Source organism: Bufo bufo, chromosome 1 (genome assembly GCF_905171765.1).
Source record: "Bufo bufo chromosome 1, aBufBuf1.1, whole genome shotgun sequence".
In the NCBI taxonomy this organism is placed as follows: Eukaryota; Metazoa; Chordata; class Amphibia; order Anura; family Bufonidae; genus Bufo; species Bufo bufo.
Window position 1 is genome coordinate 154,282,752 of NC_053389.1, and position 56,239 is coordinate 154,338,990.

Below are 56,239 nucleotides of genomic sequence, written 5' to 3' on the forward strand. Positions count from 1 at the left end.
TGATAAAGAAATTATCATTTATTTCTTATCATATGTTACTTTTAATAATTCTGTGCTGGTGAGAAAGTGATAGTGGATTATACCACCATCTAGTGGTGGTTTATTGGTACTGCGTCAATTTGTCTATCCATTGATCTCATGTCAGTTTTATATTGGAATTTTACTCATTTATAAATAAATTGTTACATATATTTGGTATAATTGATTGCCCCTTTGTTTTCATTAATTGCATAAATTAAATTTAGAGTCTCAAGATAAAAGAAAGGCGTTTTATGTCCGCCTAGTGGATTTCCTGACTGATTTCCATTTTTTATTATTTTATTAATTTTTATATTTTTATATAAAATATTTATATTTTATATAAAAGATATACCTTGACAAAGTAAAGGAACATTTCCTTGGTTTTTGTAAAGTAGAGGATACGTCTGGAAAAGCATTGAGTGATTTCCTACTTGAATTTCTTGCAGGAAAAAATTTGGACATTGATAATTGTCGTGGACAAGGTTATGACAATGGAGCCAATATGGCAGGAAAAAACAATGATGTTCAGTCAAAAATTTTAAACATAAACCTAAGAGCAGTATTTGTACCGTGTGGCTGTCATTGTCGTAATCTGGTTATTGGAGTTTCAGTACGTTCATGCAAAGAGTCAATGCAGCTATTTGGGATCATTCAGCGCCTTTATGTTATATTCTCAGGATCCATGAAGAGATGGAAAATTTTGTCTGACCATGTTTCTGGCCTCACTTTAAAGCCTTTGTGCACCAAGCGGTGGGAATGCCGTATAAATTGCCTAAAACCACTAAGACATAATCTAGGCGAAATACAAGAAGCATTGATCGTTTTGTCTGAGGAAACCCACACTGAACCAAACATTTGTCATGGGGCTAACACACTATCTCAGCAGATTTATAATGTCATTGTGTGTTTGGTATGATATATTGTACCAAGTTAATATTGGTATGCAGAATGAGGCTGCGGATATAATTTTAGTCTCAAACCTAATCCAAAAATGTCACAATTTTTTAATAAATTTCAAAGAGTCTGGATTTGAAAGCTCCTTCCAAATTGCAAAGGAACTTGCAGAAAAAGTGAACGTGGAGCCTGTTTTTAAAAAGCCTTCTCGTATCCACAGAAAAAAAGCCTTGTTTGATTACGAATGCCAAGATGAACCTTTAACAGATCCCACGAAGAAATGTAAGATTGATTTTTTTTATGTTTTGGTTGATACTGCTGCTAAATCTTTGGAGGAGCGTTTTATTCAAATGGAACAACACAACAAAGTATGGAGATTTCTATACGATATGAGACATCTTCCAGCAAGAGAAAACTTAAGGGACTGTTGCTTGCAGTTGCAGAAGGCATTAGGCCTCTTTCACACGGGCGTTGTGGGAAAATGTGCGGGTGCGTTGCGGGAACATCCGCGATTTTTCCGCGCGAGTGCAAAACATTGTAATGCGTTTTGCACTCGCGTGAGAAAAATCGCGCATGTTTGGTACCCAAACCTGAACTTCTTCACAGAAGTTCGGGTTTGGGTTAGGTGTTGTGTAGATGTTATTATTTTCCCTTATAACATGGTTATAAGGGAAAATAATAGCATTCTGAATACAGGATGCTTAGTAGGTGATCAATTGAGGGTTAAAAAAAATAATAATAATTAACTCACCTTCTCCTCTTGTTCGCGTAATCCCCGGTCTCTTCTTTACTTCTTTAATGATGAGCTGTGGGCTAAAGGACCTTTGGTGACGTCAGATCACATGCTCCAATCACATGGTACATCACCGTGGTGATGGACCATGTGATTGGAGCATGTGATCTGACGTCACCACAGGTCCTAGCCGGTAGTTCATCTTTTAAGAAGTAAAGAAGAGACCGGGAACTACGCGAACAAGAGGAGAAGGTGAGTTAATTTTTTTTATTTTTTTTTAACCCTCAATTGATCACCTACTAAGCATTCTGTATTCAGAATGCTATTATTTTCCCTTATAACCATGTTATAAGGAAAATAATACAGTGAATAGACTGTCACCTAGCAACCATGCGTGAAAATCGCACCGCATCCGCACTTGCTTGCGGATGCTTGCGATTTTCACGCAACCCCATTCACTTCTATGGGGCCTGCGTTGCGTGAAAAACGCAGAATATAGAGCATGCTGCGATTTTCACGCAACGCACAAGTGATGCGTGAAAATCACCGCTCATGTGAACAGCCCCATAGAAATGAATGGGTCAGTATTCAGTGCTGGTGCAATGCGTTCACCTCACGCATCGCATCCGCGCGGAATACTCGCCCGTGTGAAAGGGGCCTTAGAGAAGAGCAGCCAATCTGACATTAATGGTCTAGATCTTTCAGAGGAGCTTTGGCATATTCAAAGCCTACTACCTCAAGATGCCACAGCACCACGCCATACACTCAATTTCATAGTGAGAAATGGCCTGACTGACACATTTCCAAACATGTGGATAGCACTTCGGATTCTATTAACAATTCCTGTTTCTGTGGCGTCAGGAGAACGCAGCTTTTCCAAGTGAAAACTCATTAAAATGTATCTGAGATCATCAATGACTGATGACAGACTAACCTCTTTATCAGTATTATCAATTGAAAGCGATGTATTGAAGATGTTGAACATGAACAACGTGATTGATGAGTTTGCAAAGACAAAAGCACGGAAAGTTGTATTTCGAGGTTTAGATTAATATTAATATTACTTGTCAGGACAGGAGGTGTATATTTTGTCTACCAATGTTCCCAGTTATTATTGCATTTGCACATATATTATCTCATTTAGCATTTCTTTCTGTATTTGATGTGTTTAAAATACATTATTGTTACCAGTCAATCCAGTTATTTATTATTGTACTTGTTTGCACTTGCACTTAAATTATCTGTAATAAAAATAAAATATTTGTTACAAAGATTTTTTTCCTCTTTGTGTATGTTTATGTGACCAGGGGTAAGAGGGCCACAAGGTTAGCTCACACAGGGCGCCTGAACACCTAAGGCCGGCCCTGACTACGCCGCCATGGTTTCAAATCATGCATTGCATGGAAGGTTCCCCTGCTCAAGTCATCACATGTCCAGGCCCGTCTGAAGTTTGCCAGTGACCATCTGGATGATCCAGAGGAGGCATGGGAGAAAGTCATGTGGTCAGATGAGACCAAAGTAGAACTTTTTGGTCTAAACTTCACTCGTCGTGTTTGGAGGAAAAAGAAGTATGAGTTGCATCCCAAGAACACCATCCCTACAGTGAAGCATGGGGGTGGTATCATCATGCTTTGGGGGTGCTTTTCTGCCAAGGGGACAGGACAACTGCACTGTATTAAAGGGTTTCTACCACCAAAAATACTGTTATGTAGCTGACTGACAGTAGCGATGCGCTAATGTCAACACTGCATAACAGTATGTTTTTGACATTTCTCCCTGCAGCCGTTTTGGTAAAAAAAGCACTTTTATAATATGCTAATGAGCCTCTGGGTGCTATGTGGGCGTAAAATCAAGAGGAGCGGGGCGGGCAGAACAGAGGACCTGGGCGGGATAAAGGGTGAGTGGACGGAGCCTCTAGGTGCTGATTTTACGCCCACATAGCACCTAGAGGTTCATTAGCATATTATAAAAGTTTTTTTTTTTTACCAAAACGGCTGCAGGGAGAAAGGCAAAAATTCGTTTTTTTTGGAGGTGTGGTCCTAAACTTTTGATCAGCTGAAAAACAGCCTGTTTCAGTTTATTCGTTGTTTTCATTAAATTGAATGCTCAAAAAATGTTTTATCTCACTCCCATTTCTTCTTGTTGCATGTTGAAGCTCTACTTGTTAAGATCCAGCCATGCTAAATATGATTTTTTTGCCATTTTTCAAGTGGTCTTAAACTTTTGATCAGGACTGTATCTAAGTGGGAGAACTTTCAAAATCGCAGGATGTTCAAATACTTCTGTTCCTCACTGTATAAGGGAAAGATCTGCTCATGTTCTGTGTTTAGATCCGCACCTGGTTTTGGCTCAAAATCACTGACTGAACACTGTGAATAAAGCCTTAGGGCCCATTCACACGACCGTATTTATGTGTCTGCATCCATTCCGCAATTTTGTGGAATGGATGCAGACCCATTCATTTCATAGGGTCTGTACTTCCGTTCTGTGGCCCCTCAAAAAAGATAGAGCGTGTCCTACTCATGTCCACAATTGCGGACAAGAATAGGCATTTCTATCATAGACAACACATACGGTCATCTGAATGAGCCCTTATTCTGCATTTTTTAAAGTCCTATAGAGAAGTCTGGAAAAACACGCCACAACTACTTCATGCTGCTACTTTCACACTAGCGGCAAGGGACTCTGGCAGGCTGTTCCGTCGGGTGAACAGCCTGTCAGATCCATGTTGCCGCTAGTGCACGCGTGCCCCCGAACTACCTCTCGGGCCCAATTGACTATAATGGGGGCGGGGCAGAGTTCCGACAGCAGCATGGCAGCGCATGCCGAGAGGCGGCCAGAATAAAAGTATGACATTATAGTCAATGGGGCCGGAGCGGTAGTCCGGGGGCACGCGTGCACTAGCGGCAGCACGGATCTGACAGGCTGTTCACCTGCCGGAACAGCCTGCCGGAGTTCCTTGCCACTAGTGTGAAACTAGCCTAACCCAAAAAAAATGAGTAAAAATGCTACAAAATGCACAGTGTCTGTATTGTAACATCTGCCTGTAGTGCTCTGAGTGCAGAACATTCTCTGCATATTAGAGCCAGTTCATATGGAGTTTTTTTCGCACTGGTTTCGGTGCCTTTCTGCCTCAAAACAGCTTCTTATTAATTTCAGGTAGAAAAAAAAAAGGAAGTGTCAAAAAAAACACTCCATATGTGAGGGTGATTTTTTTCTGCACCAAAAATTCCAACCTGAAATTCAGTTTTGTATTGAAGGAAATACCCATTGGTTAAAAAAAATAAAAACACATAAAAAATACATCAAAAACCACACATCCCTTTTATTAAACTAAGTACAAACCGGATTCCAAAAAAGTTGGGACACTATACAAATCGTGAATAAAAACTGAATGCAATGATGTGGAGGTGCCAACTTCTAATATTTTATTCAGAATAGAACATAAATCACGGAACAAAAGTTTAAACTGAGAAAATGTACCATTTTAAGGGAAAAATATGTTGAATCAGAATTTCATGGTGTCAACAAATCCCCAAAAAGTTGGGACAAGGCCATTTTCACCACTGTGTGGCATCTCCCCTTCTTCTTACAACACTCAACAGACGTCTGGGGACCGAGGAGACCAGTTTCTCAAGTTTAGAAATAGGAATGCTCTCCCATTCTTGTCTAATACAGGCCTCTAACTGTTCAATCGTCTTGGGCCTTCTTTGTTGCACCTTCCTCTTTATGATGTGCCAAATGTTCTCTATAGGTGAAAGATCTGGACTGCAGACTGGCCATTTCAGTACCCGGATCCTTCTCCTACGCAGCCATGATGTTGTGATTGATTCAGAATGTGGTCTGGCATTATCTTGTTGAAAAATGCAGAGTCTTCCCTGAAAAAGATGACGTCTGTATGGGAGCATATGTTGTTCTAGAACCTGAATATATTTTTCTGCATTGATGGTGCCTTTCCAGACATGCAAGCTGCCCATGCCACACGCACTCATGCAACCCCATACCATCACTGAGCGTTGATAACAACTTGAGTTGTCCTTGTCCTCTTTGGTCCGGATGACATGGCGCCCCAGATTTCCAAAAAGAACTTCGAATCGTGACTCGTCTGACCACAGAACAGTCTTCCATTTTGCCACACTCCATTTTAAATGATCCCTGGCCCAGTGAAAACGCCTGAGCTTGTGGATCTTGTTTAGAAATGGCTTCTTCTTTGCACTGTAGAGTTTCAGCTGGCAATGGCGGATGGCACGGTGGATTGTGTTCACTGACAATGGTTTCTGGAAGTATTCCTGAGCCCATTCTGTGATTTCCTTTACAGTAGCATTCCTGTTTGTGGTGCAGTGTCGTTTAAGGGCCCGGAGATCACGGGCATCCAGTATGGTTTTACGGCCTTGACCCTTACGCACAGAGATTGTTCCAGATTCTCTGAATCTTCGGATGATGTTATGCACAGTTGATGATGATAGATGCAAAGTCTTTGCAATTTTTCGCTGGGTAACACCTTTCTGATATTGCTCCACTATCTTTCTGCGCAACATTGTGGGAATTGGTGATCCTCTACCCATCTTGGCTTCTGAGAGACACTGCCACTCTGAGAAGCTCTTTTTATACCCAATCATGTTGCCAATTGACCTAATTAGTGTTAATTGGTCTTCCAGCTCTTCGTTATGCTCAAATTTACTTTTTCCAGCCTCTTATTGCTACTTGTCCCAACTTTTTGGGGGATTTGTTGACACCGTGAAAATTGGAATCAACGTATTTTTCCTTTAAAATTATACATTTACTCGGATTAAACGTTTGATCTGTCATCTACGTTCTAGTACAAATAAAATATTGACATTTGCCATCTCCACATCATTGCATTCAGTTTTTATTCACAATTTGTTTAGTGTCCCAACTTTTTTGGAATCCGGTTTGTACAATTTGAATAGTTAATAACTATAATTAATAACTAATAATTTGTCGTTAATATTTCTATTAATTATATATTTATAAACATATATTAATTACTTTATATAAAATAAAACAAACTAAAAATTTAATATATAACTATAACGAAAAATGATTCTTCATATTTCCTATATTACAACCTAACTATTCAAATAAAAAATAACAAAACTAGAGATGAGCGAATTTCATATTTTGAAATTCGTTCACACTTCGTTTGTTGGTTAGACTACTTTCACACTCGCATTTTGGGCGGATCCATAATGGATCTGCAAAAACGGATCCGTTACAATAATACAACCGCATGCATCCGTCATGAACGGATACATTTGTATTATCTTTAACATAGCCAAGATCGATCCGTCATGAACTCCATTGAAAGTGAATGGGGGACGGATCCGTTTTCTATTGTGCCAGAGAAAAAGGATCCGTCCCCATTGACTTACATTGTGTGTCAGAACGGATCCGTTTGGCTCAGTTTCGTCAGACCAACACCAAAACGCTGCAAGCAGCGTTTTGGTGTCCACCTCCAAAGAGGAATGGAGACTGATCGGAGGCAAACTGATGTATTCTGAGCGGATCCTTTTCCATTCAGAATGCATTAGGGCAAAACTGATCCGTTTTGGACCGCTTGTGAGAGCCCTGAACGGATCTCACAAACGGAAAGCCAAAATGCCGGTGTGAAAGTAGCCTTAAAGGTGAATTGTGTTATGGATTCCGTTACCACGGACCATAACGCAATTCTATGACGGAATTCCTTTAGAGGCATTCCGTTATTCATTCCGTCATAATAAAAGTCTATGAGCTGCAAAACGGATCCGTCCCGTTTCTGTTATGCAGGGGAGTCCTCTCTTTCATAAGTGGAAATTCGCTTTTCTCTAAACAAAACCAAAGATACTGATGTAAAATTTGTGTTTATTATTTATTTATTATTCATATAAGGGTACTTTCACACTAGCGTTTTTCTTTTCCGGCGCTGAGTTCCATCCTAGGGGCTCAATACCAGAAAAGAACTGATCAGTTTTATCCCCATGCATTCTGAATGGAGAGCAATCCGTTCAGGATGTATCAGGATGTCTTCAGTTCAGTCTTTTTAACTGTTCAGGACGGAGATAATACCGCAGCATGCTACGGTTTTATCTCCGGCCCAAAAAAACTGAACACTTGCCTGAATGCCAGATCCGGCATTTTTTCCCATAGGAATGTATTAGTGCCGGATCCAGCATTCAAAATACCAGATCCGTCCTGCACAGCCCAAAAGAAATGTTTAAAAAAAATCTAAACTGATCCGTTTGTCCGTATGACAAACGGACAGACGGATCTGTTCTTGCAATGCATTTGTAAGATGGATCAGGATCCTGATCAGTCTTAAAATGCCATCAGTCGGCATACGTTTTGCCGGATCCGGCAGGCAGTTCTGGCGACGGGACTGTTTGCCGGATCACTCTGCCGCAAGTGTGAAAGTAGCCTTACATAACATGATTGTAACTTCAAAATATAATGTAATCCAATAGAAATTTACTGTTAAAAAAATAAATAAAAAACACATGAATAATGTGCAGCTTGCACTCTGAATTTTGTTGATGGATTTTCAAAATCTGTCATGTGAACACACCCTTAGGCCCCTTGCAGACGAGCGTGTCCGGATTAGGTCCGGATGCGTCCCGGTGCATTGCGGCAAACCCGCACGAGTAGGTACGCAATTGCAGTCAGTTTTGACTGCGATTGCGTTCCGTTGCTCAGTTTTTATCGCGTGTGCAATGCGTTTTGCACGCGTGTGATAAAAAACTGACTGTGGTACCCAGACCCGAACTTCTTCACAGAAGTTCAGGTTTGGGTTCAAGGTTGTGTAGATTGTATTATTTTCCCTTATAACATGGTTATAAGGGAAAATAATAGCATTCTGAATACAGAATGCATAGTACAATAGGGCTGGAGGGGTTAACAAAAAAATAAAAAACTAATTTAACTCACCTTAATCCACTTGTTCGCGCAGCCGGCATCTCTTCTGTCTTCTTCTGTGAGGAATAGGACCTTTGATGACGTCACTGCGCTCATCACATGATCTTTTACCATGATGAAGAAGAATGTTGTGACGTCATCAAAGGTCCTATTCCTCACAGAACAAGACAGAAGAGATGCCGGCTGTGCGAACAAGTGGATTAAGGTGAGAGTTAAATTATTATTATTATTTTTTTTAACCCCTCCAGCCCTATTGTACTATGCATTCTGTATTCAGAATGCTATTATTTTCCCTTCTAATCATGTTATAAGGGAAAATAATAATGATCGGGTCTCCATCCCGATCGTCACCTAGCAACCGTGCGTGAAAATCGCACCGCATCCGCACTTGCTTGCGGATGCTTGCGATTTTCACGCGACCCCATTCATTTCTATAGGGCCTGCGTTACGTAAAAAACGCACAAAGAGGAGCATGCTGCGATTTTCACGCAACGCACAAGTGATGCGTGAAAATCACCGCTCGTGTGCACAGCCCCATAGAAATGAATGGGTCCGGATTCAGTGCGGGTGCAATGCGTTCACCTCACGCATCGCATCCGCGTGGAATACTCGCCCGTGTGAAAGGGGCCTTACAGTCATAGTGACCTGAATGAGCTTTTGAAAAATCTCAACCACGTGCTGCAGAAAAAAAACTAATTTACAGGGTAATTAAATGCCTTGTGGTGTGGATTTGGAGGGTACGGCCACACGGGGAAGATTTCCAATAGGTTAAAACCCACAACATAAGGGGTTTGTCCATCTCACACATTGATGGCATATGCAGACATCCCATCCTGCAAAAACTCATTTCAGGGAGGTGCACTTCTCATTTCAGGGAGGTTTTATTTATTTTTTCTTTCACGAACTTTTTATTACATTTTCCAAACATATGCAGTATCTGCACACTTTGCTCTATGGTGTGGTGGACTGGGCTCATCACCCTGCCCCAAATTATCATATTTATGTATATGATTAAAGGGATTCTGTCACCACCTATAAGTCCTGTGAGCTAAACATCTGCTCATGTCCAGGGTAGCATCCTGATTTCTAAGGTGGCCTTATAAAAGCTATTTGTGGCTATATTCTGCGAAAAATCAGGTTTTACTAACCTGTCAATCATTGAATTAAGGTGCCCAAGCAGGGGAGGTCTGTGGATGCATGGTGCCCGGCCGCACGCATCGCCGTTTGTGCCCAGCGCCGCCTTCTACTCCTCAGTGCCGCCTCTCCCTCCCTCTTTGAGATCCTGCGTGTGCGCACAGGCTCAGCCTCATGCGCCATTGCGGACTGCTGGCATCGGCTTCTTCTTGCACTGTGCGCACGCGCCGAGAAGGGGACACTGCTACAGGTTGCCGGAAAGGTTTACTGCGAGTAAACTAGAGATGGGAAGTTCAGATCTTTCACATGAATCGGTTCATTCGCTGAGCTGACAAGAAGCAAGTGAACCGAAGCTTAGGTTGCGCAATGCGCATGCGCGGATGCTTCCATTCATTCGCTGAGTCGGCTCTTGGTCTGAGCCAGGAAGTTTATTCTTTAAAACCCTGTGTGTAATTATCTACCCCACTGTTCCTTGAGAAGCCAATTTGACCCTAAAGGGTTAATTCAACCTGTAATCTAAACTCTGTGTCATCTGTCACTTCTCTTATCTCTCTGCTCTGCTATCAGTAAACCTTTCCGGGATATATTGTCTCACATGCGGGTGTCAGGGAGCCGCTATCTAATAGCGGGAGACTCCCTGAACCTCCGGGAGACTTGAGATCCCTGCATATGGCTGGGGCCCTCCAGTCCCCTCTATAGGGAGTCCACTAGGATGGAGATTCTACCACAAGCTCCTGCAAGTAACTGTAGTCTATTCTAATCATTTCAGCAGAAGTGTCTGGAGTGGAGCTGCTCCCGACAGGTTCTCACTCCAGCAACTCCATTCTAGCCTCCTCACTACTGAACTGTGTAGACTGGAGCTGAGGCAGGAAGGACCTAGTTCCAGGACCAACTCCATATACTAGACAAAGCATCGTGACAGGCATCTTCTCGACCTCCACCTTTATAACCACTAGAGCCAAAACAACGCGGTTTCCCATAGGTCTCAAAAGTATTACAAGCCGTGGCCATTTTCTTGGAGTCAGCTCCAGGCACGTTACTATCCAGAAGTGGATTACATAATTGAGGGACAGCGTGTTCGAAGGTTTTATCCCTCTAGTGTTCGGTCTCTTAGAATCCGGACGTCATCCAGCCAATCAGATGCGGCGGTAGGCGGGGTCTGAGTTTGGAGGCGTGCCTGCTCGCCGGCGGTGGCGGCTTCCTGTGCTGTACCCTTCACAGGTCGCTCAGGTGTCAGAGGCTGGTGATGGGCGCGCTGAGGACTGGGAGTAAGCACTGCACCTGGAGTACCCACACTGCCCGGGCCCTGTGTGTGGCATGAAGGCCGGCTGACTACTGCCACTGATAAGTAAGCGGGGGAGGGGCGGGGCTGCATATAACGTATGTACAGTAACGGGGACATTACAGCGTGCAATGCAATTTATACATGGAAATGAATATGATACAGAGACCTCCTCCTAATCTGGCATCAACGGGACCTGACAGGTGCCGGATTATCAGATAGTCTGGATTATTGAGCTGTTACAGGAAACTATAGGAAACTTCTGCTCGAATTTTTATTTTTCTGCTCCATCACAGGCTCTGACCTATGATGGACCCCACTGATTGATAGTTGGTCTATAGGGTTAACTTAATTTGGACGGGAAGAATAGCGCATATGACGGAATTTCTGATGGAGGCTCCTAATGGAAATGTGAACAGAGCCTTACATATAATGGGAGCTGCGGCAGAGGATTCCGGCAGGCAGTTCCGTCGCCGGAAGCAATCCAGACGCAAACTGATGGCATCCAGATCCGTCTGACAAATGCATTGAAATACCGGATCTGTCTCTCTGGTGTCATCCGGAAAAACGGATCCGGTATTCATTTTTATTGCATTATTAAAGTTCTGCGCATGCGCAGACGGGAAAGTCGGATCCGTTTTGCCGAAACACTTAATGCCGGATCCGGCACTAATATACTTCAATGTAAATTAATGCCGAATCCGGCATTCAGGCAATTGTTCCGGAATTTTGGACGGAGATAAAACCGTAGCATGCTGCGGTATTATCTCCGTCCTGAAAAGACAAAAAGACTGAACTGAAGACATCCTGATGCATCCTGAACGGATTGATCTCCATTCAGAATGCATGGGGATAATCCTGATCAGTTCTTTTCCGGTATTGAACCCCTAGGACGGAACTCAGTGCCAGAAAAGAAAAACGCCATGTGAAAGTAGCCTCAGGGGTTGTTTACACAGAGGCTGAAGAAAAAAAAAGACGCAGAATCTGCTTCAGGATTCCATGTGGTTGTTTGGATGCGGTTTTTATTCAGATGCGGTTTTTGATCTTGCCCAAAATTCCTTTTTTTTGTCACGCTGAAGTTTTTAAAACTCGGAAAAAAAACAACCGTCGGTCATGTAAATGAATCAGTGGTTTTCCCGTTGAAATCAAAGGAGATGATCCGCAGGCTTTTTTGTTGCGTACTCAGTGTGAACATACCCGTACATAGCGACGGGGAAATGTTTCTGAAAATGTGCAAAAGTTGCCAAGCGTTCAGAATTACAGGGATTTATATAAATTAGGACTACGTTTTGTCCCATCCGGACTGAGGTGCCATGTCCGATAGGTGTGGGACTCGCTCCTAAAGCCTTATTTTGACGTTGGTGAATCATGGGCAGCACACGGCTCCAGTGATTAGAATGTGTTTATTTGCACCTCATCACGGAGATGCAGCTCCAACACGCCCATTGAAGTCTATGGGTCAGTGAAAAACCTCTGACACAAGAATGATGGCCCCTGAAATCTGTCAGTGGTTTTCACTGATCATTGCTAGGAGATGCTCTAGAAATCTCTTTTCAGCCTAGCAGTGCACGTGACATACGGATAACACGCCCAGGACAAAAACCGGACACACGGACCAAACACGGATGTCTTCACGTATGAATCACTGCCCTACTTGTCACATGTAAATACATGAGTTTTCTCAGCTTTTTTTAAATTTTTTTTTACTGATGACGTGTCCTCAGGATAGGTCATCAGTATGTGATCGGCGAGGGCCGACACCCAGGATCCCCGCTGATCAGCCAATTTGCAAAGGCACCGCCTTCTCCGTGCTCACCACGAATGAATGGCTGTGTTTGGTATTGCAGCTCAGCCCCATTCACTTCTATGAGCTGCTCCTAGGCCACATGATCGATGAACGTGTCGTCACTGGCCTAGGAAAAGCAGAGAGAAGGCGGCGGTGCTCACAGGAGTGCCGGTGCCCTCTCAAGCTGCTGATCATAAGGGGTCTTAGGTGTTGGACCCCCACCAATCAGATCCTGGTGACCGATCCTTAAGGGCTCATGCACACAAACGTATTTTGTTTCCGTGTCTGTTCGGGTTTTTGTTTTGCAGACCGTATGCGGAACCATTGATTTCAATGGGTCTGCAAAAAAAACAAAAAACGGAAGTTACTCCGTGTGCATTCCGTTTCCGCATGTCCGTTCCGCAAAAGAATTGAACATGTCCTATTGTCCGCATTACGGACAAGGAAAAGACTGTTCTTTTAGGGGCCAGCTGTTCCGTTCTGCAAAATACGGAATGCACACGGACGTCATCCGTATTTTTTGCGGACCGAAAATACATGAGCCCTAACTCAAGAATGGGGCTTGCCGTGAATGGAGAGAGCCATTCACTGCTATGGGACAACTCCCATAGCAGTACATAGAGAGAGCCACACATGCGCAGTGTCCTCTCCATTCGTGGTGGGCCCTGTTCTTGAGATGGGGGCAGGTCCCACACCACTGGGACATTTATGGTGTATCCTATCACTACTCCACAAATGTCCCCTTTAAGCATATGGACAGTCCCAAAATGAAAGAACTGTTGGATGTGAGTGAAACCTGCAAAAACTGCTGACTAGATCCTTAAAGGTGATTCCGAAATATGTCCCATTTATCAGACTTTCTGGATTATTGGATGTTGGCGTAAAGGAGTTTCACTGTAATATATTGTCATTATAAGAAGTGTCCCCTTGCGGACAAGAATAGGCATTTCTTTAGGGGTGCCGGGCGGGTGTGTTGCGGATCCGCAATTTGCGGGTCTGCAACACACCACGCACGTGTGAATGGAGCCTAATACTGCTCTATATGGTATCAGTGCCGCGCTGATAGATGGTATCTGTCACCTGATGCCTCAGTCACAGCTGTAGATATGCAGAAATCCCCGTCTTGTGTTGCGTTATACGGTGCTGTATGTGACCAGACGATGACTTCTGCACGTACAGAGGGACATTGAACATTCCTGCCCGCAGCCTGCTGCAACTGGTGTCTGTGCAGCTACGGTAGTATTTACTGCAAGGATTGTATTTGAAGGCGGTTGTACATTTAGGTCTCCACATGACTTAGTTCAGCACTATGGAGGTCTCTTAGTATCTGCTTCTAGGGGAGAATGTCTCCACAATGGCGGTACATTGCGAACCCAAAGATTATTGGTGCCTTCTAAACTGAATGTCACCCGTACTGGCACATGTAAGACCATATGTATTTTGCGGTCCACAAGTTGTGGACCTGCATAATCCGGATACTATCCATGTTGTATCCACATTCTTTGTGGACCCATTGATTTCAGTGGGTCCCGAATCTGCATTTTGGGGACACATTCTATCTCTTTGTGGAATGGACGTACGGCTACGGGAGGAACACGGATGATCTGTGTGCGTTCTGCATCTGTATATTCAATCCACAAAAAGATAGACTATGGGGGTCATTTACGATCAGAAATACGCCTATGCAGATCACGGATTGATGGAAATTAGTGGGTCAACAAAAAATGCAGACCGCACACGCATCTGTAGTTTGCGGATTTGCAGATTGCAAAACGGACACGGTCATGTGCACGAGGCCTAAGACAGATCCCCCATGTGTGCCTCTCCAGCTATTGTGAAACTGACTCCCAGCATGCCCTCAATTCTTGCGCTGTCAGGGCATGCCTGGGGTTGTAGCTTCACAACAGCTGGAGAGCACAGGTAACACTAGGATCAGCCATCACTTTACGATTGGTGGGGGTCTAACCTCGGGGACTGCTGCAGACCCTAGGGGGGCTACAGCACAGTGCATGGGGTCTGCTAGTGTTTGGGGCACTGCTACCGTATGAAGAGAAAACCTAGGAACCCAGCGGTAAAGCAGTGCTCTGTCCCCTTCATTCTCGGGATTGTTGGGGGTCCTAGAGGTAGGACCCCGACCGATAGCATATGCATGCAATAATCCATCACTTTATCAGGTAGGAATATTCCTTTAATAAACGATACCTGCTGTAGCTACAGGGTTAATTATAACATTTCCAGCTCTGGGTGCAGGTCACAGAAGGGTTAAATAGACATCCAGAATGATCTAGATCATAGTCCTGTACTGTACCGTCTGGTTTGACGGTTGCCAGGGCAGAGCAGATACCAGGCTCAGAGGTCATCCCGCTTCACCCTGCAACAGGCCTGCTATCTACGTCTGAAGGGCATACCCCAGACGGCTGACGCTGCTGTGTGCACGGCTAATTATATCTGCCCTTTCACACAGATACCCCGTGCCATTCTGGGCCCGGCTGCAGTCCTGGCTTTCACTTTATATCATTGTATACATGTGTGCATAAGCTGTAATAATCGGTGGTCTGCAACCTTATACTCACTGGAACTCCCGGCTGGGAGTTGTAGTACCAGAACTGGAGACGCTCCTACCCATCTCAGCAGAGGATGCATCTTGTGAGGCGGGGGGGATTTCTGCTGTAGATGAGTTGTCGGGGTCCTGGATGCCTCCTAGTGAGCGCTGATTGGCGGGGGGAGTAGATTAAAGCCGACTAGCCCTTTCTGGAAAACATAAATGTCAGAGTGACAGTTGCTCTTACTGAATGAATCCTATTATATTACACCCATTTGTCCTGATAGGGTGGGGTGGAGATTTAAAGGGGTATTCTGGTTTCACCAGATGCTAACCTTTGCTTAAATCGGTTCCAGGAGTTCAACATTGAGGAGGCCATCAATATCTGATCAGTTGTTTGACGAGGCTGTGTTTATCAGTAAGGCAAGGGCTACACATAGCGGTGATCCCATAGAAATGCATGGGATCGCTGTAGCAGTTGCATAAAATCCCACACGGCTGGATTTCTTGCGACTGCCGTGGCGATCCTATTTATTTCTATGGGTTCACCACTACTCAGCGATCCTGGCCAGGTGTCGCGTGACCAGTGTCACCGTGTAGCCCTTGCCTAATGGCCTATATGCCATTTAGTCTGGGCTGCAATACCAATCACAGCCACTATACAATGTACGGCGCTCACTGCAGCGCTGCCACCTCTTCAAACAGCTGATTGGTTGGGGTTGCCTAGTATCGGACCCTTACTGATCAGATATTGGTAACTTGTCCTGAGGATAGGTCACCAATATCAGATGCGCAGGGGTCCGACACCCTGCACCCCTGCTGATCAGCTGTATGAAGAGAAGGCCGCGCTCCTACGAGGGCTGCCTTCCCTTCATTGTTTACCTGCTCGCCATCTGCAGCGGTGAGCAGTGCAATTACAGGTAAGGCTACTTTCACACTGAATCTGGCAGAGCTCAGCAAAAACACTTCCGTTATTGATAATGCAACCATCTGCATCCGTTATGAACGGATCCGGTTGTATTATCCTTAACATTGCCAAGACGGATCCGTCATTAACTCCATTGAAAGTCAATAGGGGACGGATCCGTTTTCGATTGTGTCAGAGAAAACGGATCTTTCTCCATTGACTTGTATTGGGGGTAATGCCGGGTCCGTCTTGCTCCGCATCCCAGGATGGAAAGTAAACCGCAGCATGTTGCGGTCTGGGAACGCAACTAAACAGAACGGAATGCATTTTGGAGCATTCCGTTCTGTTCAGCTCAGTTTTGTCCCCATTAACAATGAATGGGGACAACACTGAAGCGTTTTTTTCCGGTATTGAGCCCCTATGACGGAACTCAATACCGGAAAACTTAAACGCTAGTGTGAAAGTAGCCTAAGCCGTCTTATTCACTTCTATGGGACGGCTCCTTCCTATACACTTGAATAGGACAACCCCTTTAATTTAAAGGTCTACCATATTCTCATATACTTTCTGTATCATTTCCTCTCAGTTCTCCAGATTTCTGCTTGCTGACGCTCAGCAGGGACTTTCACACAGTGCTGGTCTTATTACAGGACACATTCTGTGTGCGTGACATGAACAGGACACAATTATATCCTTTAGGAGTAAATAATGAAGGTCCCTATTGAATGACAGCAAGCAGTGGTCTTGAAAACTTTGAGGAATTGAATCTGAATTATTATTTTTTTTTTATTATTTTTTTTTAATTTTACATTAAAGACAGTCTTTTAGCCCATGGATACCCTGTATCATGTCTTATCTGCACAGTGTGTGGATTTACCTTATATAATCCTAGAAGTCGGCTGTACCCCTCAGACAGGGCAGTTCCTATCGTTGATCCCAAGACACAGAGGGCCTATACATTTGGGTGAATTGTAGGCGCTGTAGCTCCTGACATACACAGCTCGGCTCTGCTTCATGTAAAGTCACATTGCTTCACTCCATCTACTTCTGCCGGTAGGGTTAACGGTTCGGCTCAGTCGGCTCGGCGTGGCGTCCGTGCGGTGATATATCTGGTCAGTATACGCGTGCAGTGTGAAGAATTGATCGCTTCATCGTCTTCGCAAATCTTAGTGACTGTGTCTCCTCCCGCAGCGCAATGTCCCTTCTGTTTGCCCGACCAACATCTAGAAACTCCACCAAGAAGGATAAGAGATTCATGGCTGACGTCAACGCCTCTCCGCTCAAGCACTTTGTGACCGCCAAGAAGAAGATCAATGGCATCTTCGACCAGCTCGGGGCTTACATCCAGGAAAGCTACAACTTCTTGGAGGGTGAGATTGTGTACAGAGATGGTGCCTTGTGTACAGTGATGGGTGTCTGTGTCTACCTGCAGGGTGCCAGCTGATTCCTGCAGAATTGCAGCTCTGGATGTGATTGGAGTATAAGAGTGATTGATAACAGAGGACAATAGCTGTGATTATTCCCTGTAGCTTGTGGTTTCTACATGTAACCTATTGGCTGATTATTTAGAGACCTACCAGAATGCAGAGCTGGATCCAGTGGCTTCAGAAGAGCAAGTGCTGGAAGTCAAGGCCTATCTCACCAACGTGAAGGGCATCAGTGAGGTGCTTGCCCGACGTCATATGAAGGTGGCCTTCTTTGGCAGGTAAGTTGAACTGCCCGCCTTCTCCACAGTCATTGCACCAAGTTAGCCGTTCCCCATTAATGAGGACCTGAGATATCCTGTTCTATATCATCTTTACTTCTGCTATTCCACCTGGAAATGTATGCACTGGGTGTCACCATTCCCCTTGTGATAAGGGTGTGTACCAACAGTCCAACTTTGTCAGCAATGATCATAGCCCTGTTACAAGGAAGATGATAACACCCAGTTGTCAATACATAAATTGCAAACAGGAATAACAGAGGAAAGGCACTATGCGCAGTTCTAAGAAAAGATGCCCCTGGAGAATACAAGGTGTTTATATGAAAAAAAGTCCAATAGCTTTGTATTTCATCTGTTTATGAGAAAGCTGGGTGACAATCGGCATGCTGCCACAACGTCCCCAGAAGAGGTGAACTTATTTTTTTTGCTTATGCTATATCTTTCTTCCGCACCAGGACCAGCAATGGTAAGAGCACTGTGATTAATGCCATGCTGTGGGACAAAGTCCTGCCTTCTGGAATTGGCCATACCACCAACTGCTTCCTGCGAGTGGAGGGGACTGACGGGAATGAGGCCTACCTACTGACCGACGGGTCAGAGGAGAAGAAGAGTGTTAAGGTGACTTGTGAACGCAGTTTTATTATGCCTCCTAAGTCGGATATGATAGAGCGTGAAAAGTGACATGTTTTGTCTCGCAAAACTTTATAATTTCCACATCTCTGCTTGCTGTCAGCAATAAAAAGATATAGATAGAGATATATCTATCCTTGTTTACATTGCACAAAGCTGAAGACACTTTCTGAAGTCTTTGAGCTTCTTAAAGAAGTTTTGCTAAGGTTTACTTATCCCCTATATACAGCATAGGGGATAATTTTCTGATTGGTGAGGGTCTGACTTTTGGGACTCCCACCACTCAAAAGAATAGGGGCCCTCCTGTAAAATTGGGGTGGCCGCTATATGCATCTGTTTTGGTTTGTCCGCAACAGTCAAGTGCTGTACCATAGAGAATGGATGGAGCAACAGTGTGCATGATCAACTTCTGCTCCATTCATACAGGGGACTTGGTCCCCCCCCCCCCCCCCCCATTCTCTTGATCTGTGGGGGTCCTAGCAGTCAAAGCCTTCTCGGTCAGACACTGATCCCATCCTGTGGATAGGGACTAAGTTTAATATTTGGCACAACCTCTTTAAAGGAGTTTTCCTGTTTGCAGTATTGATGACCTATACTCAGGTCATCGATATCAGATTGTCGAGGTCCAACATCCGGCACCTCTGATGATCAGCTGTTTGAAGAGAACGCAGTGCTTGTATAAGCGCTGCACTGTTTTCAATGTATACCTTCTTGCCGTTGACATCACAGCGGTGAGCAGTGTAATTACAGCTCCTCCGTCCCATTCACCTGAATAGGACAGAGCAGGTGTAGTTACGTTCTGTCCCATTCTCTTGGGACACTGCTCTGCAATGTCAACAGCGAGCAGGTAAACAGTGAGGAGAATGAAGTGCTTATATAAGCGATGCATTCTCTTCAAACAGCTGATCTGTGGTGGTGCTGGGAGCTGGATCTCCCCGGATCTGATATTGATGACCTATCCTGAAGATAGGTCATCTATAAAAAAAAAAGAAAAGCAGACAACCACTTTAACTCTTGGACTCAGTAACTTTTTTTCTTTTAAGGCCTCATGCACACGACCGTTGTGTGCATCCGCGTCCGTTGTTCAGTTTTCCGTGCTTTTCTGTGGATCTATTGACTTTCAATTGGTCCGTGGAAAAATCGGAAAATGCACCGTTTGTCATCCGCGTCCGTGATCCGTGTTTCCAGTCCGTGTAAAAAATGACCTGTCCTATTTTTTTCACTGACAACGGTTCGCGGACCCATTCAAGTCAATGGGTCCGTGAAAAAACAGAGGCACACAAGATTGTGATCCGTGTCCGTTTTTTTCCTATCATTTCCAAAGCAAACTTGACTTAGATTTTTTTTTCACTTTTCATGTCCGTTGATCCTCCAAAAATCAAGGAAGACACACGGAAAAAAAAAACAGAAACGGAACAACGGAACCCCGTTTTGCGGACCGTGAAAAAATACTGTCGTGTGCATGAGGCCTAATACTACCGGCAAACTTCTCCTACACAGTGGGCCCTTAAGTTACAATATTAATTGGTTCCTCGATGACAACTGTATGTTAAAACCATTTTAAGTTGAGTAATCTGTTCCAAAGCCCAAAAATGTGATCTTCATTTTCTCTTATCTTGGATGTAAGAAAAATAAGCAGATAACTAATACAGATAAAACAGGTCCTTACATATAACAGTCAGGAATACCTGCTATTTTACCAGACAAGTGGCCTTGACTGGTTGGATCTGAGGCTTTGTATGTTGAGTCTAGTTTCAACTTACGATGACCCAGAAAAGACCATTCAATGTTGAAAACATCGTATCCCGAGGCCATTGTATCTTGAGGGATCACTGTATCATTCTACAGAAATCTATCATTTCATTCCATGCCCAACTCTTTCAGACTGTGATGCAGCTGGCACATGCCCTTCATCAGGATGAACTTCTGGATTCTGGTTCCTTGGTCAGTGTCATGTGGCCTAATTCCAAGTGCCCCCTGCTGAAGGATGACCTTGTGCTGATGGACAGGTAACGGTCACTGATCACATAACTTGCTCTTGTGTCCTTGCAAATTTCTTAATATTCTCAGTGAGGTACCACCCTGGTGGTTAGCTAAATGTGGAGATGTCTCAGTATTTCAGCCCTACAGTGTCCTAAATTATAGAAGGTGCCATGGGGTGGTGGGGACGGGAAAGCAGAGAATTTCTTTGAAGCCTAGATGAATGTCACTAAATGGCTGCATATGTGCTTATTGTCTATAAATGAGCACCTTCCTGTACACATGGCTTAGATCTTTTCAACTTCTGCAGGGTATTATAAGCTATAGGTTCATTTATATGTTTTTGAGAACATGATTTTGAAGCTTGTAAAGCTATAAAGCGAAGGTGGAGAGGAACTGGGATGGGCATGGGTGGAGGAGATTTAGGCCAGCGGCTGCTGCCCGTAGAAGACGTTTCTTTTAAAAGACACGTTTGTACTGTACTAAGAATAGTTATTGCAAAAGTAATTGTTCCTGGGCACTTCATGCCGGTCAAAAATCTGAGACCCTTTATCCTGAAGATCATAAATGTGCTGGATGCAGTCACTGCAGGTGTAACCATGGACTTGTAACCCTGTGCTAGAAAGGAGATCATTGTCCTTCAGTAATCTGTGAATCTGAGGGATTTTCGCTTGCAGTTATTGAATGGAACGTCTATTGTTCATTTGCAGTGAAGGACATTCTGTCCTGGTTATGTGATGCTGCACCGCTTGTTACAGGTACAGAGCAGTTAGGGTGCCGCTACACAGAGCGGTTTATCTGCAAAATTGTGTGGCCAGTAAAATATACCTAATCTTTTGAAGAAGTTTATTAAAAACTATAAACATATTTTTTTTTTGGAATATACTTTTCTCATCCGTCTCATTGGGGGACACAGGCATTGACCATGGGTATAGCTGTTGCCGCTAGGAGGCGGACACTAAGCACACAAAGTGTAAGCTCCTCCCTATTCAGCTATATCCTTCCTACAAGGACCAAGCTAAATCAGTTTTAGCTTAGTGTCTGTGGGAGGCAGACCTTCCTGCGTTGCAGGTCTGCTAGTTTGCTAATTTTGTCTCATTTTTTTCCTTCTATCTTCAGGCAGTCTTTTAAACAGTCTGCACTCCCAACCAGGAGACGGGAGACCAGGGGGTCACCGAAACCCTCTGCTTGTTCCCGCTCTCCTGAAGAAAAGATGGATCAGAGGTTCCCGTAAAAACCTTTGTCTCCCACCAGCAATCGCATCACCACAGCCGCCTCAGCGAAAGTCCCCTCTGTTTCCGGTGTAGTGTCCCTCACCAAGGGGCCGCACACTGAAGGTGGTGATCCTTCTCCTTCCCATGTGTGATTTCACCTGTATTATGCACATCAATGGAGCCCTTTAATGGTACCTGGGGACGTTCGTCTTCCAGGACTCAGGGGGCTGCTCCTGCTGGTGGCCACACGCCTTGGCGTCCTCATGCGGCTTGCTTGATCCAGCGGCGTTCTCCTGAACACGACTGGGGGAGGAGGGGGTGGAATTTTTTTTTTCTTCCCGAGCGTGGCCAAAAATGATGGGCGGGTGCTGAAAGGTGGTATCATGTTGGGGGCGGGGCTTGTGTTTGCCACGCCAACAGCAGAGCAGAGGTAGAGTAGGCTCTGCCCACTTCTGGGATTTTAAGCACTTGGCGGGACGCTGATGGTGCTTGCTGCTTGGAGGGACACAGGCTTGGTGAGTGGTGTTTGTCCCTTCTTACAGGGCCTAACCTTTCCCTTTTTTCCTCATTGGGGTGCCAGGGGTGTCATTATGTCTGAACCCAGACCCCAGGTCCACAAGCAGGCGGTCCCTTTAGTGCGTCATTTTGCCTGTGCGTCTTGTCGCGCAAAATTTCCATCCCCTCAGACTCCCTCTGCTTTTCGTATGCTGCGCCGCCATCAAGTGGCTCGGCTCCGGACCCCTTGCTGCCCAAGCTACGGAAGAACCGGAATGGGCGCGTTCCCTGTCTAGGGTGGTGCAGGATGTCTTGAATACCAACAACTGTGGATATATTGGCGAGTTTGTCGGCAAGGCAGTCCTCTGACCTGTCCGAATCTGGGGATTATGGGGCGCATGCCCTTCGCGGCCGTCCCACAAAACGGGCCAGAACATCCTTCCCAAAAGAGTGTCTGTGTCTCCCGTTTCCTGGGCCTCTCCTCCTCCTACTATAGAGAGTCTCACTCCGACGTGTCCTCAGCTGAAGAGGCATGTTCTGAGGAGAGGGGGTCAGATGAGGATGTTGTCTCACGGGAGGGTCAGTCATCCAAACTGTCCTCCATGGTGGGCAATTTAATTATGGCAGTTATTGAGACGTTGCAGGTTGAGGATCCAGCTCCGTCATCTGCCAGCTCGGGTGTTTCCTTTAGGAAGTCCCGTCATTCGCACAAGTGTTTCCCCAACCACCAGGAGTTTGATTCCCTGATAGACATTTCATGTTGCCAAAACGCTTGAACATCCTTTATCCTTTTCCGGAGGATTTGACTAAGAAATGGTTGGCTCCACCTATAGTGGACCCGCCAGTTTCCTGCTTGGCTAAAATACAGTCAGGTCCATAAATATTGGGACATTAACACAATTCAATTTTTTTTGGCTCTATACACCACCACAATGGATTTGAAATGAAACAAACAAGATGTGCTTTAACTGCAGACTGTCAGCTTTAATTTGAGGGTATTTACATCTAAATCAGGTGAACGATGTAGGAATTACAACAGTTTGCATATGTGCCTCCCACTTGTTAAGGGACCAAAAGTAATTGGACATAATAATCATAAATCAAACTTTCACTTTTTAATACTTGGTTGCAAATCCTTTGCAGTCATATACAGCCTGAAGTCTGGAACGCATAGACATCACCAGACTCTGGGTTTCATCCCTGGTGATGCTCTGCCAGGCCTCTACTGCAACTGTCTTCAGTTCCTGCTTGTTCTTGGGGCATTTTCCCTTCAGTTTTGTCTTCAGCAAGTGAAATGCATGCTCAATCGGATTCAGGTCAGGTGATTGACTTGGCCATTGCATAACATTCCACTTCTTTCCCTTTAAAAACTGTTTGGTTGCTTTTGCAGTATGCTTTGGATCATTGTCCATCTACACTGTGAAGCGCCGTCCAATGAGTTCTGAAGCATTTGGCTGAATATGAGCAGATAATATTGCCCGAAATACTTCAGAATTCATCCTGCTGCTTTTGTCAGCAGTCACATCATCAATAAATACAAGAAAACCAGTTCCATTGGCAGCCATACATGCCCACGCCATGACACTACCACCACCATGCTTCACTGATGAGGTGGTATGCTTAGGATCAGGAGCAGTTCCTTTCCTTCTCCATACTCTTCTCTTCCCATCACTCTGGTACAAGTTGATCTTGGTCTCATCTGTCCTTAGGATGTTGTTCCAGAACTGTGAAGGCTTTTTTAGATGTCGTTTGGCAAACTCTAATCTGGCCTTCCTGTTTTTGAGGCTCACCAATGGTTTACATCTTGTGGTAAACCCTCTGTATTCACTCTGGTGAAGTCTTCTCTTGATTGTTGACTTTGATACACATACATCTACTTCCTGGAGAGTGTTCTTTATCTGGCTAACTGTTGTGAAGGGTGTTTTCTTCACCAGGGAAACAATTCTACGGTCATCCACCACAGTTGCTTTCCGTGGTCTTACGTGTCTTTTGGTGTTGCTGAGCTCACCGGTGCGTTCCTTCTTTTTAAGAATGTTCCAAACAGTTGTTTTGGCCAGGCCTAATGTTTTTGCTATCTCTCTGATGGGTTTGTTTTTGTTTTTTCAGTCTAATGATGGCTTGTTTCACTGATAGTGACAGCTCTTTGGATCTCATCATGAGAGTTGACAGCAACAGATTCCAAATGCAAATAGCACACTTGAAATAAACTCTGGACCTTTTATCTGCTCATTGTCATTGGGATAATGAGGGAATAACACACACCTGGCCATGGAACAGCTGAGAAGCCAATTGTCCCATTACTTTTGGTCCCTTAACAAGTGGGAGGCACATATGCAAACTGTTGTAATTCCTACACCGTTCACCTGATTCGGATGTAAATACCCTCAAATTAAAGCTGACAGTCTGCAGTTAAAGCACATCTTGTTCGTTTCATTTCAAATCCATTGTGGTGGTGTATAGAGCCAAAAATGTTAGAATTGTGTCGATGTCCCAATATTTATGCACCTGGCTGTACTACCTTGCCAATGGCGACTGGGGCTTCTTTTTCTGATATCAAAGATAAGAAGCTAGAAGCGTTTGCAAAATATGCCTTTTGAAGCAGTGGGCACAGCGCTGCAGCCGGTGTTTGCCTCTACATGGGTAAGTAAGGCTATGGGAGAGTGGGCAAGTAATTTACGTCAGGGTCTCGACTCAAGAGTCCCCTCAGGGGAACTTGCAGATGTGTCCCTGCAGCTCTTGCATGACAGTGCATATATTTGTGAAGCATCTTTGGACGCGGCCAGGTTTATGGATCGCTCGTCAGCCCTGTTGGTGGCCATTCGCTGTACCCTATGGCACTCCTGCTGGGCGGCAGATAATGCTTCAAAGCGGACCCTGACGGCCCTCTCTTTACCGGCGGTAGACTTTTTGGTAAGCGCCTGGATGAGATCATTTCGGACGCTACAGGTGGTAAGAGCACCCATTTACCTCAGAACGGGGGGCGGTCTAATAAGGCAAAAAAGTGGAAGCCTTTTTTTCATCCCTCACTGTGCCAGTACATCCCTCACTGTGGCCCCACATGTCAGCCATTTACAAATATATGGATTCCAAAGCGCTAGACATCCGCACTTCAGGTGCCTATTTTGTAAGTAGAATGGGGTATATTACAAAAATTTATTTTTGGGGCATTTAGAATAGATTTTAGTATACTTCTTCAAAAGGTTTGGCACACTTTTAACATTCTTTTGAAAACCACACAGAGCCACATCACGATCCCTATCTGAGCCACTTGGCCACTGCTCTGTGTGATGAGACCCTTCTTGGATCTCTTCCTTGTAACAAGCCGTCCAGCGGTGCGAGTTTCACATGACCAAAGCTGACGTTCCTCCATTGGAAGTAGACAACAATCCTTCCCAATCAGTAACTATAAGTCACAGACCTTTACAAGTTGTTGGGAAATATTGCTGCTCTCACCATTTAATTTCTATTGCAGTGTAAGTTTGGTGCAGCACAATGCATTCATATGGGTGTCGCTGGCTGCAGGTCCAGCCAAGGCCACTTATTGGATAGCGAGCCATATAATGGCAGGGCCTTTATGTACTGACCTCAGCCTGTGATTCATTGTCTGTCATGTGTTGTGTGCCTCGTTTTATAAATTGCCTCTCATTCACCATATCAATATCTTGTCTATTTCCAGCCCTGGCATTGATGTGACCACTGAGCTGGACAGCTGGATAGATAAGTTTTGCCTCGATGCCGATGTGTTTGTACTGGTGGCGAATTCCGAGTCCACCCTCATGCAGACAGTAAGTGTCCGTCAAGTCCCGGGTGCTGTGATCACCTGGTATAGCAGCTCCCTCGCAGCGCTGTATATTCACTTGAGTACTTTTTTTGTCCTAGGAAAAGCAGTTTTTCCACAAGGTCAATGAACGTCTTTCCCGACCAAACATCTTCATCTTGAACAACCGGTGGGATGCATCTGCCTCAGAACCGGAGTATATGGATGAGGTGAGCTCCCGGAACTTTTTATCTGCTTCTTGAAAATGGATGGCAGCTGTCCTAGCATTATGAAGTGTTCATATATCTAGCTATGGTGCGTCTGCTGCTTGCTTATTAAACACAAACAATATTACATGAAAAAGGGTATGTCGGTAAAAACCTGCAAAGTAGTGTTGCACATCTGAGCAGTTTCACTTTACAACCCTCTAGTGAGGAGCAGCCATGACTTACCTTTCATATTATGTATTTTAGAGGTGACACTGCCAAATTGGAACAATTTAGCTATATTACATTTCAATTCTTCATAACCAGTAGAGTTACTGTGTACATACATCGCCTATGCTGTACTCATCATGAGTTACTTGTATCCTGTATTATACTCCAGAGCTGTACTCACTATTCTGCTGGTGGAGTCCCTATGTACATACATTACTCATCCTGTACTGATCCTGAGTTACATCCTGTATTATACTCCAGAGCTACACTCACTATTCTGCCGGTGGAATCACTGTGTACATACATTACTTTTCCTGAGTTACATCATGTATTCTACTCCAGAGCTACACTCACTATTCTGCCGGTGGAGGCACTGTGTACTTACATTACTTATCCTGTAGTGATCCTCAGTTACATCCTCTTATAATCTGGAACGGCATTTGCCATTCTGCTGATGGAATCACTGTGTACAAACATTGCATTACTTATTTTGTACGGATCCTGTATTATACTCCAGAGCAGCACTTGTATTGCAGAGTGTATTAATTTAGTTTTTCTTGCATTCACTGCCCTCCCAGCTCCGTCGAACATGATTATACATGGCGAGCAGCCTCTCCATGTGTTCTGCTCGCTTAGCTGCATTTATGTGACTTAGACAACACTTAGTCACAGCACAGTTATGTAATGGGAGTGTACTAGGATTCTTAGTCATCTCTGTGTACCGCTGTTGCTCCAGTAATGTTAGAATTGGTATCCTGACCACACCTCACAGCAGCATGCCTGGGATAGTAACAATAGCCGCATGCTGCGTCTTCTGTGCCGTAAAAGGGCCAGGTCAAAACAGGAACCTTCAGCAATAAGCCGACATTGACCAAACTGCCAAAATGTACTGATCAGTTGTGGCCGACCCCTAAAAAGAAGGGGGGTCACAGTTCTAGTAAAGCACAGCGGTGTACGTACTTCATTCTAGGAGCCCTTCATTCTATCAATCAATAGGATTCCCAGTAGTCGGACACCGATGGATTGGTAGTTAGGGCTTCTTCTAGTGATAAGTTGTCACTTACTATAATGGGAAAACTGGAATTCTTCTTATCCCATTGGTTGTCCAGGTTAGACAACCCACTTGCTATTACAGGATGTGAAAAACTGCAGTGGCTTGTTTCTAGGGATTCCCTGCCTGACAACCACAAATTGTCAGACATGACAGCTTTTTTCATGGTACTGTCGGCAGAGGAGAGCCTCGGTATGTGGCTTCTTACTTGCATATTATAATATTGCTCCTTCCTCTGCAGGTGCGTCGTCAGCACATGGAGCGATGCACCAGTTTCTTGGTGGACGAGCTCGGAGTCTTGGATCGCACCCAAGCTGGAGATCGTATTTTCTTTGTGTCTGCCAAGGAAGTTCTTAATGCCAGGATACAAAAAGCTCAAGGAATGCCAGAAGGAGGTATTGAAAGTAGTACATAATTATTATTTATTATTAAAGCACCATTCATTCCATAGCGCTGTACGTATGATCAGGGGTGCACATACATAATGCAGACAATTGCACTAATCATAAACAAGACTAGTTACAAACTGGTACAGAAGGAGAGAGGGCCCTGCCTGTGAGGGCTTGAAATCTACATGGTATTGGAGAAGGACACAGTTGGTGAGGGTGAAGCTGGTCATGGCGGTATAGAGGCAGCAGGGTCACTGATTGTAGGCTTGTCTGAAGAGGTGGGTTTTCAGGTTTCTTTTGAAGGATTCCACTGTAGGTGAGAGTCTGATATGTTGGCGTAGCGAGTTCCAGAGTGTGGGGGATGCACGGGAGAAATCTTGGAGGCGATTGTGGGAAGAGGTGATAAGAGGAGAGGAGAAAAGGAGGTATTGTGAGGATCGGAGATTGCGTGTGGGGACGTATCGGGAAAGTAGCTCAGAGATGTAGGGAGGGGACAGGTTATGGACGGCCTTGTATGTATTTGTTAGTATTTTTAACTGGGCAATGGGGAGCCAGTGAAGGGATTGGCAGAGGAGTACTAGGGGGGGAAAGGTGCATTAGTCGGTCAGCAGAGTTAAGGATAGATTGGAGGGGTGCGAAAGTGCTAGATGGAAGGCCACAGAGGAGGATGTTGCAGTAGTCTAGGCGGGAGATGATGAGGGCGTGTACAAGCATTTTCGCAGACTTAAAGTTGAGGAAAGCGCGGATGCGGGAGATGTTTTTGAGTTGGAGGTGGCAGGTGGTGGAAAGGGCTTGGATGTGCGGTCGGAAGGCGAGGGCATGTAACGCACCTAGTTGATCAGTTAGGATCTCAACTGCGGAAGCAATGGACATGCACTATTATCCCACTGCCCTTGTTCTTGGCTGTGGGATTCGCGGTTACTCAGTATGTACCCCAGGCGTCTCTCTCAGTCTTGGGAGGAGAGTTTGGGGTAACAAAATCATTTACCGCTAGTTATCTATTTAGTATTACTGCTGGAGAGGAAGGTCTCCCAGTATTACCAGGGTTAGTATATAGCATGTCCTCAGTTTAGTATATTGTATGCCATAGGTTCAGAGCATGTCCACAGTTTAGTATATAGTATGCAGTAGGTTCAGAACATGTCCACAGTTTAGTATATAGTATGCAGTAGGTTCAGAACATGTCCACAGTTTAGTATATAGTATGCAGTAGGTTCAGAGTTAGTATAGCATGTCCACAGTTTAGTATATAGTATGCAGTAGGTTCAGAACATGTCCACAGTTTAGTATATAGTATGCAGTAGGTTCAGAGCATGTCCACAGTTTAGTATATAGTATGCAGTAGGTTCAGAGCATGTCCACAGTTTAGTATATAGTATGCAGTAGGTTCAGAGTTAGTAGAGCATGTCCACAGTTTAGTATATAGTATGCAGTAGGTTCAGAGCATGTCCACAGTTTAGTATATAGTATGCAGTAGGTTCAGAGTATGTCCACACCAGTCAGGAACCACCCCACTCAGAGTTCCAGGACATTAATCAGAGCAGGTAACTGGAATATACTTGCGGTTAGTTGGTCCTGGCTAGGAAGCCAGCAGTGGGGAAGCTAGTGGCAAGAAGGTAGACAGTCCTTCACGCTGTTGTTAGGGATCCAGGTCTGGATATGTGGACAGAGTCCTCAGATGCAGTGGAGCTAGCAGGGTGCGCACTCCATTAGTGGAACACCCTGCTTAGCACCTGTCTTCTATTTAAGGGCCGGACGGTAAGTGGGCGGAGTCACAGGAGGGCCCAGCAGCCACTGCGTTCCACGCTGGAGCGCAAGCCAGCGTAACAACACAGGCGGTCGCTGCGTTCCACGCTGGAACGCAAGCCAGCGTATCATCGCAGACGGCCGGTGCGTTCCACGCTGGAGCGCAAGTCAGCGTATCGTCACAGGGAGCCGCTGTGATCCAGGCTGTACTGTTACAGGGCAGAATCCAAGGTCACTCCAAGGCAGCGGACTTGATTGACCGGGGAGAGTGTGCAGCCATTGATCGTGATAGATAGGTCTGTTGGGGGGTTTGAGCAAGATGGGGGAAAGATGATGAATTCTGTTAAAGCGAGAGGAGAAGGAGGAGGATATGGAAGATAGGCATTGTGGGATTCTGGATAGTAAGGTGGTGATGTCTGGACCAGGTAGATTTGTGTGTCGTCAGCATAAAAGTGATGCTGAAAGCCATGGGACTCTATGAGCTGTCCCAGGCTGAAAGTGTAGATGGAGAAGAGTAAGGGTCCTAGGACAGAGCCTAGCGGGACACCAACACAGAGGAAATGAGACTAGGAGGTGGTGTGAGTGTGAGACGCTAAACGTCCGGTCTGTGAGGTATGATGTGATCCAGGAGAGGGCCAGGTCAGTGATGCCAAGTGATGAGAGAGTTTGTAACAGAAGGGAGTGGTTGACAGTGTCAAAGGCAGAGGACAGGTCAAGGAGAAGGAGGACAGAGTAATGTTTTTTTGTTTTGGCTGTTAGTAGGTCATTGGTGACTTTGGTGAGGGCAGTATCAGTTGAGTGGTGGGGTCGGAAGCCAGATTGTAGCCGGTCAAAGCGGGAGCAGGAGGATAGATGAGAGGACATGGACATGTTGCTCAAGTAGCTTTGAGGCATATGGAAGTGATATGGGGCGATAATTGGACAAAAAAGATGGGTCAAGTGAAGGCCTTTTGAGGATGGGTGTAATGGTAGCATGTTTAAAACCAGAGGGGAAGACACCAGAGGTTAGTGATAGGTTGAAGAGATGAGTTAGGACTGGGATAAACACTGTGGTGAGGTCTTATCAATGATCCTTGTAGTTATAGTCATATGAAGAAAGGTTTTTCCTGTGAAAAATCAATGCACTCTGTAGTCTAGCTTAGTGGTTTCCAGTCTGCGACTCTCTGGTTGCAGCTGCACGCTGAAGGTTTTACAATAGCTGGAGTTGCAGATTGAAGACCATTGATTGACCTGCAGAGAAATGTCTTGCTAATTAAAAAGAATATATAGAGGTGTTCTTTTTAGCATTGTCCTAAGGTTAAAGGACAGTTTAGAAAACCCTTTTTCATATACTGTAAAGGGAGTCTGTCAGCAGTTTTGAGATCTCAGAACTGATGACAGACTCCCTTTACAGTATACGGCAGTTACGGGGGGAGTTGTGCGGACATACCTAGCGTTATGGCCTTTCTGGATGCATGATTGAAAAGTCTTATTTCATCACCCTGCCACTGCGACCTCAAGTGTAGCCTCCCTTTCATGTTCAGTGCCTTGGGCTGTCTGCACTGAATTCTTCCCGTTCTTCCCCTCTGGTCTGATTGACGGCTGTAGTGTCCATTCAGGAGAGTGCTAGAGCTGACCGTCAGAACAGAGCATTATTATACTTCCATTTCTGCATTGTTCAGAAACACACTGGTATAGAGAGACAAAGTGTCTATCCCTAAACCAAATTTATCATCCAGCCTGATTCACGTGGATAGATCTGGTGCGGGCTAGATAACAGGGGCAGACTGGGAACTTAAAGAGGCTCTGGGAATTTTTTTTAATAAAAGTGACACCCATGTTGTAGGCAGATCCATCCAGTGAAGTCTCATCTGATGTAGACATTCTCTTTCCTTATCTTTTCCATTCGGAACAGACCGCCATGACAACTCCTTTCAGTCATGTCTGAGTTTGTTGCTTCCTCGTTTTCCATCATCCTGCCCACCCTCTCAACAGAAACATCCCATAGTGGTGCCATAACGATGTCAAACTGATATCACTCCTAATACTGTGTCCACTGGGCTAACCAATGTCCCCAAGTACTATACTGCAGAAAAATTGTGCCCCAGTATTGATAATGCCCCCAATGGTACCGCGAGTAATAATAATGCTCTGTAGTGCTAATAATGTCCCCTATAGTGCCTCCACCAATAAAAAATCTCCCCATTATGCCTTCAATAATAATAATGCTCCCAGTATTAAAAACGCCCCTATAGTGCTCCTAGTAATGCCCCTAAGGGTCCATTTCACATGTCCGCAAGTGTTTTGCGGTCTGCAAATTGCAGATCCGCAAAACATGGACACTGGCTATGCGCATTCTGCATTTTGCGGGTCTCAAATGCATATTGTTGTCAGTGGCTGCAGACAAGAATAGGACATGCTCTATCTTTTTTGCGGGGTTAATCATGCCTGCCTGGCCCTGTCCATCAAAGTGCAGAGGGTGCAGCAGTTGCAGAGAAAGCAGAGCCTCTAGGTGTAATGGCAACGCCCCCATTGCTCCTAGAGGCTCATTTGCATTTATCAAAACAATTTTTCTCAGCAGTGTGGGCACATATGAACATGGGACCAACACAGATGCCTTCAGCTGCCAAGTGCACATGTAACAGGTCAGCCAGTGTCATAGGTACAAATCTGCTGACAAATGCCCTTTAATAAAGGCTGTTTTCCTTTGAGTTTGTCAACTAAATTTATCAAAAGTCGCACATTGTTTGATTAACCTAACATTTATGTCAAGAAATGCTGCACCAGTTTTTCTAAACTAGCCCCACTCTTTTTACACTTTGGAAAAAATTATTTTTTTCTTTCTTTCCATCGCCATATTTTGATGCTCATAAAAATTTTTTTATTTATTTTTGTATACGGGGCTGTCAGGACTCATTTTTTGCAGGGGATCTGTAGATCTGTCTTATTGATACCATTTTGGGGTTTGTATGATTTTTATTTTTATTTTTTTGCTCACTTTTTATGTAATTTTTTGGCGAGGTGGTGACCAAAAAACTACAAGTCGGCCATGTTAACTTTTTTCCTGTTATGCTGTTCACCATATGGGATAAATACTTTTGTTTTAATACTGATGGCATTTATGGGATGCAGTGATAGATATATATATATATATATATATATATATATGATATTATTTTTTTTAATAATGGGAAAAGGGGTTAATTTAAATGTGTCCGATTACTTCACCTATAGACTGCAATGATTTGCAGGCTATGGAACAATCAGACCATTTCTACAAATATCAAGCCGTGCTACATGCTGGGCTTCATAGGAAGTTCACTACGGCAGGCCTCGGAGCAGTCAGAAGGCGCAAAGCGGCCATAGCAAGCGAATAGGTCCTGCGATCTCGTCAATGGGGAGCCGTTTGGTCAATGGAGCACAGAGCTCCATGTAATTGAGCGCTCGGATGCCTTGATGTCACAATTGACTACAGCATCTGAGGGGTTAAAAGTCTTTGATCGGGGTTATTGCCAATCGCGGCCCCTGCCACCGAGTTTCTGCTGTGTAAAACAGCATTCAGTTGGTGGCTATAGACATGTAGAACTGATGCAGAGAGGGATTAAAAAAAGTTCCAGTGATCATTCTGGCACGAAGCTAACATACCTATTGATGCCCGCTTTCTTACCCATTTTGAAAAGTGGCGATCGTGGCACAACAACAAAAAAAGTCAAAAATTTTAGCGCAAAATGTAACTTTCCATCAAAATTTGTGACTTTTCTCCACTAGAGAACTGGTGTAGTAGTTTGATACATTTCTCCCTTAGTGCATTAGATTGTGAGCTTTGTGGTTCAGGGCCCTTTGTGAATGTTTTGCTAGGTGATGTTTTCTTTCTGTTTATATCCTTGATTTTCTTACTGACTGTAGGTGGCGCTTTAGCTGAAGGTTTTCAAGTGAGGATGTTCGAGTTCCAGAACTTTGAGAGAAGATTTGAGGTAAGTCATTAAGGACTCCCTCCCACCACTAAAGAATTGCTTGGCATGGTGGCTCATTACTGGAAATCCACCATTGGTATTGTTTTCTGGCCACATGAGACAAGTGTTAAAGGGGTATTCCAGTTTCAGCAAATAAAGCAACTTTATTGTATACTAAAACGTTCTGAAAATTCCTACCGTTCATAGCTTTTTTAGATCTCTACTTGCCATCATTGAATGGGAAACTTCTTTGTTCACCTCCAGAGGATAAAACTCTGCTCATTTGCTCTTTACAGCTTTTTAAACAAGGGCACTAGGATGGATTTTCCTCTTCTAGAAATAAATCATAGCGGTTTCTATTCAATGACTGCAAGCAGACGTTGAAAACTGTAGAGAAATTGCATCTTGTAATAAAACATATAAGCTGCTTTTTTTTTTTTTTCTGTAACAGGAATACCTACCTCTTTAACAAGTATGTCAAGGAATGGCTTCTTCACTCTCTGCCATGAAAGTAATACAGAGAGTGGAGGTAGTAGTCTTTGAGGCCTGCACCATATGCCACTGCAGGAACCGACAGGACAAAAAAATTGAACACACTTTTCCTATATTTTTGGCAGGAATGCATCTCTCAATCAGCTGTAAAGACCAAATTTGAGCAGCATACAATGAGAGCAAAGCACATAGCAGAGGTTCTGCGTCAGATCATGGAGTCTGTACATGTGGCTGCCCAAGAGCAGAGGTGAGTGTGCGGCTCTTCCCATCAGATTGCATTAAAGGTCGCCTTGATTCACATGTCATGTAATCCCTGTAAACTCTCCGCAGGGTTTACTGCCTTGATAAGCGGGAGGAGTTCAGAGATCGATTGGAATTCATAGAGAAACAACTGGAGCTGCTGACGGAGGATTACAGGATGAAAATCAAGCAGATCACCGATGAGGTGGAACGTCAGGTGAGAGAATTCATGAAAAGGACACTACAAACTATAGTGATATACTATACAAGAGTATTAATGAGGAGAGCAGCCTATATACCAGTGATGGCTAACCTCTGACACTCCAGCTGTGGTGAAACTATGACTCCCAGTATGCTCCATTCATTTCTATGGAGTTCGGAGAACAGCCAAGAAAGGAGGCATCTTGTAAGTTTTACCACAGCTGGAGTGCCAGAGGTTAGCCATCACCGCTATATACTTTCAGGAGCATGCACCCTTTGTTCACTAGTGACATCATGGGTGGGGCAGGGACATGTCGTGGTGCTCCTTAATTTAATATATTTGTTCTTTTAGGTGTCAAACGCCATGGCTGAGGAGATCCGCCGCCTCTCTGTGCTGGTAGACGATTTCCAGATAGATTTTCATCCTTCTTCAGTGGTCCTTAAAGTTTATAAAAACGTGAGGAACTTTCTGATTTTATGAGTTGTTGTCTCAGTGTCTCCTGTCTTGTAATGCTGCTTCACTAAACGCACACAGGAGCTCCATCGTCACATAGAGGAGGGATTGGGCAGGAACCTGTCTGAACGCTGCTCCAACACCATTTCTGTGTCCCTGCAGGCCACACAGCAGGAGATGATCGGTAAGGTGGACGGCTGTTGGTTTTTATGTGTGCAGCTCCTATGCAAACTCTTGTGTCTTCAAATCCTGGGATCCTGCAGTCATGTGTTATTCCACCTGCTCCATTTGTAACCTGCAAACAATGAAATAGGAGGCAGATGAAGCTGAGAAAAACCTGACTGCTAGATCAGACTGCACAACATCTGTTTTTCATCTGTAAACGTGGAGACACATAGTTTTGCCTAGGGGCTGTGTGCACAAAACTGTTGGATACTCTTCTGTAATGTTATAGTGTGTAGTAGAACTCACGGCTTCCTCCTCTCCTTGTAGAGGGGCTCTTGCCTCTTCTACCGTCATCCACCCGCTCCCAGATCGACTTGTTGGTTCCCCGGCAGAGCTTCAGCTTGAGCTATGACCTGAGCTGTGACAAGCTGTGCGCTGACTTCCAAGAAGACATTCAGTTTCACTTTTCTCTTGGGTGGACGATGCTCGTGAACAGGTTTCTAGGACCCAAGAACGGTCGGAGAACTTTGATGGCCTATAATGACCAGGTGGGTGAAAGCGAAGTGATAGATATATATATATTTTTTTTTAGCATAGTTATGAATTGTTAAGTAGCTTGTATATGTATCATATTTAAATCTTAATTATGTATAACTGCACTTTAGATACCACGTGCAATGACTCCAGTGAATCCCAGCATGCCGCCAATACAGCAGGGGGCTATGACCCAGGAAGAACTCATGGTGTCCATGGTGACTGGATTGGCTTCATTGACGTCCCGAACGTCCATGGGTATTTTGGTGGTGGGAGGAGTGGTAAGTGCAACTCTGATCAGTGGTGGTCATAATAACAAGCTATCCCTTGAATATGTGATGGCTGGGGGTTCTGTAAAGATGGGAGAGCTTGGCTGCATGTGTACTACTCTCTCCAGCTGTCAGCACTTCTCTGCTAGTAAAGGGGAGGGGGTCGAGGGGCCACCATGTTTACTGATAGGAGTAATGGTTATTATACATTTCTCGCTTATATAATTGGGGGACACAGACCATGGGTATAGCTGCTTGTTGCCACTAGGAGGCGACACTAGGCTGAAAACTGTTAGCTACTCCCCCGCCAGCTATACCCCCTCCGGCCAGGAGAGGGCCTTCAGTTTCCCCGCTTATTTCACCGCTCTGCCCCCCACAAGAATACAAAGCGGATCAGGAGGGCTTGACCTTCCTGCTCCCCCAGCCGTGGGACCACCTATTTTCGCCCTCCAACCCAGTCCCTGTCACTTGTGCTTGATACATTCCGGCCGGGACCCCTTCCCCTCCTGGATCCCGCCGGTGGCGGGGGGGGGGGGCTGGCGAACTATTCTTCCGCCGGGCGGCTGGAGGGGGGCGCAGCATAATTTTCCCGCCGCGGTTCCCCTCCTGCCTGCTCCAGCCGGATATACATCGTTCGTGTGCACGTTTTCATCCTGAGAGGAACGTCGCTCGCTGCAGACTGCCACTCCTGTCTCCTGGGGACACATTCCAGCAAGGGTATTGCTCCACGCTGGTAGGACCAGCGCTGCTACCCTCCTCTGTACCCTATCTGGCCCCTGGCTCAGGTCATGTCGGACCCAGCGGATCCCGCGCTCCAAGTCCTTGGCAGGGCTACCCATTATGCCTGCACCTCATGCAACGTGAAGTTTCCTAGGGGCCAGGCGAACCCCCTCTGTGCCTCATGCCAGGCCACCCAGAGCGTGCTGCCTCAGTCGCAGTCCACTGACGTGCACCCTTCTGCTGCAAGTATGGAACCGGAATGGGCCAAATCGCGGTGACTGACCTATCTAAGATCTCCCAATCCACCCTTTCCTTAATGGGTCGCTTGGTGGAGACGTCTTCACCTGCGCTACCTGCTATCTCCCAGGGCGCATCATCCAGGAGCAGACACCCCAGCAAGCGTCCCAGGCAGGAACTTCCTCGGATGCATCGCCTCCTCCTCCTCCCCCCGGTTCGCTGTCCAGGGCGTCCTCGTTGGTTGGGGACCCTTCGTCCGGAGGAGAACTCGCAGAGTCGGACACGGATCTGGATCCGGACCGCTCGTCCCAGGTGGCCGCCTTAGTCTGGTCTCGGCAATCCGGGACACTTCTCAACTTCAAGAGGAGGGCCCCTCTTCCTGTCACCAGGGAGTTTCTTTCCTGCGTAACAAGCAGGCTCCCAAGTCGTTCCCGGTACATGACGACTTTTCCGTTCTCACCGCTAAAGCGTGGGAACAGCCAGGTTCACGTTTCCTGATCCCCAAGCGGCTGGATCTTCTTTATCCGTTCCCCCGGGATTGGGTGGGGAAGTGGTCTTCCCCTCCAAAGGTGGACCCGCCGGTGGCTCGCCTGGCTAAAAATACCGCTATTCCGGTCACGGACGGCTCCTCTCTGCAGGACCCGGTGGACTGTCGGGTCGAATCGCTGGCGGTCGGTTTTTTCTGCCACCGGTTCGGCACTCCGTCCCATTTTCGCTTCTGCGTGGGTGGCTGAGGCGGTTTCTGAATGGGCCCTGCGCTTACATCAGGATTTAGACTCGGACCTTTCCCGCACAGAACTCCAGGCTCTGACGGCCCAGATATCCCAGGCGAGGAAGTATCTTTGCGAGGCAGCTCTGGACGCGGGCTCCATGGTCGCGCGGTCCTCCGCCTTTGCCGTCTCCATTCGGCGGGAACTCTGGTTAAAGGCCTGGAAGGCCAATTCTTCCTCCAAGCGTTCCTTTCTCTCCTTTCCCTTCGCTGGTTCTCGTCTTTTTGGGCCCAAACTTGACAAAATCATTTCTGAGGCCACGGGTGGCTAAAGCGCCCATCTTCCGCAGCCCAAACTTAAGCGTTCTTCGACCACGTCCTTTCGCGCCTCGCCAGTCCTTTCGCCGCTTTACGGGCACCCGCCCCGCGGCTCCCTCGACCGCGAGGCAGCCCACCCACGAGCAACGGCGGAAGCCTTCGTTCAAGCCCCAGCCCTCCTGGCGTTCCCGAGCGCAGACTCAGCGTTCTTCCTCTGACAAGCAATCCCCTGCATGAAGGTGCGCCCCCACCTTCTTGGGTGGGGGGTCGGCTCCTTCATTTTCAGGAGGTTTGGCAGGCCCACATCTCAAACGCCTGGGTGCTCGAGGTGGTCACTTCGGGCTACAATTTGGAGTTCAATTCCATGCCTCCAAACCGTTTTTTTTCTGTCCCGTCCCCCCAGGGAGCCGTTTCGTGCGGGAGCCTTCTTTCAAGCGGTTCAAGATCTGCTGGTCAGGGGAGTGATCTTCCCCGTTCCGGCGAGGGAGCGGTTTTCCGGTTTTTACTCCAACCTCCTTCATTGTGTCCAAGAAGGAGAGAGCGGTCCGCCCGGTGTTGAACCTCCAGAGGTTAAACCGTTACCTTCGAGTGCGCCGTTTTCGTATGGAGTCTATTCGCTCCGTGATATCTTCATTAGCGCAAGGGGAATGGTTAACTTCCGTGGATATCCAGGACGCCTACCTGCACGTCCCCATCGCGATCGCCCACCAGCGGTTTTTGCGCTTCGCGGTCCACTCGGACCACTGCCAGTTCGTCGCCCTGCCATTCGGTCTGGCGACTGCGCCGAGGGTGTTCACCAAGGTGCTCGCTCCGCTTATGGGCCTTCTTCGCTCCAGGGGCATCACCTTGATTACGTACCTGGACGACATTCTCATCAAAGCGTCGTCGTTCCGGCAGTGCGAGGAGAGTCTGCAGATCATCTTGGACACTCTCGCCCGTTTTGGGTGGCTAGTGAACCTTCGGAAATCCTCACTGGTCCCGTCCACTCGGATTCGGTTCCTCGGTATGCTGCTGTACTCCGGGGAAGCTCGGGTGCGTCTTCCAGCGGACAAGGTGAAGGACATTCGCAGCGTGGTGCTCCGTTTGCTTCGGCAGCGCACAGTCTCCATCCGGACATGTATGTGGGTGTTGGGCCTCATAGTGGCCTCGTTCGAGGCGATACCATTCGCTCAATTTCACACCCTGTCCTTTCAGGGGGCGATCCTCTCGACCTGGGACAAGTCCCAGGAGTCCTTGTATTGTCTGTTTTCCCTTCCTCAACAGGTTCGGTCAGAGCTCCATTGGTGGCTCTTCCTAACTCACCTGGAGATGGGGAAGTCTTTCCTTCCGATCAGATGGACGGTCATTACGACCGACGCCAGTCTTCAGGGTTGGGGAGGAGTCTTCGGCACTCGGACTGCCCAGGGCTTATGGTCTCCATCGGAGTCCAGACTATCCATCAATGTTTTGGAGCTTCGTGCAGTTTTCCTCTCACTGCGCCATTGGTCTCCCCTCCTGCGGGGCCTTCATGTCCGAGTCCAGTCGGACAATGCCACAGCGGTGGCGTATGTCAACCATCAGGGGGGGACTCGCAGCTCGAACGTCATGTCGGAGGCGGCGAGGATTCTCAGGTGGGCGGAGGCCCATGTTCCGGCCCTGTCGGCGGTCCACATTCCCGGTGTTGTCAATTGGACGGCAGATTTCCTGAGCCGGACGACGATAGACCCCGGGGAATGGTCTCTCCATCCGGAAGTGTTCGACGCTCTCTGTCATCGCTGGGGGCGGCCGGACATGGGCTCTCTGTCATCGCTGGGGGAGGCCAGACGTGGATCTGATGGCCTCCGGCCTCATTTACAAGCTTCCGTGCTACTTCGTGCGCGCAAGGGATCCCGCAGCTTGCGGATTAGACGCGCTCGTGGCGCAGTGGGACGGGTTCACGTTCCTCTGTCTTTCCGCCGCTGTCTCTCCTGCCTCGGATTCTCCACAGGATCAAGTGGGAGGGCGTTCAGACCCTGCTGATCGCTCCGGACTGGCCGCGCCAGGCAGCTCTGTCATGCTGTGAACCATTCCTGATCTTTCATCAGGACAAGGTGGTCCTCAGTCCGGTCCCTTCCTTTTTGCCCAAGGTAGTGTCAGCTTTTCACCTCAATGAGGACATTGTCCTTCCATCCCTTTGTCCTGGGCTCTCCTATCCGCGGGAGGTGTTGTTGCACCGTTTGGATGTGGTGCGGGCTCTGCGGATTTACCTTTCGGCCGTGGCCCCCTTTCGGCGCACGGACGCTTTGTTCGTCCTTCCGGAGGGTTCTAGGTAGGGGTTGGCAGCTTCGAAGGTGACTATCTCCCGGTGGATTCACTCCACTATTTTGGAATGTTACCGTGTTCGGGACAGGACGACCCCTCTGGGAATCACGGCCCATTCTACCAGGGCACTTGGGTCCTCCTAGGCTCACTTCCACCGGGCGTCGGCGGCTCAGTTGTGTAAAGCCGCGACCTGGTCTTCCCTCCACACTTACAAAGTTTTACAGGGTTCACACTCTCGCTTCTGCGGACCCCGCTCTGGGCCGCCTGGTTTTGCAGGCCGCGGTGTGATGACGAGGGTCTCTACCTTCACTCTGTTTTGTGTTTTTCCTCCCCAGGGACTGCTTTAGGACGTCCCATGGTCTGTGTCCCCCAATGATATAAGCGAGAAAACGAGGTTTTGTGAAACTCACCTGTAAATTCTGTTTCTCGCTTGATTCATTGGGGGACACAGCACCCACCCCCGTTTGGGTCCGTTGACAGTGGAGTTAGTTGATGTGGTTATGTCCTTCTGCTTCTCCTACTGCTTTTGCACAAACTTAAGGCTCTCTCCTGGCCGGAGGGGGTATAGCTGGCGGGGGAGGAGCTAACAGTTTTCAGCCTAGTGTCGCCTCCTAGTGGCAGCAAGCAGCTATACCCATGGTCTGTGTCCCACAAATGAATCAAGCGAGAAACAGATTTTACAGGTGAGTTTCACAAAATCTTGTTTTTATCTGCTTAGGATCTTTACATTATTATGACCCTCCTCTGTTATTTTAGGTCTGGAAGGCTGTGGGCTGGCGGCTCATCGCCTTGTCTTTCGGCCTATATGGGCTCTTGTACGTATATGAGCGTCTCACTTGGACTACAAAAGCAAAGGAAAGAACCTTCAAACGTCAGTTTGTGGACTACGCTGCCGAGAAACTGCAGCTAATTGTGAGCTACACTGGCTCCAACTGCAGTCACCAAGTGCAACAGTGAGTTAAATGTGTTCATGTGGATCTGGATCTCAGGCACCAAATTCATTTAAGCAAATGTTGCAGTTCAATGGCCAGTAACCTTTCAATAAACTCTGCATAAATCAATATTACAGGTGAATATAAGAAACTTTGTAATATAGCTTATGAGAGAAAAATTTATGTTTCTCCCTCTTGAACCTCACTCCTCTCTCCATAGATGTCTGTGGACAGCATGTAATCAGATTCTTCAGTGAGTTCTGTCTTGTCCCTCAAGATATTTTTCTCCAATGAGATATATTACATTTTCTTATATTCCCCTGTTATACTGTTGACTTATGCAAACTTTGTAGAAAGTAAAATGACAGTTTAAGCTATTGGATTAATCTACTACTATAAATCTATCCTATTACTTATACTATACGTATTTGTAGTTCTAGCCTGTATTATATTTCAGAGCTGCACTCACTATTCTGCTGTTTGGGTCACTGCGCACACACTGTGCAAACTAATACAGTGATTTTTTTTTTTCCATCCATTTAGTGTCATTTTTGTGATTTTTATTAGAAGGGTATTCCAGGATTTTACTATTGCTGGCCTACTCTCGTGGATAGGCCATCAATATCTGATCAGCAGGATTACTGCAGAGCTGCTTCCATTCACTTTAATGGCAGCAGTGCTGCAGTTACCAGCTCCATCCACTACATAGTGAACGGAGCTGTGTGGTTCTGGCGCCAACTTCTGGCATCGGAGCTACTGTAGAATAGCGATTGGTGGGTGTCAGAGGATAGGTCATCAATGGTAAAATCCTGAAATACACCTTTAAACATCCTTGTATGCCTGCACCATCTCCTGTAGATATAGCTCTGTGGCTGATTGCAATCTTTTCTCCACACACAGGGAGCTGTCCGGGACATTTTCCCACTTGTGTCAGCAGGTGGATGTCACTCGAGAAAACCTAGAGCAGTCGATAGCAGCACTTAATAAAAAGATTGAAATCCTGGACAGTCTGCAGAGCAAAGCAAAGTTGTTGAGGTAAACTGATAATTTGGAATTTCCGTCCACTTGCATTGAAGAGTCTGGAATCTTGCTGCCACCACTAGTGGGCGGTCTGTATACAACTGGATTCAGTTCCTATTGGCCTTTATACAAATCTGCCTCCTGGTGGCTGCAACAGGTAGCGTCTAAGTTTGTAGGGGACAGAAAAAGCCTTCATGGCTACCCCTCTTCCTGACCATACCATGTCAATATACATTTTATGAATAAATGTATTGGGACACCTACAGGAGCTTTTACGACACTCCATTCTAAATCCATAGGTATTCGTATTGAGGCCCCCCCCCCATTTTCAATTAAAACGGCTTCCTTTCTTCTGGGAAGGCTTTCTATGAGATCTTGGAGTGTGTCTCAAAGTTTTTGCACATTCATCCAGAAGAACATTTGTGAGGTCAGACACTGATATTTAGGGCTGCAGCTAACGATTATATAAGCAATCGAGTATTCTACCGATTATTTTTACGATTAATCGAGTACTCTAATAAGAAAAAATGAATTAATAGACTGTTTTCCTTTATAAAAACTCATCAGACCCCCTGGCATCAGTCCCCAACACCCTTCATTCCCCCCTGTGCGATCAGCCCAAGTGCATCAGTTTCTCCCAGTGCCTTCAGCTCCGTTCTCCCAGTGCCTTCAGCTCCGTTCTCCCAGTGCCTTCAGCTCCGTTCTCCCAGTGCCTTCAGCTCCGTTCTCCCAGTGCCTTCAGCTCCGTTCTCCCAGTGCCTTCAGCTCCGTTCTCCCAGTGCCTTCAGCTCCATTCTCCCAGTGCCTTCAGCTCCATTCTCCCAGTGCCTTCAGCTCCGTTCTCCCAGTGCCTTCAGCTCCGTTCTCCCAGTGCCTTCAGCTCCGTTCTCCCAGTGCCTTCAGCTCCGTTCTCCCAGTGCCTTCAGCTCCGTTCTCCCAGTGCCTTCAGCTCCGTTCTCCCAGTGCCTTCAGCTCCGTTCTCCCAGTGCCTTCAGCTCCGTTCTCCCAGTGCCTTCAGCTCCGTTCTCCCAGTGCCTTCAGCTCCGTTCTCCCAGTGCCTTCAGCTCCGTTCTCCCAGTGCCTTCAGCTCCGTTCTCCCAGTGCCATCAGCTCCGTCCTCCCACCCCAGTGCCTTCAGCTCCGTCCTCCCACCCCAGTGCCTTCAGCTCCGGAGGCCCTCTGCTGGAAAGGTGAGTATTCCAATCGCATTGCGGGCCAGTGGGAGACCACGAAGCGGGAGTAATAGCAAGCCCTTCACTCCCGCTCCGTGGTCATGTGACACAAACGAATCCTCGATGCAAAAAATTTTAAATGAGGATTTTTTTTTTTGGTGTCGAATTACTCTATTTAATAGAGTACTCGTTGCAGCCCTACTGATATTGGACGAGAGGGCCTGGCTCAACATCTCCATTTTAGTTCATCCCAAAAGTTTTGCATGGTGTTGAGGTCAGGGGCCTGTCCAGGCCAGTCAAGTTCTTCCACACCAACTCTCCCAACCATGCCTTTATAGACCTTGCTTTGTGAAGTGGGGCACAGTCATGTCGGAATAGAAAAAGGCTTGTCCCAAACCGTTACCACAAAGCTGCAAGCATACAATTGTCCAAAATGTCTTGGCATGCTGAATTATTAAGATTTCCATTCACTGGAAGTAAGGGACCTAGACGATCCCCTGGAAAAACACCCCATACCATTGTCCCTCCATCGCCAAACTTCACAGTTGGCACAATGCAGTTAGACAAGTAATGTTCTCCTGGCATTTGCCAAGCCCAGCCTTGTCCATGAGACTGTCAGGTAGAGAAGTATGATTCATCTCTCCACAGTCCAGTGGTGACTTGCTTTACACTTCTCCATCTGACACTTGCCAATGTGCTTGGTGATGTTAGGCTTTCATGCAACTCCTTGAAAACCCATACCATGAAGTTTCCAATGACATCCTATTCCATGCTGGAATTCAATGAGCTTTATAGAATGACCAATTCTTTCACAAATGTTTGCCAAGGCAGACTGCATGGTTAGGTGCTGGATTTTATACACCTGTGGCAGTGGGACTGAATTCAACGATTAAGAGGTGTGTCCCATTACTTTTGTCCATGTAGAGTACTTCTGCGATGCTGGAGCGGTGTATGGAGTGGGCCCAGTTGCGGCAACTCTATACACTGCGGGTGCGGCTGTGTAATACAAGTGACAGTTGGCCACAATGATATCTCCTATCTTGGTCATTTAAGGCCTTAGATGCTGCAGTCAATAGTGACCGGCATCTGGGGGGAAAGAATGGGATCTCTCAGGCCTTCCATATACACATCTGTACATGGCAGGCCTGGGGGCCATTGCTAGGCCCCTGGCTACCATAGCAGCCCCACTGCATCACTTTTGTAGCTCTGACTTTGTGTGATGTTATTTTACCACATATTTTGGTCTTTTCTTCCAGAAATAAAGCTGGCTGGTTGGACAGCGAACTCAATATGTTCACTCATCAGTACCTGGGGCAGAGCTGATGTGGTTGCAATGAAGTGGCTGAAAATGGGAATTTCTATAACTACATTCACTTTCTAGGTAATGTCATGCTTCCCAAAATCTCCTCTCCTACTGGACTCCGAACGAATCACCTGTGGTAACGACCTTCCAATAAGTCTAGTTTACACGAACTATCCTGGACTTATGTACTCTATGATCACTGGGAAGTTATTGAGGGTCCAGATGATTCTGAAAATGCCGCTTTGGCCAAAAGGCTTGATTAGTGAAACCAAAAGACAAAGGATGGCAAGTGATACTGTTCATATGACGGACATCAGTTTTATGTTGTCCCTGTCTTTTTTTCCTCCTGTATAAAGTGTGCTGGTTCTGGAGTGATGTTCGGGCAATGTTAGCGATTCTGGTTAAGAAAGTTAAAAAAAATTGTCATTTTAGTGGTTCTTCCTGGATTATTCCATTTTTAATTGGTCTGTCCAATTATTTTTTTGTATTGTAACCATATTATGCTGCACCTACTACTACAATATATTGATTTAAAGGGGTTTTCCAGTTTAAGTTATATTACATAAATCATTGTATAATGAAAAGCTCCTTTGTTATTTTCAATACTGATGCTTGCTGTGGGTGAAAGGAAACCTTTCTATTTGCATCAGGCTGGTGAAATCCCATCCTGATCTAATACTTCTCGCCATGAGACACTGTTCTATCCAGAATTTTTCCTTCGCCACGCAAAATATTTGGTTAGGACTGGTTTTCCGCTTCTGGACAGACTAGCAAAGATCTTGCAAACGGTGAAGACTGTAAAGTTATCAGAAATGTGCATACATTTTCATTATACAATGATTAAGGTCAATTTACATAACATCGGCAATCCTAAATATAACTACAGCCATCATTGGAAGGATTTATCCATTGTGGGCAAACCCTGTTCATTGGCCTCTTGCCCTAACAGCTAGGTGAGGGTGGTGGGCTCTGCTGCTGGGACCCCCAGGTCAACAAAGCAGCCACTGATTACCTTTCATCTGCAGCGTTGCACTCTTAGAGTGGGGGTGCTCGTTGTGCCAGTCCTTTACCCCTTAAATAATTAACTATACGTACATGACATTATTTATTTTGTACTGATCCTGAGTTACAACCTATGTTGTATCCCAGAGCTGCACTCTGCATTCTGCTGTCTAGTGTTTAAAAAAAAAAAAGTGTGTACACGGTGACTATCCCTATAGGTTCGTTCTATATGTAACCTGTACAATGGGGTTTAACTGTGAAACTATGCAGGTAATGCTATGGCAATTCGTTGGACGTCTGACAGAAGCTCCTCATGCTGGTTATATTACAAGCGCAGCATGTGGAGTTGCCTTAATATAATATATACTGTATTTTGTGCTCTTAAATTATTCTATTTTCCCCGTTCCCCACAGAGAAAATGGAACAGGTGTAAATGCCTTACTATGTGACCGGATTCATCCCCAGTTTTCTTTGTAGTAACGTCATGGATACATGCGAGTCCGTAGTTCCTGCAGCACTTACATCCAATGATAATTCGCACCTAAGTAAGAGAAGCTGAGTCTTTTGCCTAAACTGACCATTATAGAACACTATGATCTGCATTATAGTCCCCATATTGGAATGCTACTTACCGTATAGCTGTCCGTCGCTTATTTTCGCTAAAAAACCCTTTTATTCAATATGTTAATGAGGTTCTGAAGGTGCCCAGAGGTGGCGTTTATGCTGCCGGTGCCCAGGCCCCTCGTCACTCTTTATATGAAACCCCTCTCTTGCCCGCCCTAGGTTCTTCAAAAATCCAGCGCCGTTCACAAGATTCACGGCGCCTGCGCACTTCATTCCCCATTATGGGCAGAGGCACAAGAGCGTTTAATGCGCATGTGCCGGCCCGTACATGTAGCCGACTTTGTGCCTCAGCCTATAATGGTAAATGAAGTGCGCAGGCGCGGCGAATCTTGTGAACGACGCTGGATTTCTGAAGAACCTAGGACGGGCCAGAGGGGTGAAAGGGGAGGGGTTTCATCTGAAAAGTGACGAGGGGCCTGGGCACCGGCCGCTTGAACGCCGCCCCTGGGCACCTTCAGAACCTCATTAACATATTGAATAAAAGTGTTTTTTAGCGAAAATAAGGGACGGACAGCTATACGGCAAGTAGCATTCCAATATGGGGACTATAATGCAGATCATAGTCAGTATAGGTGAAAGACTCCCTTTAATGTATATGTATTTATTAATATATAGATTTCCTATTAGTTATCATGTGATGTATTTTATGTTCGTTAATACATTTCCAGAATCTGATTGGCACGAGAAATGAGGTTGGTTGAGTCATTTCCCCCATTTCCAGCCTAATGTACCATCTCTCTGCACTGATGTGCTAGATCAGGGGTCAGCAACCTTCGGCACTCCAGCTGTTGTGAAACTACAATTCCCAGCATGCTCCATTCATTTCTATGAGAGTTCTTAGAAGAACAAAGCAAGGTATGCCTGCTGGGAGTTGTAGTTTCACAACAGCTGGAGTGCCGGAGGTTGCCTACCCCTGTGCTAGATCCTTTTTGCAGGTGTAGAATAGGAAGACTCAGAGCTTGGGTCATGCATGTAAGTGGAGGATTGTTTAACAGAGATATAGTACACAGAGAGGTATCAGTACTCTGGATTATAGCGAATATATTGAGATTATCCACGATTTTAGTGCACTGACCACCAGCCCTCCTTCTATCCTGTCGTTCTCTTAGTGCACCTTGATTTCAGATTATTTATGTCTAGCTTGTGGCACTGTAGCAGAAGTGATCTGTAAATGTATGAAATAAGAATGTTTTGTATCAATGTACATAGGTGGGTTCATCTTACCTGGGAGAGGTCTTTGGTCCAGCTATGGTTCTCTGATGGGGGTTGACTATTGCTGCGTCATGTAAACCAGCAGCATTATGACATTTCCCAGGGTAATGCGAATTAACAAGAGTGCAATAATGGAGGAAAATGTTTTCTGGACACATTTCCTTACTTGCAAAGCCTCCCATAGTGGCAGAGCTCCTTTGATTGCTATGGATATAATTCCAGTGCTGTCCAGATGGGGGAGCTGCTGAGATAAGCAAGTATTTCCAGCTCTGCTATGGCGCTCCACTCGTCTGACCAGGATCAGAAAAACATTGCTGCTGTTTAAAAAAAAAAAATAAATAAGCTGACATTTTTCTAATCCTGAACAACCAACTCATCTTAAAGTAGAAGATCCTTTAAAGAGGACCTGTCACTACAAAACACAATGCAATCTGCAGGCAGCATGTTATAGAGCAGGAGGAGCTGAGCAGACTGATAGGTAGCTTTATGGGAAATGATTCAGTAAAACTTGATATACCGTAAATGTATAAATTACAGGTTTTAATAAATATTTTCCCACAAATCCTATATATCAATAATCTGCTCTGCTCCTCCTGCTCTATAACATGCACGTGCTAGTTGGTGGCTTGAGATTCTTAAAAGGGGTTGTCAAGACCATGCAAAATCTTGGGCAAGCCCTTCAGAAACCTTAAAAAAAAGAAAAAAAAGAAATCATCTTACACGCGCCCCTTTCTCTAGCACTGGTTGGGTCCTCCACACTGCAGCAGAGATGTGCCGGTAAGGCTACTTTCACACCTGCGTTCAGGTGTCCGCTCGTGCGCACCGTTTGAAGGGGCTCACGAGCGGCCCTGAACGCAGCCGCCCGGCCCTAATGCATTCTCGGTGGAGGCGGATCCACTGAGAATGCATCCGCCTGCCAGCGTTCAGCCTCCGCTCCGCTCAGTGAGCGGACACCTGAACGCTGCTTGCAGCGTTCGGGTGTCCGCCTGGCCGTGCGGAGGCGAGCGGATCCGTCCAGACTTATAATGGAAGTCAATGGGGACGGATCCGCTTGAAGATGACACTATATGGCTCAATCTTCAAGCGGATCCGTCCCCCATTGACTTTCAATGTAAAGTCTGAACGGATCCGCTCAGGCTACTTTCACACTTAGAAATTTTTCTAAGTTATAATGCAGACGGATCCGTTCTGAACGGATGCAAACGTCTGCATTATAGGAGCGGATCCGTCTGATGAAACATCAGACGGACCCGCTCTGAACGCTAGTGTGAAAGTAGCCTAACACGGCATGTGACCGCTGCAGCCAGTCACTGTCCTTAGCAGTTTAATGCTGAGGAGCCCACCTCACAGTACATCAGTGTCGGTGACATGTAGGTGTGAGGACAGTGATTGGCTGCAGTGAACATGTGCCAGATATGGCCAGATGGCAAACGAGCAGCGGCAGGAGAACCGAATCAGCGCCACAGAACTCTGCTGAGAAAGGGATGAGTATAAGATGACTTTTTATTTTATACTATTGCAATATTTGTTTGAGATTTTCATTATCTGGGACAACCCTTTTAATTGCACAGGGTTAAAGTAAAATCTATTATCAGCTGGTGTGTGTGCTGCATCCCGGGCATATCCTTGATCACTGTCCCCTACCTCCTTCTTTATTTGCCAAATAGGATTTGACTTGAAGCGAGAAGTTCTTGGTAGATGCCGCTCCGGCGGCGGTTGGTGATATGCACTTTATTTTTCTCTTCTGGTCTTGTAATATAGGCGGCTTTATTTTCTAGAATGTATTTAATTGTATGTCACTTGCATGTCAGCTGTAACTATTAAAAGCGAAAATTAAAATTAAAAATTGAAATCCTTGTGTGTGGTGATTCATGACATTGGGTAATATGTGTAATATTAATATTATATATTCACCAGGGTCTTAGAAGATCATTAAACCTTTGATTTGTCAACATTGAAAACATATTGTGGCATTAGGCTCCATTCACACGTCCGCAATTTCGTTCCGCATTTTTCGGAACGGAATTGCGGACCCACTCTGCAATTCCGATCCCGAAAAAAATAGAACATGTCCTATTCTTGTCCGCAATTGCGTCAAGAATAGGCATTTTCTATTAAGTGCCGGCGATGTGCGGTCCGCAAAATGTGGAACGAATATCGCCGATGTCCATGTTTTGCGGATCCACGGATCCGCAAAACACACACGGACGTGTGAATGGACCCTTAGAAGAAGGACATTGGAGTGGAGACGGGTGCTGAGTGTCATACAAGCTAAAACTCAGGACCAGGTCAAGATAAAGGGTTCTTTTCATTGCGACTTCCCCCAGCGTGCCTACTTACCTCTCATTAGTGGCGAGAGCTGCACATGCGCAGCCAGCTCTCCACTCATTGCAGCCATGAGACTGGGTCGGGGGGGGGGCCCCATTCTCGAGATGGAACCCACACCTATATGACATTTAAGGCATATGCTATGGCTACGACATAAATGTTGAGATGTGACTTAAAGGGGTTAAAGCACATGTTCAATCTGATGCTCCATTGATACACGGCACAGGACCCCTGTTCTATTGATCAGTGGGGGTCCCAACAGTCACACTAATCGGATACGTATTCTCTATTTTATGTATAGAGCGAATCTCATTGCCTCGCTCCTAGAGGAAAATATCTGATAATACAATGGATAGTGTACAGCTCCATACAAGTTCTAGGGGCAAGTGAGATGAAGCATGAGCTTGCAGAAGACTGAATGATTTGGATAAGGCCCCATGCCCACGGTCTGCCAATAAACGGTCCTTAAAAAAAAACCAATCGCTTTTCACTCAGATCAGTAGAAATGGCTATTATGATCTGCAGAAACAGCCAAGAATAGTGCTGTGAGATTCTTGGATTCTGGGCTCACGTATTTGTGAAAAAAATGGTTTTGTACATCACCCCATTGACTTGTATGGGTCTTTGTGCTGACTTAAAATTTTTTTTTTTTTTAAAATGGCACATTGAAGAAACATACATGTGTCATGTGCATGAGGCCTAAGGCTACATTCCCACAAATGAAAAAAAGACTGACATTTTAGTAATTGCCATCACACAATCTCTTTAGAACCAATCAAAGTCTATGAAATCAATGGCTCGTGGAGTGCATCCGTCTAACGGCCGTTAAAAACGTACGCCTCTTTTAGACGAGCGTGTCCTGTGCGGGAATCATGCTGTGTGTGAGCGCGATTTCTGGTTCTGGACACTGCTTGTCTTACTGGAGCGCAGGGCATTATACTGATTTATAATGCTGTGCGTCTCTGCATGACCGTACTGCTACAGATGGCAATATTCCAGTATAATTCTGTAGAAGGAAGGTCATGCAGAGACACACAGCATTATAAATAATTGCAATGCTGTGCGCTCCTGTGAAACGAGCAGTGTCCAGAATGGGGAATCTCGCTCACACTCGTCTGAAACAGGCCTTTAAGTTCCTTTCAGGGGTTAAAAAAAAGTGTCCAGCATGTGACCAAGTGTCAGCATGTCAAAGTGTTTTTTTTTTCATACCCAACAAAATTGCTGTCACTATTGGGGGGGATCTTATTTATACTAGGGGAACACTATTGAGGGATATTTTATATACAGGGGTTACTGTTGGGGGCCTTATATATACTGCGGCTACTATGGAGCAATTATAGATACTGATTTATCATAGCCCAGGGATGCCGGATTCTGCACCTGATTTATGACGAGGCGTACACATCCGACACTCCACGCATCTGAACTGAGATCTACGCCAGCCAGTGTTCTAAGCCTGAAAACTGCCATAGAGGGTGACAAATGTGCCGAGGCCTCAGCACGCCCCCTTTTTAGGAAAGTAGCAAGGCCGACAGAGTAATGGCACTTGCCAGCAGTTTGCTACTTTTTCACGCCACTAGAAGTGGGGTATTTTGAAGGGCATCTGTCAGCAGATTTGTACCTAGGACACTGGCTGACCTGTTACATGTGCACTTGGCAGCTGAAGGCATCTGTGGTGGTCCCATGTTCATATGTGCCCCCATTGCTGAGAAAAATGATGTTCTTCTGCAACTGCTACACCCTCTGCACTTTGACTGACAGGGCCCGGCAGTGGAAATATCCTGTCAATCAAACTGCAGACGGTGTACCACTTGCAGAGTGAGCAGAGCCTCTAGGTGCAACGGTAACACCCCCTTTGCTCCTAGAGGCTTATTTGCATATATTAAAATATTATTTTTATCAGCAATGCGGGCACATAAGAACATGGGACCAACACAGATGCCTTCAGCTGCCAAGTGCACATGTAACCAGTGTCTGGTACAAATCTGCTGACAGATGCCCTTTTAAAGGCTACGTACACCTTTTGGGGGCAATTTTTTCAATGATTATTATTGCATTGTACTCATTTTAAGCTAAAAATAATTTTAATTCCAAGATCCAAAGTCGATTTGCTCATTCGTCTGCGTACAGCATTCAAATGTATGGGCTCCGGCGAGTTGAAATTCGTTATCACCAAAGTCTTGCAAGACTTCAGTGAACAACTTTTGAGATTTGATTTTTCAATTTGAAAACCTTTTTAAAACTTGGTTCAGAAGTCGGCTTAGGTACGGCGGTACCAGCCGGTACGGATGCTGAATTTGGATACCTGTTTTGAAATGGTTTTCAGTTTTGACAATCGAATGCCGAAGTTATTCACCAAAGTCTTCGGGGGAATAAGCGAGACTTTGGTGATAACTCGTTTCAACTCGCCGGAGCCCATACATTACAATACTGTACGCAGACGAATCTCTGTACAGTCTTCAACCAAAGTTTTGACTAAAGCGACTTCAGATGTAGGATCCGAAGCTCGATTCGTTCACCACTCATTATAGCTCAGATCTTATCTTACTGATGAGAATGTGGTATAAATAAGTGTTTATGAGATACGGTTATTAGATGACCGACACAAAGTAAAAAGTACATTCCCACAGCTAGACAGTTAACCCTTTGTAACCGAACGGCTCAATATTTTTAATAATGACCAATTGAAAAAGTAATTTTTAGCCCAAAATAAGTAATAAGCAATCATTAAAATTGCCTCCAAAAGTGTAGACTTTAATGATAAATTTCCCTCATTGTGTGAAAGAGGTCTCCGTATGTTCCATTAGGGACTAATTGGCCCCAGTACGTCAGTTTTGGTTACTCTTTAGGCTCCATTCACACAGACGTGACGTGATTTTTGTAGAGTTGTAATAAAGGTCCCATAGGAGCGTCCGAGCCGCTCTTGGATTTACGTATACCTATGATTTCTTATGGGCCCAGCATTTCCTCCACAAGGAATAAGGCGGGGGCTACCTGTGACAGCGAGCTGTGCAACCTGCTGTGGCAGGATTATTTCGGAGCTGTGATGCTGGGGCTACACAGTGACGTGTGTCATGTGACAACGCGTCTGATTGGCGATGGTGGGTTTTGTGTTGCAGGTTGCAAGTCACACACAACTTTGACTCCATTGACTTCAGTGTAATTAATGCAGGAAATCTAATTCGCCTGCGACTTTTCTGTGACTTAGTTGTGTTTTTATAGTTAACTAGCAGAAGGACCCGGCTTCGCACGGATATATTTTCATCTTTTTTTATTTAATGTTTGTGTGTGTTTATAGTGGATACTGTCGATATCCTTTAACCGTGACATCTACAGTAACCCGCCCCTTTAACAGTAACATCCACAGTGCCCTCCTCTTTAACAGTGACCTCCAGAGCGGCCGCCCCTTTATTAGTGATTTCCACACTACCCCGTCTCGTTAACTGATTTCCACAATAACCCGCCTGTGACTAATACCACACCTTGTGCCTGCTTGACGTCGCCTACGTCGAGCTCACGAGATGCGGTATGGGCACCGGTTACCAAAGCATGACGTTACGCCCTCCAGAGGAGCAGGTAAGATCAGCTTGGTACAGTTTACACAGACACCTCTTGTCCACGCTGGCCCAGAGAGGCAACAAGCTGAGAGAGCCTTTTCACTGCCGCCACGAAAACGGCGCTGTCTCAGCCCGGGTATCTGCCACCAGCTTCTCGTTTGATATAAGCCCCGTCCACTAACGGGATTATATAGGGTGAGAAACCAACCCGTGGTAGCTTAAAACTAGGCCAAAACACGACGTGGGGATTCGTGATCGAGATACAAGACAGCACAAGATTAAATTATATATTTAATCGCCGTAAGGGCTTACTAGACAATACACTATACACACAAGGATATATACAGCGGTCTGAGGTTACAGATAGAAACATAGAATGTGTCGGCAGATAAGAACCATTTGGCCCATCTAGTCTGCCCAATATACTGAATACTATGAATAGCCCCTGGCCCTATCTTATATGAAGGATAGCCTTATGACTATCCCATGCATGCTTAAACCCCTTCACTGTATTTGCAGCTACCACTTCTGCAGGAAGGCTATTCCATGCATCCACTACTCTCTCAGTAAAGTAATACTTCCTGATATTACTTTTAAACCTTTGCCCCTCTAATTTAAAACTATGTCCTCTTGTAGCAGTTTTTCTTCTTCAGATACAGGTTATATGGGTACAACAGGGTTAAGCAGAGTAAAAGTCAGTTACCGGGTAAGATGAAAGTTCCTTTGGGTGGTGAGGTGTTCTTTGCTACAGTCCACATGAAGGGCCGTGAGCTCAGCTAGTTCCTGGGTCCCCCTAAACACATTACACAATGTGACCCTTCTTCAGAGAAAGACCCGCCTGCTTGCTGGCACAAGCCTTTTAACCTGTAGCCGGCCCCTCCCCTCCCAGCCTTTGGGAGGGGTCCACCCCCCCCTTCCCCCTCTGCTGGACTGGCTGCAAATGACCCACAAAACCCTTTAGGGTTCATAGCTCCAGTCCAGAAGGTCACAGGGAGATGGTTCTGGGACAAACGGATCCGCCTGGATTCCGGCTACAACTAGAGTCCAAACATGGTACCGTTTGTTGGTTTCTGTGGGGAGATAGGTATAGCTCCCTTCCCTGGCAACCCACTATCAAACCAAGAACATGGGCACGTTCCTCGTGGCCACCGGGACACAAATATGTATCCGGTTTGTGCCTGCGATGGCCGGGCGATTCATAATTCCTTATGAAATGTAGGTGTCAACATGTCTGGGAGGTATCATTGATCTTGGGCAAGAGCTGAGACCACCTGCTGGGGGTTTTCCTGCAGATTTGGTTGCCTCCAAACTGGCTGAGGTGTGACATTATCCACCTGGGGCCTCCTTGAAGCCTGGACCCCTAGGGCTTTCTCCCTTGCTAGCTGACAATCAGATGGCTGGCGGGTTGGAACATATTTTGCATGTACACTGACTGTGTACAAGCCAAAAGGTGAATCAACTGAAAATCAGGGCTTCCAGTAAATAATAATCCATATTCCTGACACCGCCCCCTTAACAGTGACCTCCACAGAGCTCCGTTCCCTTAAAATGTGACCTCCACACAGAGGAAAGTCTCTGAGCTCTATCCTCTGACAGGAGATCAGGGGGAGACCTTAAAACCACCCTATTTACTAGAGTGGGAAAAAGAATTGAAGATCGTGCTAACGGAGCGTGAGACGAAGTAAATACTGGCAATAAATAAGCAATGTGTACGCCTACATGAAAATCACTTCAAATTGGTCACTAGGTGGTACAGAACACCGGAATTTCTCTTCACTAGGGGGCTGGCACCCACTCAGAGGTGCTGGAGATGTGGGGGCGATTCTGGTTCCTTATCTCATATCTGGTGGAACTGCCCTTTGATAGTCATACATACTGGAGGGAGATCACCGCAGAGGTCAGAAAATTTACCACACAAGATCTCACTAGAAATGGTAGTATTTTCCAAGTCAACCAGCCAATATTCCCCATTCCAAGAAAAATTTGGTAACACACCTCATTGCGGCAGCTAAATCCTTGATTCCGTTGCATTGGCTGGATGTAAACCCCCCCCCCCCCCCTCCCCTCCCCCGGTACAGGAGTGGAGGGCTAAGGTCAACCAAATATCTCAATTTGAGGAGATGTCTAGCTGGCTAAATAGGTCACGTGACAGATACCTGAAAATATGGGGCAAATGGAATGTGTCAAGTCATCATACTTAATGTCTCTCACATGTAAGGATACCGTCTTTCCCCGAAAATAGGACCTACCTCTAGTTTTGCCTCTTGCTGAAATATAAGGCATCCCCCCGAAAATAAGGCCTCCCCGATAATAAGGCCCCCCGGAATATAAGGTCCCAGAAGTTACTGCAAGGCATCTGACTCCTCCCGATCGTAGCGGCGGGCGCCGCCGCGCAGCTCACTGATTGGCCGCAGCACAGCCAGAGCTGTTCAGGCGGTGCGAGGTCTCTTTAAATCAGAGAGCCCGCGCCACTGCCAGGACAAGCTGCCGCCTGCTGCTCGCTCTGCCCTGACGGAGTCTGGCTGACTCACTGTCTAAATGTGAGTGAGTTGCGCAGGGCAGGAATCGGGCACATTGTGTGGAATCTGGCCGGCACGGACATACAGGGGTGACTGAGGTATGGGGGGGGGGGGATGTCTGATAAAGTAGTGGGGGATGTCTGGTGAAGGTGGGAGGGGGGAGAGACTAAATAATCCACTGTCCGCTGGCACAGGGGAGGGGGGTCACTTAAAATGACACAGGGGGATCAGAGGGGGGAATCAAAATGACACAGGAGGATAAGAAAGGGTACTAAAATTGTAATCTTCCCTCAGATACTCCTGTGTCATTTTGATTCTCCCCTCTGATCCCCCTGTGTCATGGAAAAATAAGACATCCCCTGAAAATAAGACCTAGCGCATCATTTGGAGCAAAAATTAATATAAGA

General features: G+C 46.0%; 1 protein-coding gene across 2 annotated transcripts; it reads left to right on the forward strand.

Annotated features, from left to right (window-relative positions):
• The first annotated feature begins 10,853 nt into the window (after window positions 1-10,853).
• On the forward strand, window positions 10,854-46,270 carry MFN2 (mitofusin 2). 2 transcript variants are annotated; one of them, XM_040430962.1, is made up of 19 exons: window positions 10,854-11,039; window positions 17,266-17,320; window positions 17,400-17,578; window positions 17,778-17,913; window positions 18,369-18,531; window positions 20,428-20,552; window positions 25,909-26,017; window positions 26,112-26,219; window positions 27,719-27,872; window positions 33,498-33,565; window positions 34,162-34,283; window positions 34,367-34,493; window positions 34,830-34,934; window positions 35,013-35,115; window positions 35,424-35,644; window positions 35,762-35,911; window positions 40,920-41,116; window positions 41,996-42,130; window positions 44,544-46,270. In XM_040430962.1, exons 3-19 carry the CDS (start codon window positions 17,404-17,406, stop codon window positions 44,608-44,610), a joined length of 2,265 nt encoding a protein of 754 aa, XP_040286896.1. In that variant the 5' UTR covers window positions 10,854-11,039; window positions 17,266-17,320; window positions 17,400-17,403; the 3' UTR covers window positions 44,611-46,270. The 2 variants fall into 2 exon arrangements, with proteins under 2 accessions (XP_040286896.1, XP_040286902.1); XM_040430968.1 differs by lacking the exon at window positions 17,266-17,320.
• The last annotated feature ends 9,969 nt before the right edge of the window (window positions 46,271-56,239 follow it).

Excerpts from the sequence above, each read along its gene's own strand:
- MFN2 (XM_040430962.1), top strand. The coding sequence starts at position 17,404 with ATGTCCCTTCTGTTTGCCCGACCAACATCTAGAAACTCCACCAAGAAG. Across the intron at positions 17,579-17,777 it reads AAGCTACAACTTCTTGGAGG|AGACCTACCAGAATGCAGAG; the intron begins GTGAGATTGTGT and ends CTGATTATTTAG. Across the intron at positions 18,532-20,427 it reads AGGAGAAGAAGAGTGTTAAG|ACTGTGATGCAGCTGGCACA; the intron begins GTGACTTGTGAA and ends CAACTCTTTCAG.